This window comes from Arachis ipaensis, chromosome B8, assembly GCF_059453495.1.
Source record: "Arachis ipaensis isolate K30076 ecotype BB chromosome B8, ASM5945349v1, whole genome shotgun sequence".
Taxonomy (NCBI): domain Eukaryota; kingdom Viridiplantae; phylum Streptophyta; class Magnoliopsida; order Fabales; family Fabaceae; genus Arachis; species Arachis ipaensis.
This window is the reverse complement of record NC_142443.1, coordinates 38245575-38317663: the sequence shown is the minus strand read 5'-3', so window position 1 is coordinate 38317663 and position 72089 is coordinate 38245575. Positions and strand designations below refer to the sequence as shown.

At 36.0% G+C, this 72089-nt stretch overlaps 1 protein-coding gene and 2 pseudogenes across 8 annotated transcripts; 1 reads left to right on the top strand and 2 right to left on the bottom strand.

The window, feature by feature from the left end:
- Positions 1-35511: 35511 nt before the first annotated feature.
- On the top strand, positions 35512-36393 carry LOC110265287 (mitogen-activated protein kinase kinase kinase 20-like; annotated as a pseudogene).
- Positions 36394-39653: 3260 nt separating this feature from the next.
- Positions 39654-48753, bottom strand: LOC107614314 (metal tolerance protein 2-like). Of its 8 annotated transcripts, XM_088496038.1 has the most exons (9): positions 48122-48753; positions 47800-47954; positions 47463-47578; positions 46917-47045; positions 46669-46752; positions 46240-46464; positions 40273-40393; positions 40110-40191; positions 39654-40023 (listed from the first exon to the last, which is right to left on the bottom strand). In XM_088496038.1, exons 1-4 carry the CDS (start codon positions 48269-48271, stop codon positions 47014-47016), a joined length of 453 nt encoding a protein of 150 aa, XP_088352164.1. In that variant the 5' UTR covers positions 48272-48753; the 3' UTR covers positions 39654-40023; positions 40110-40191; positions 40273-40393; positions 46240-46464; positions 46669-46752; positions 46917-47013. The 8 variants fall into 8 exon arrangements, with proteins under 8 accessions (XP_088352164.1, XP_088352162.1, XP_088352163.1 ...); XM_088496036.1 differs by having other exon boundaries at positions 40110-40393; XM_088496037.1 differs by having other exon boundaries at positions 39654-40191.
- A 7391-nt stretch (positions 48754-56144) lies between these two features.
- On the bottom strand, positions 56145-57323 carry LOC107610914 (uncharacterized; annotated as a pseudogene).
- Between the last annotated feature and the right edge of the window lie 14766 nt (positions 57324-72089).

Genomic DNA, 72089 nt, shown 5'->3' with positions numbered 1-72089 from the left:
CTCACGGTTTTGTCTTTGACGATAGGGATGATAGCCGAAACCCTCACACTCACTCGTCAAAACGCGTCATGCTAGGGAGAGGTATCCACACCCTTATAAGGCATGCTTCGTTTCCCTCCCCAACCGATGTCGGACCTTACAATCCACCCTCCAAAGGGAGCCCAGCGCCCTCGCTGGCACATCGATCCGGGCTCTAGCTCTGATAACATCTGTAACAGCCCAGACAACCCGCTAGCACGATATTGTCCGCTTTGGCACACAAGGCCTCCCGGTTTTGCCTTTGACGATAGGGATGATAGCCGAAACCCCTCACACTCACTCGTCAAAATGCGTCATGCTAGGGAGAGGTATCTACACCCTTATAAGGCATGCTTCGTTTCCCTCCCCAACCGATGTGAGACCTTACAATCCTAGACCACCCGCTAGCACGATATTATTCGCTTTGGCACACAAGGCCTCACGGTTTTGCCTTTGACGATAGGGATGATAGCCGAAGCCCCCCACACTCACTCGTCAAAACGTGTCATGCTAGGGAGAGGTATCCACATCCTTATAAGGCATGCTTCGTTCCCCTCTCCAACCGATGTGAGACCTTACAATTCTGTAACAGCCCAGACCACTAGCTAGCATGATATAGTCTGCTTTGGTACACAAGGCCTCACGGTTTTGCCTTTGACGATAGGGATGATAGCCGAAACCCCCACACTCACTCGTCAAAACGCGTCATGCTAGGGAGAGGTATCCACACCCTTATAAGGCATGCTTCGTTTCCCTCCCCAACCGATGTCGGACCTTACAATCCACCCTCCAAAGGGAGCCCAGCGCCCTCGCTGGCACATCGATCCGGGCTCTAGCTCTGATAACATCTGTAACAGCCCAGACCACCCGCTAGCACGATATTGTCCGCTTTGCCACACAAGGCCTCCCGGTTTTGCCTTTGACGATAGGGATGATATCCGAAACCCCTCACACTCACTCGTCAAAATGCGTCATGCTAGGGAGAGGTATCTACACCCTTATAAGGCATGCTTCGTTCCCCTCCCCAACCGATGTGGGACCTTACAATCCTAGACCACCCGCTAGTACGATATTATTCGCTTTGGCACACAAGGCCTCACGGTTTTGCCTTTGACGATAGGGATGATAGCCGATGCCCCCCCACACTCACTCGTCAAAACGTGTCATTCTAGGAAGAGGTATCCACATCCTTATAAGGCATGCTTCGTTCCTCTCCCCAACCGATGTGAGACCTTACAATTCTGTAACAGCCCAGACCACTAGCTAGCACGATATAGTCTGCTTTGGTACAGAAGGCCTCACGGTTTTGCCTTTGACGATAGGGATGATAGCCGAAACCCTCACACTCACTCGTCAAAACGCGTCATGCTAGGGAGAGGTATCCACACCCTTATAAGGCATGCTTCGTTTCCCTCCCCAACCGATGTCGGACCTTACAATCCACCCTCCAAAGGGAGCACAGCGCCCTCGCTGGAACATCGATCCGGGCTCTAGCTCTGATAACATCTGTAACAGCCCAGACCACCCACTAGCACGATATTGTCCGCTTTGGCACACAAGGCCTCCCGGTTTTGCCTTTGACGATAGGGATGATAGCCGAAACCCCTCACACTCACTCATCAAAATGCGTCATGCTAGGGAGAGGTATCTACACCCTTATAAGGCATGCTTCGTTCCCCTCCCCAACCGATGTGGGACCTTACAATCCTAGACCACCTGCTAGCACGATATTATTCGCTTTGGCACACAAGGCCTCACGGTTTTGCCTTTGACGATAGGGATGATAGCCGAAGCCCCCCACACTCACTCGTCAAAACGTGTCATGCTAGGGAGAGGTATCCACATCCTTATAAGGCATGCTTCGTTCCCCTCTCCAACCGATGTGAGACCTTACAATTCTGTAACAGCCCAGACCACTAGCTAGCACGATATAGTCTGCTTTGGTACACAAGGCCTCACGGTTTTGCCTTTGACAATAGGGATGATAGCCGAAACCCCCACACTCACTCGTCAAAACGCGTCATGCTAGGGAGAGGTATCCACACCCTTATAAGGCATGCTTCGTTTTCCTCCCCAACCGATGTCGGACCTTACAATCCACCCTCCTAAGGGAGACCAGCGCCCTCGCTGGCACATCGATCCGGGCTCTAGCTCTAATAACATCTGTAACAGCCCAGACCACCCGCTAGCACGATATTGTCCGCTTTGGCACACAAGGCCTCCCGGTTTTGCCTTTGACGATAGGGATGATAGCCGAAACCCCTCACACTCACTCGTCAAAATGCGTCATGCTAGGGAGAGGTATCTACACCCTTATAAGGCATGCTTCGTTCCCCTCCCCAACCGATGTGGGACCTTACAATCCTAGACCACCCGCTAGCATGATATTATTCGCTTTGGCACACAAGGCCTCACGGTTTTGCCTTTGACGATAGGGATGATAGCCGAAGCCCCCCCACACTCACTCGTCAAAACGTGGCATGCTAGGGAGAGGTATCCACATCCTTATAAGGCATGCTTCATTCCCCTCCCCAACCGATGTGAGACCTTACAATTCTGTAACAGCCCAGACCACTAGCTAGCACGATATAGTCTGCTTTGGTACACAAGGCCTCACGGTTTTGCCTTTGACGATAGGGATGATAGCCGAAACCCCCACACTCACTCGTCAAAACGCGTCATGCTAGGTAGAGGTATCCACACCCTTATAAGGCATGCTTCGTTTCCTCCCCAACCGATGTCGGACCTTACAATCCACCCTCCTAAGGGAGCCCAGCGCCCTCGCTGGCACATCGATCCGGGCTCTAGCTCTGATAACATCTGTAACAGCCCAGACCACCCGCTAGCACGATATTGTCCACTTTGGTACACAAGGCCTCCCGGTTTTGCCTTTGACAATAGGGATGATAGCCGAAACCCCTCACACTCACTCGTCAAAATGCGTCATGCTAGGGAGAGGTATCTACACCTTTATAAGGCATGCTTCGTTCCCCTCCCCAACCGATGTGGAACCTTACAATCCTAGTCTACCCGCTAGCACGATATTATTCGCTTTGGCACACAAGGCCTCACGATTTTGCCTTTGACGATAGGGATGATAGCCGAAGCCCCCCCACACTCACTCGTCAAAACGTGTCATGCTAGGGAGAGGTATCCACATCCTTATAAGGCATGCTTCGTTCCCCTCCCCAACCGATGTGAGACCTTACAATTCTGTAACAGCCCAGACCACTAGCTAGCATGATATAGTCTGCTTTGGCACACAAGGCCTCACGGTTTTGCCTTTGACGATAGGATGATAGCCGAAACCCCCACACTCACTCGTCAAAACGCGTCATGCTAGGAAGAGGTATCCACACCCTTATAAGGCATGCTTCGTTCCCCTCCCCAACCGATGTGGGACCTTACAATCTACCCCCTAAGGGAGCCCAGCGCCCTCGCTGGCACATCGATTTGGGCTCTGGCTCTGATACCATCTGTAACAACCCAGACCACCCGCTAGCAGGATATTGTCCGCTTTGGCACACAAGGCCTCACGGTTTTGCCTTTGACGATAGGGATGATAGCCGAAGCCCCCCACACTCACTCGTCAAAACACGTATCCACACCCTTATAAGGCATGCTTCGTTCCCCTCCCCAACCAATGTGGGACCTTACAATTTTGACATAATCTCCCCTAATATTGGACATATATCCACCTTTACGATTCCCACAAATTCTACCAATCTAAATCCACAACATCAGTCAAAACTCAGTTAAACTCACAACATTTCTATTAGAATATATTAACTTGTTTATACATTAAAAGGGCAATATTTTTGTTTGAATTATGCTCAGAAATCTCAGCAAAAATTTGTTATACATGTTCATCAAATTATCATGAGGTTTATTTTGCAATAATAACTTCATAATATATTATTTCAAATTTATTTACAATAGTTTCATAATTCCTATGCATTCATATAGATTAACATAATGAATACTCAATTAGAACTAATCTTTTATGTTCTCATTAATTCATAGAAGTTATTACATTGCATAAATTGCAAGATACAAGTACAAGCACATACAACACATGATGATTTAGGTATAATGTATAATTAGTACATAATTTATATAATGTTAATTTTATATCTTTAAATATTATAAGCAAGTAATTGAAACTTAATAGCTGAAATAATATTTGATATAGTCACATAGAAAATGCTAATTATTAATTATTTAGGTTTTAACACTGGGATTTATCTTCAATGGCCTAAACCCACCCAATACTAAACATCAAGTCTCCACTCTACTTTTATATAGGATATTATATATTGGTGCCATGAGTAAAAGTTTACCTCCATAAAAGATGATAATATTTTAAACTCATCTAATTAATTACTCGAAAGTATTAGGTCATTGGTATTGAAAACCAAATGAACTAAATGGATAATGTGAGGATATTAAGTATATTTTGTTATAAAAGGCTCCACTCAAAAGTAAGGCATTAGTTATAAGAAGAATTTCCTTTCAGTTTTATGGAAAGACTTATTTAGGACCATAATGATATTGATGATATATTTTGATCTTGATTTACTGTAGATAGATATGAGAAATTATTTCTCAATAACAATGTTGATGAGACAATTGTTATGCAGAATTTTTGTGTCACAAGATACAAATAAATATATGGACTTCAAGTTAAAGAATTCCATCTATACTCTCAAGAAAATTTTTTATCATTAGTATTTCATAATTCATCAAGTTTTGAGATAAATATAGTTGATGATTGTATATCAATTTAGTAGAAGTAAATATATTTTTACTATTCTTGTATTTCAGTGGCATGCAGAATTGTAAATAAGGTTATATATAATCAATTTTAAGGGAGACAAGTATAGTCTCATTAGGTGCCTCAAAAGTTCAAAAGTGCATAAATTTTTTTTATGTTCAGCAGTAGTTTGATGGATACTGAGTCTATACACTTACAATTATTGTGTATATTGTTGGTATCTTTGGCAGAAATTTGAGTAAGGTAAGAATGCATCACTAAATAGTATAGTAAAAAAAATTTTGTTATAAAAAAATATTATATGTTCACATACATAAAGTCAGAAAATAAAGTGAGAGATCATTTGGTATTTTATTGATTCTGATTTTTTTGAATGTCCAGGTAATTTTGATCCACTGCAGGTATATTGATATGCTCATTAGAAGAGTTATTTGAAAAAGTGTTGAGAAGACACTTATTACTCCTTCCATTAAAGTACTTGAATATAAAATACTTTTTAAAGGCATTCAATTAGATCGCTACAAATACTTGTCACAAATGATGGATATATATTTAAAAGACCACTTGAATTATTTTGTGATAATATGTTAGTAGTTTCCTACTTTAAATTGTTACGGGTGTTTAAGTGTCTTATGAGTAAGTTAGCACACACTCCACAAATGAATGCATATTTGGTTAGTATAAAACAAACATCTAAGGTCTTTCATGTGGGTCTTTATATATGGGTGTCATACATTTTATGATATTGTTTCACTGGGAGTGTGCATTTGGATACTCATATAATTTAGACAAATTTACGAATATAAATATTTCTGCAGAAATAAAGTATTTCATTTTGTTTTCATTCTGACTCATGATCTCTTAAAGCTTATTAAAGTTAGACCATTTGAAAATAGACATGCATGAGATTATTTTCGCATATAATTTTTAAAATTTCTAATCCAAATTAAATTTGATCTATGTTGTTGAGTATATTAATATAGTAATCATCGTAGTTTTGTCACGGCATGGTAACTTCATCATTGATATTATACCACAATAAGAAATTAGAATGATATGAGTGGTCAGCATGGTAAAATTATTTGGAAAAAATTAAAACAAGGTAAACACAGCATTTAGAATGCTCAACAACAGACATGAAAAGCCTTATTCCTATTTTGTAATGTAATTTTACTTATTGTTTGTTTGTTTGTTTGTTTGAAGGTCTTTTTATATTTTGGTTGTTAGTTTTCTATACCATTTTAGTGTGATATGTATTTTGTTTAATTTGTGTTTATCCTTGATGGCATTTGTCGAAGAAAATAATTCACAAATTAAATCCTCTCTTTCTAACTGTGGATCAAGTCCGTAACAATGATCTAAAAAAATAAATTCTAGCTGTTTACTCCATGTCCCTAAAAAATTATTAAAAACTAATCCAATTTATTTATAGAATTTAAGAAATATATATTCTAAAAACTCATGTTAAAATTCTCAATTGAAATATTTTTATAAATAATATACATAATTCAAATTTTTAATATATTTATTAAAAAATTTTGAACAATTTCACTAATAACAAACTTAACACTTACTGTTATTTATATCTCAAAGTTAAATATATATATTTAACTTAGAAAGGAAAATAATTAAGAGAAATATTAGGAGATCATCAAAATATATTATTTTTTACTCTCACTTAGCCGTAAACTCAATTCTTTTAGTATAATTCTTTTAGTCTAGTAATCCAACAACATACTTTATCTCATACTTTAAACATTGATGGCTATATAATGGCTAAAAATAGTAAATTTTGATAATCATCCAGCATTTCTCAATATTAAATTACATAACAAGCCCATACCAAATTATTTAAAATTTGAATTGAGGAAAAACCCTTCAATGTTTTCCATCGTTGAGACAACAATCAAATTCTACACTTCACTCGATGTATGCAGTGCTTACCACATAACTATTGTACCTTTTTTACGAGCTTTGGTTTTGTACCGAATCCTTTAGTAACATGTACATATTTAAGATGATGCTTTATTACTCTGTTCACTTAATTGTAAATTTTGTATTAATAAAAAACTCTTTGCAAAATTAGCACCTAGAGCTATCATATAAACCGAGCAGTGAAAGCAAGAGTTTTCAAATTATATGAGTGATGAATGGAGTTTTGCTAGTAAAGAATTCTCAATAAATTCTCGTTGTTAGTATAGTTTCTAAACTAACAAAAAATCCTTTCATACAAAAATTTGGTTGTCACTAAAGCAAACCCAATAAAATAAACCGAAGTATTTAAACCTCGGGTCGTCTCTCAAGGAATTGCAGGGAAGTTTAGTTTATTATTGGTTGTGAAAAAGTATCTTTTTAGGTTTTTGAAATAAGGAACAAGGAAATAAGATGGCAAGAAATTAAATTAATAACTAAGAAAACTCTTGGCAAGGAGTGAAAATTAGAAGTCCTATCCTAGTTATCCTTATCAATTGTGATAAGAATTGTCCATTGCTCCCACTTAGTTAACCTCTAACTATGAAAGAAAGTCAAATGGATAAATCAATTTGATTCCTCAATCCTAGTCAACTCTTAAGGAAAGAGAATGGAAACTAAAGTGGATAAATCACCAAGAGAAGGGAAACTAAAATGCTAGAATAAATAAGAGTAGAAGAGAAACTAAGTTAAAATAGAGTAGAAATCTAAAATTGAAAATAACTAAACCTAAGAACCCTAAAACCTAGAGAGAGGAGAGAGCCTCTCTCTCTAGAAAACTACATCTAAAACCTAAAATTATGTGAATGAGAAGTTGTGTGAATGAATGTTCAATGAATGATTCCCCTACTCTGCAGCCTTTAATCTGTGTTTTTGGGCTTGGAATTGGGCCAAAAATAGCCCAGAAATCACCCCAGCAATTTCTGATACGTACAGCATGTGGTTCGGTCACGCGTACGTGTCGTCTACGCGTATGTGTCGCTTGTCTGCCGCACTATCCACGCGTACGCGTTGCCTAAAAGCAAGGCAACTATGAAAAATTTTATATCATTTTGAAGCCCCAGATGTTAGCTTTCCAACGCAACTAGAACCGCCTCATTTGGATCTCTGTAGCTCAAGTTATGATCAATTTAATACGAAGAGGTCAGGCTTGACAGCTCAGTAATTCCTTCAATTTCTTGTATTCCTTCCACTTTTGCATGCTTCCTTTCCATCTTTGAAGCCCCAGATGTTAGCTTTCCAACGCAACTAGAACCACCTCATTTGGATCTCTGTAGCTCAAGTTATGATCGATTTAATACGAAGAGGTCAGGCTTGACAGCTCAGTAATTCCTTCAATTTCTTGTATTCCTTCCACTTTTGCATGCTTCCTTTCCATCCTCTAAGCCATTCCTATCCTATAAACCATGAAATCACTTAACACACATATCAAGGCATCGAATGATAATAAGAAAGGATTAAAATGAGCAAATTTAGGGCCAAAGAAGCATGTTTTCAATCATAGCACAAAATTAGGAAGGAAAATGCAAAACATGCGAATTCAATGAATAAGTGTGAGAATAGTGGATAAAATCCACTCAATTAAGTACAAGATGTACCACAAAATAGTGGTGCATCAATGAGCTTGATCACAAAAACACATCTCTTCATATTTTAAAAGCGAAAAATGATAGAACCAATATTCATTGGCACCTTAGGTGCTTGTTTTTTGTTTATGGAACCCAACCATATACCTTAAAGTCTCCTCAGAATAGAATAACTATACTAACCTAAAGCTAAAATAGAAATCAATTCTTTTTTTTAGACATATTATTAGTCCAGTTTAACACCTTGAATGGAGTAGTTTTAGATTTAACGAAGGTAATGTTAATATGGTTTCTATTGTATAAAGATTACTTACTGAAATCTTAGCCATATGGGCACTTGTAACTCATTAGAAGCTACTACAGAAGATGATAAAAATAGTAAATTTGATTCATCTATGTGTTTAATATATCTAATGAAATTCTCAAATGCTGCATATACAATAAAAGATATTTACAACCTTTCAATTTTGGGCCAGATTAGGTAATGCTTGTAGCAGTGTTGTTCTAGCGAATGACAATATAAGCTTTTCCTCATATAAGCTGGCATCTGACACTAATTGGTAGCTTGATCATGAATATCTTTTTGGGACACATTTTGTTTGTGTCTTTTGTTGCCTTATTCAACGGTTAGTTGGTTGGTTAGTTATGACTTAATGTTTAAACCGCTCTCTTCAGCCTTATATAGCTTGGTATTTCGCTTCTAAATTCCTTTTAGAGGTCTATTACTTATTATTACCTCATCAATACTAGCCCCAAATTTTATACTTCCTTAATTCTATCACATATATAAAGACTAGCTTTATTATTATTTTTATTATTATTATTATATAGACACACACACCCACAAACACACATGCTTAAACTTAAATTCAGTTGTTTATAATTCTAGACTCTAGTTGACAGCTGAGTTTCCAAACACATACTTTCTAAGAAATACATCCTAGAAAATAGGAATCCACCAGCTCAAGATCACAATGTATTTTTTATTATTTTTCAACCTAGAGTTGGAAGTAAAAAAAATTATTCGACAAACACAAATTTCTCAAAAGGATTCTAGCCAAGAAGTTAAAACCAAAAGCAATTACATAGAACAAACCTATTACAAAGATAGTTTCATAAAAAAAATTATGTATTTATTTTAATTTTTTTCTTTCTTGATATTTTTCTGTTATAGAAGCACATACAAATGCACCAAAGTATTTGAAGTTAGAAAGCATAATTTTTCAATAGACATTTTTATCCATAACTATACCTCATTTATGAATTGAAAAAGGAGGGGAAAAAAGTAGATGAAATGAAAGAAAGTTAGATAATATATTCAACTAGGCTAGAAACGAAGCTTTTCTCCTTCTTGTATGTATATTTGGAATTTGAAAACATTAAGCTACTACTTATATAGAATGCACCTCAGTATAATTTTCATAGGCAAGATACTTAACATTGTAAAATGATCATTCACTCAAAGAATGGTGGGAATAAACTAAACCTGCCAAAGGGAATGTAGAGAGCTCCAAACTAAATTGGCTTGTATCTTAGACATAGGAAATGACCAGAATTCGCATAATAAATACATAAGGATATGACCATAGTAATAAATGGAGAAATAGCACTTCAACATTATTGGAATCCTTTTTATCTTCAAAATCAGAATTTAAAATGCTAAGACAACCAACTTTTCTACCATATCAGAATGTCAAATGACACAAGTACTTACATGCTCACCATCTCAATGCACATTTTAATGCTTCACCTTAGGAGCTCTCAATCTCTTCAAAGTTCAGACTTCCTTCATGTACTGCTAAAATTCAAATACAATATCGAAATTAGGCTTGCAAAGATAATAGTATCATATCAGTTAAACCATAGTAAGCACATGACGACCTAAAATTATAAATTAGAAATAAAAAATTTATTTTATCTAATGAGTGCCAAATAGTTGCATGTTTTAATCAACAGCAAAGAATATACTAAAGTACCATTCTTTAATGAAATGTTTGAACAGTAAGGTATCAATTGTTAGACTAGATGTGAAGTTTAAGAACTCAATACAATTTTCAAAGCAGAGCTAGTAAGCTTGACAATCCAGCAAAATTCACAAGCATGATAGATTTTTTTTAAAGTAACAACATTACAAACATGTGTCTAAATTGATGCAATTAACTTAAATGCATTAGAAAATATGTTTCCCAAAAGGGAGACCTGAGCTGTGGCTAAAAAGATTCCTGATGAATATTGTTTTATTTTGAAGCACCACCAATGACATTGTGACTCACTACCAAGAATTGAATTGCAATTTCAACATTTCAGCTATGGAGAACAGTTAATGAACCAAACTTAAGCTGTGATAAGCGAATATTTTATATGCTTTTTGGTATCATTTTCACATTATTTTAGTTATGTTTTGTTTAAGTTTTATTATATTTTCATAGGTTTTAGTGCAAAATTCACATTTTTGAATTCTACTTTGAGTTTTTGTATTTTATGATGATTTCAGGTAATTTTTGGCTGAATTTGAGGAGCTTTGGCAAAGTCTGATTCAGAGGCAAGGAAAGCATAGCAGATGCTGTCAGAATCTGACCTCTGTGCACTCAAATGAGCATTTCTGGAGCTACAGATGTTCAAATGACGCGTTCTTAACAACGTTGGAAAGCTAACTTCCATAGATTTTTATAAATATATAATGGTCTACACTTTTCTTCGAAGAAGCCTGCCTATATTGGGAGTTGAACGCCAAGGAGCTACCCCCTAGCTGGCGTTCAACCCCCCAAGGAGACAAGCCAGCGTTGGCCCAAGAACCACCCCCTGGGGCGTTCAACGCCCACCAAAGCACAAAGCAGTGCCACTCACCCCCTAATGGGCGTTCAACGCCCATTCGTCAGAGTTGAACGCCAAGCTCAGCCCAAGTACTCAACCAAAGTGGGCCCAAGGATGGATTTTCGCACCTCTAGTCTATTCTATCATATTTTTGTACTTCTTAGTTATTAGGTTATTATATATAGGAGAAGATCACCCATGTTTAGGATTATCTGCCTCATCTTTACCTTTTTCACATTTTATTTTCTGTAAAGCATGAGCAACTAAACCTCCTAAGTTAGGGTTAGGAGCTCTGCTAATTCTCATGGATTAATAATATTACTGTTCTATTTCAATACACATTTGATTCCATTCTCTTGTGCATTTTCGTTCTTCATCTCATGAATTGAGGATGACCTGTGACAATCATTCTTATTCTACACGGGTTCCGTGTGAGTCCTAACCTGGATAGCATTGAACCACAGCTAGAGAATGCACTGCAGATTCCAAGAGCTTGCCTGGGCGACTTTGGATATGTGACATATAATCCCGTTGACCGTGGGTTACTGAGATTTCTGTGGCATCAAGGCTATAGTATGGAAAGGAGCGTTCCCTGATCCGGAAGATCCGACTTTGTCTGTGGCATTTTGAGTAGGATCGCGAAGGGGAGTGGATTGCTTAGGTCTTCACCTTCGACCATGGTGGGAAGCCATGAGTTAACTTGATGAGGATGCTTGATAAACCATTATTTTATGGTTTATATTGTGTTTAATTGTGTGTAAAGAATAAGTGGGAAGATTATTTTATGGTTGATGAAGATTTCGATTTTATTGCTTTTTGGACTTGGATATTGAGAAGAGTTATTACCTCCGTCAAGACTTCGTCATTCTAGTTTGTTTCCTTACTTGTCACTTACTCTTCCATCCTTCATTTACTCAGAATTATTATTGGATTATTTTTAGAATTTATGAATACAAGAACTATTTTTATTTTTAATTGATCCTTTTGATTATTATTTATCATGTCTTTCTTTATTTCCCTTTCTTATTTCGTGGATTTTACAATCACAATGAGCGAGTAGTTCCATAACTTGACTGGGAGTTGATTGAAAGGAGGACCTTGAGTTGGATGCTCAAGAGTAAAATTATAGTTGGGTTTTGCGTTGGGTCGCCCTCTAATCACTGACACTAGTCCTTCCCAAGGGAGAGGATTAGAACTTGTGAATAGAAACTGACTTCCAACTTGCTTAACTTTCCTTTATCTGGTAAAGGATAACTGAGCAGGCAACCTTTAATTATCACTTTGATCTTGAGAGAACTCCATTAAGGATAGGGCTTCCAACTAATCTACTCCCGGTCAAGGTTTTTATTTAAATTACATAAATTCTCTGATTTAATTTCCTGTTTATCAACTCAAACCATTTTTAGAAAATATCTGATAATAAAATAGCACATCTTTCTGCAACTCGTTGGGAGACGACCTGGGATTCCTACTCCCAGTATTTTAATTTTAATTTTGTGACAACCCCTTCTAAATTGATAAGCGGATTTTTGGTTGGTTAAGAATTGTACTTGCAACGTATCTCTTATAACAATTTCTTAACTCGCCAATTTCCGCCACGTCAATTTTTGGCGCCGTTGCCGGGGAGTTGCAATAGAGTGCTAAGTTATTGATTGGAATTTATTTATTTGCATTTTATTTTATTTTGCTACTATGAGCTGCATATTTCTTTCATTAAATGACGCGTTCACTTCCAGATCCAAGCTTGCCAGTATTTGATCCTGAGATTGAAAGAACTATTTCACGTATAAGGCAAGCTCGGCGTCGGTTAGTCCTCTTCGAGGGCGGATCTGAAACGTCACTTGAGGAAGAAACAAGCTCCCTTTCTACTGATTCGGTTGATTCACGTACATGTGACATGGCAGCACCTAGGAGAGTTACTATCCAGGAGGCTGGAGCCCCTGATTTTACAATGCAACCGTTTCAAGCGCATCACCCAGCAGTGGCTACAGACTTTGAAATAAAGACTGCACTACTCAACTTGATGCCTAAGTTTCATGGCTTACCTGCTCAAGAGCCTATCAAGCACCTTAGGGATTTTCAAGCAGCCTGTTCTACTGTCAGGCGTGACGGTGCAGATGAAACTTCTATTTTGTTAAAAGTTTTCCCATTCTCTCTTGAAGGAAAGGCGAGAGAGTGGTACTACACTCAACCTGCAGCAACTGTTTCTGACTGGAATACGCTTAGAAGAGAATTTTTGGAAAAATTCTTTCCAGCTGAAGTTACTGACAAACTGAGGAAAGACATTTCCATGATTGTTCAGGACGAATCCGAGACTCTCTACGAATACTGGGAGCGCTTCAACAACCTTCTGGAAGCATGTCCCCACCATATAATTGACAAGATAGTGTTTCTAGGCTACGTCACACAGGGCATGAGGCCCCAAGATAAGACCACATTGGAAAGTGCTAGCAATGGGTCTATGAAAAAGTACAAGACCACTGAAGAGGCATGGCACTTGATCAGCGACTTGGCTGAATCCACTAGGAATCACAGGCAGAAACAAGGCCGGTCAAAAGCTGTTACAGAGGTATCTTCTAGCAAGGAGACTACTGCTCTAACTCAGAGTATATGTGAAATGACCAACTTACTGAAGCAGATGCAGTTGAGTCAACAACAAGCGCAGCAAAGCCAACAGCTAGTACCACAGAGAGTGTGTGGGATCTGTGCTGATTATAGCCATTATACTGATGAATGTCCGCAGCTCCAACAGGAAGACAACACTGTGGCAGCCACTCATAACTTCTATGACCGCCCCAACCAACGGTATAATCAAGGTGGCAGTTACAACCATGGATGGCAGGACAATTCTAACCAAGGTTGGAGAGATAATTCTAACCAGAATTGGAGGGACAACAATAACAGAGGAGGCAGAGACAATCAAGGATATCAGAGGTAGATAATAACAACAACAGGCAGCAAAACCAGAACCAGCCTTACAGAGCACCTCACCTGAGGCAGTCCCAAGGACCACAACATAACCAACAACAAGTTCCACAGATCACTCAATCTAATTCCTCTCCGAGTGACGAGGCGCTTCAATCCATTGCGCAAGGACAAAAGAACATGGAAAGTTCAGTTAATGGCCTAGCGTCCGCTATACAAGCTCTCATCTCTTAGCTGGCATCACCCAATACTTCAAACACTCAACATGCAAGCTCCAGTGGAATTCCTTCTCAACCCTTACCCAATCCAAAGGGTGGCATCAATGCCATCACCCTAAGGTCCGTAACCACACTGCAAGAGAGGAATCAGGAGGAGCCAATCCCATCAGAACACGCCTCAGCTGAAGAGGTGGTGGAAGTAGAGGATGCTGAAGAGGAAGAGGACATGGTTGAAGAAGTAAAAGCTCAACCACAGAAAGAAGCACCAAAGGATGCAGACGCTGCAGAAAATGTCCTCCCTATTCCATTTCCACAAATTGCAAGGAAGCCCAGGAAGCAAATGGAACTTGAACCCAAAATGGTAGAAATATTCAAAAAGGTTGAGATAACTGTTCCCCTTTTTGATGTTATTCAGCAAGTACCTAAATATGCAAAGTTTCTAAAAGATTTATGTATACATAAAGACAAAATTAATGAAATAGAAACTATTCCTTTAGGTAGTTCTATATCTGCTTTAATGGGAGGTATACCTGAAAAGTGTAGTGATCCAGGTCCATGTATAGTTAACTGTACTATTGGTGGTGTGATATTTTCTGACTGCATGTGTGATTTAGGAGCATGTGTTAGTATAATGCCTTTGTCTATATATGATACTTTGAGGCTCCCTCCCTTAAAAAGGTCGGCAGCTCATTTTGTGTTAGCAGATAAAAGCATTATTACAGTGGTTGGAGTTGCTGAAGATGTATTAATGAGCATTAAGGGACTCACATTTCCCATTGACTTCTACATTCTGGAAATGCCCCCTAATGACTCAGGAAGGCCATCATCAATCCTGCTTGGAAGACCATTCTTGAAGACTTCAAAGTTCAAGCTGGACGCATTTTTCGGAACTTATTCTTTTGAAATAGATGGCAGAATAGTAAAAGTCAGTTTAAATGGAGCTATGAAGCACCCTCCGGATGACCTTTCTATCTCCCAATGTGACATCATAGATGAAACCGTGGCTGAATTTCACTAGGAGGAATTAGAAGAGAAGTACACAGGACAAGGTCCAAGTGTGGGGACATTTTCAGAGGACAATGAGGGCACTTTGCCATTATCACCAGCCCCAAATGATCCAGAGCCTGGCCATGAGCAGAAATTGGAATTAAAGCCCCTCCCTCCACACCTCAAGTATGCTTACCTTGAGGACAACCAGAAGTTTCCAGTTATCATTGCAAGGGAACTCACTTCCCAACAAGAAGAACAGCTACTCAGCGTGCTGAGGAAACACAAGAAAGCAATTGGATGGAGCCTGGCGGATATAGTAGGCATCAGCCCTCAAGTTTGTAAGCACAGGATATTCCTAGAAGAGGGAGAAAAGCCCGTCCGTCAACCTCAGAGAAGACTGAATCCCACCATCTTAGAAGTTGTCAAGAAAGAAGTGACCAGGCTACTTGAAGCAGATATTATTTACCCCATCTCAGATAGCGAATGGGTCAGTCCAGTACAAGTGGTGCCCAAGAAGTCTGGAATCACAACAGTAAGAAATGAGCATGGAGAGCTTCTGACAACTAGGGTGCAAAATTCATGGAGAGTTTGCATTGACTATAGGCGTCTTAACCAAGCCACTCGCAAGGATCATTACCCCTTGCCATTCATTGATCAGATGCTTGATCGCCTGTCAGGTAAATTCCATTATTGCTTTTTAGATGGTTATACAGGCTATTTTCAAATCCATATAGCTCCTGAAGATCAGGAAAAGACTACTTTTACATGTCCTTTTGGCACTTATGCTTATAAGAGAATGCCCTTTGGCTTGTACAATGCACCAGCTACTTTCCAAAGGTGCATGATGAGTCTTTTCTCTGACCTTATTGAGGACTGTATGGAGATTTTTATGGATGATTTTAGCATTTATGGTGATTCATTTAGCCTTTTCTTGGATAGTTTATCTAGAGTATTAGATAGATGTGTCAGTACAAACCTTGTATTGAATTTTGAAAAATGTCACTTTATGGTAAAACAAGGGATTGTACTAGGACATGTTGTATCTAATACTGGTATTTCTGTAGATCCAACAAAGGTGGATGTTATTTCTAGTTTGCCTTACCCCTCCTCTATGAGGAAAGTCCGTTCGTTCCTTGGCCATGCAGGTTTTTACCGGAGATTCATCAAGGACTTTAGTAAGGTAGCACTACCCTTATCCAGACTACTGCAGAAAGATATTGAGTTTGAGTTCAGTGAGGATTGCAAACAAGCGTTTGATAAGCTGAAGACTGCCCTGACTCAAGCTCCAATTGTGAGAAGACCTGACTGGAGCCAGCCATTTCAAATCATGTGCGATGCTTCCAACCATGCAGTAGGAGCAGCGCTGGCTCAGCGTGAAGGTAAGGATCCTTTTGTAATTGCTTATGCATCTAAGACTTTAGACACAGCTCAGTCTAATTACACTACTACTGAAAAAGAGCTTCTTGCTATTGTTTTTGCTCTGGATAAATTCCGAGCCTATTTACTTGGTACTAAAGTAGTAGTGTATTCAGACCATGCAGCTCTAAAGTATTTATTAGCTAAAAAGGAGTCCAAACCAAGGCTTATACGTTGGATACTGCTACTACAAGAATTTGATTTAGAAATTAAGGATCGGAGTGGTAACCAGAATCTAGTGGCAGACCACTTGAGTCGCCTTGAGCACATTAAGGATACCGCCACTCCTATAAATGATAATTTCCCGTTTGATGACTTGCAAGCAGTATCTGAAGTAGTCCCTTGGTATGCACCTGTAGCTAATTATCTAGTTAGCCGCACCTTTCCTCCAAACTTTACTAAGCATCAAAGAGACAAGCTGAAAAGCGAGTCCAAATATTATATATGGGGGATCCATATTTATGGAGATGTGGCGCTGACCAGGTAATTAGACGGTGTGTGCCTCAATCAGAATTCCAGTCCATTTTAGAGGCCTGTCTCATCTGAGAGTGGAGGACATTTTGGCCCTCAAAGAACAGCTAGAAAAATTTTAGACTGTGCATTATGGTGGCTTACTCTTTTTAAAGACGCTGCTGAATTTTGTAAATCTTGTTCCCCATGCCAAAGGTTTGGTAATATATCCAAGAGGGATGAGATGCCTCAACAGACTATGCTTTTCTGTGAAATTTTTTATGTTTAGGGCGTTGACTTCATGGGTCCATTTCCAAATTCTAATGGTTATTTTTATATATTGTTAGCTGTAGATTACGTTTCTAAATGGGTGGAAGCAATTCCTACCCGCACTGATGATGCTAACACTATCATTTTCTTTGTTAGAAACCACATTATTTGTTGCTTTGGACCACCACGAGCAATCGTGAGCGATCAAGGCACCCATTTCTGTAACAGGAGACTAACAGGATTACTGAAGAAGCATGGGATAGTTCATAAAGTGGCAACAGCCTACCATCCCCAGACTAATGGGCAAGCTGACGTGTCTAACAGAGAGATAAAGAGTATATTGCAGAAGATAGTCAAACCTAATAGAAGAGACTGGAGCACCAGGCTACAAGATGCACTCTGGGCATACAGAACTACATACAAGACACCTATTGGGATGAGTCCCTTCCGCTTAGTTTATGGAAAAGCCTGTCACCTCCCAGTTGAGGTAGAGCACAAAGCCTTTTGGGCAGTAAAAGAGTGCAATATGGAATTTGAGAAGGCCGGAACTGAGAGGAAGTTGCAACTGCAAGAATTAGAGAGCCTACGCCTCGCCTAGAAGCTTATGAGAACTCAAGGCTGTACAAGGAAAAGATGAAGGCTGTGCATGATAAACACATCAAGAGGAGAGAGTTCCAACCTGGGGACTTTGTCCTCCTTTACAACTCTAGACTAAGACTCATGTCAGGCAAGTTGAGATCCAGATGGGAAGGTCCATATAGAGTAGAGAAAGCTGAGCCATACGGAGTTTTCCACCTAAGTCATCCTTCAAGCTCTGAATTCATCAAAGTTAATGGACATCGCTTAAAGCCATATCATGGTGCAAAGGTGACGAAAACCAAAGAGCTAGAGATCTTCCTCTTGGAGGATCCACCCACAGCAGAAGACTGAGCTAGTGGAGCATCTAACTTAAGGACATTAAAGCAAAGTGCAGGGTGGGAGACAACCCACCATGGTATGATCGTTCCTTTCTTTCCTCTTAGTTTTCTTTTTCAATAACTCTTCTCTTTATTAGCATATTTAGTTTGCATCTGCATTTGCATATTTTTTATTTTTTTTAAAAAAAAAAGAAAAGAAGGGTGTCACACGACGCGACAGTGTCGCCGACGCGTCCGCGTCGCATGTGAGTAAGAAAGAAAAAGAAATCGAATAGAGAGTCACGCGAGGGCGTGGCTGGAGGCGTGCCTTTGGCACAAATCGCCCTACATGACCGCTTTACTGACGTGTCCGCGTCATGTCGGAAAATTTCCGTCCACGCGTCCGCGTCACCCACGCGGACGCGTTACCTGAAAATTGACGTAAGAAAAGGGTGCATGGCTGAAATTTGTGCTAGAGTGGTGCTGGGCTGGCGCCAGGCGCACAAGCTTTCCCACGCGAACGCGTGCCCCACGCGTCTGCGTTGTCATCCAATATCGGCCACCCACGCGATCGTGTCCACCACGCGAACGCGTCACCCTGGAATTTGGCAATAATGAGTTTTGAACAGAAAGTTGTGCGAGTGCGAGGCTGCCCTCACGCCAGTAGCACAAAATGAGTGACGCGTCCGCGTGACCGACACGACCGCGTCAATTCATATAAGCGCAATTTGCGCGAACGCGTACCCCACGCGTCCGCGTCAATTGCGCCGAACAGCTTACCCTAATCTTCCACAATATCTTATCTTTCTCTTCCCCAAATCCTACTTTTTCTTTTCCCTTCTTATTTCTTTCTTCCCCTTTCTTCCTTCTTCCTTCTTTCTCACTTTCTACTTTCTCTCTCTCTCACCACCATTATCAAGGTTTTTCTTTTCTTCTTCCCTCCTTACTTTTCTACCCTTCTTCTTATTCTTTATTTTATGTTTTCTTCCTCTTTTCTTTTTCTTTTCACTTTCATTATCCATGTTTTCTTTTTCTTTTAATTGGTGTTGGAAATTTATTTGGGCCATTGTCTCTTATGATATGCTTGTAGATTGTTGCAAAATTGTTTGGCAATTATATATTAATTTTTAAGGGTTGCTTGCATGTTCAATTTATTATTTTCCTTAGCTTATGTACCATGCATGCTATGTGTTTGTGAAAACACCCATATGACATTGTGCACCATTTTGAGATTTCTTTTAATCTACTACTCTATTTGCTTGCTTTTCACAAAAACCCTTCTTTTATTTTATTATTTAAATATAATTGTTATTACAAACAGGTTATTAGTTTGAAAGGCTTGGTAATCTAACTTGGACATTGAATGCTTGATCTATGCTACTCATGCCTTTGCCTGCATGCCAATAAACACCTTGCATTTAATTGTCATCATATGCACTTGTTACTTTCCGTTGATGATTTTTCACATGTAGTCATGACCATGTGTTTACATCATTAATCTTTTAATGTGCATTAATTACCACCTTTCCCACCCTCTCCCTTGCTCTATCCCTTGACATTTTAACATACTTTCTCTTTTCTTTCTTTTAGGATGGCCACCAAGAAAGGCAAGGAGAAAGCTACTCCCAAACCGCCAGCAAGAAGAGGAACAAAGAGAGCATTAGTGGCAGAGCCTTCTTCGACGGCAGTTAAGCCCTCAACAAAAAGGATTAAGAGGATTATAAAGGTTGATGAAAAGGAGAAAGCCTTCCCAGCAAAGGACACTGCGTGATTTACCAATCGCTACTGTGAGCAGATGTTCCCCATCCTGGCAGAAAGGAGTTACAACAACGAATACCTTCTTATCCTCCCGACCCGTATTGCTGAATTTGTTGAGCCGCAAATTGAACGAAGACAATGGGGTTTTCTACAGAGATAGACTCAGCAGGTTAATCTTTCTTGGATAGTCGAGTTCTACTCTAATTTCCACCTGCCAACCATGCAGTCTGTCTATGTCCGCCAGAAGCAAGTCCCCATTATAGAAGAGGCTATTCAGCGAGCTTTAGATCTTCCCCCCCCACTCCAGAAGGACTGGACGCATTTCAAGAGGCCGCACTCAAGCGCCAGATGTACCAATTTGACTGGGACGCTGTTCTCAGGGTTATCGTACTACCTGGCAGCAGATGGATTTATGGATACCATCATTCCCGTCCTAAGGGAATATCAGCTTCTGCACTTACATTGGAAGCTCGCGTATGGGCAAAGATTATGTCATATTACGTCTTCCCGAGCACCCACGAGTCCTTCTTCACTACAGACATGGCCGTTCTACTATGGTGCATCCTTACAGACCAGCCTCTGAACCTACCAAGACACATCCGGAATGCTATGGGACACGTACAAATTGCGGGCAACTTACCTTTTCCCGCCTTGTCTCAGATCTTGTCTCAGCAGCTGGAGTCTCCTACAGAGCTGGGGACACCAAAGTCATGCTCCCACGGGATGATCAGTACATCCCTAACGGAAAATATATCAGACCTCCAGCAGCCACTACAAGTCAGCCTACTGAACCGGCTGAAGACATTCCTCCTTCAACACCACAAGCACCTACAACAAACCAACTGCTCCATCAGATACTTGAAAGGTTGGATCGGCAGGATTAGAAAGCTAAGCTAAGAGAGTGCCGAAACAAGCGCCACTTCACATACCTCAAGGAGCTACTTAAGGGAAAATACAGAGACTCAGACACCCTGGACTCCACCTCCTTTACCAGCACAGGGAGCCATGACGGTCTCGACTGTGGAGATACTGCTACCAGCCCACCTTTGTTCCTGACAGATGGCACCGAGGACGGTACAAAGCCTTAAGTGTGGGGAGGTCGGTCAGTACCTGACTTCCAGAGGTAATTTCTTTTTCATAACACCAATAAAATAGGATATTTAGTCAGTTTTTCTTTTGTAGAATAGGATAAATTGCATAGTAATGGGTTAGTTGCATGCATGTTCTACTTGATTGAAAAGACAATAAGTTTCTTCTAAGACCCTATTTTTAGAACAAAATTTCACTAATTTTAATCAAAACTTTTATGTTAAATTTGCTTGAAGTTATATTTGGAACATGGTTTTTGAGCTAAAGAACACACAACCTGTGAGACTTTGAGCCTAAATACATGGTTACATTATTTAACCATAATTATTTTGTTCTTGTGTGTTTACTTCTCTATGATTGTAATTTATATTTTGTTTCATCCTCTATGTCCAATGTTTAATATATTTATATGCTTGCATATGATTGAGGCCATTATTTGTTTAGCTCACTTATCCCAAATAAGCCTACCCTTTCAATTACCTTTGTTAGCCACTTTGAGCCTTTAAATCCCATTTGTTCTGTATTTTACCACATCACTAGCCTTAAGCGGAAAAACAATTATATATCCCAATTGAATCTTTGGTCAGCTTAAGATAGAATTATGTGTTAATTAAGTTTGGAAAAATTGTGGGAACAAAAGATAATAAGGGAATGTGTCATGATAATATAATTGGAATTTGGGTTCCTACTCATGTGAAACTATAAAAATTAAAAAAATCTATGTGTATTGATAAACTATGTTTATTTTTATTTAAAAAAATAAATAAATAATAAAAAATATTCAATAATTAAATAAGGGGATAAAATTACCCCAATACTAAGTTAAATTTCAAAGATCAATGCAGATATGATAAAATCAAAATAAAGTTGATGCATGAGTATGGAATGTGAAAAGGGAATTTTGGGTAGTTAGGTATGAAATTTAAGTTATATAGAATATATATATGTGTTAGGTGAAAGCTTGGGTTAATTAAAGATTCAATTTATAAGCTTACTTAGCCATATATGTACCCTTACCCTTACCTTGGCTCCATTACAACCTTGAAAAGACCTCATGATGTTTGCATTGGTACATTAAGTGTTGTTGATCGGTTAGGTGAAGAACAAAAATTAGAAAGCATGATTAGAGAAGGATAGAGTGATTACCCTATACACTAGAGAGATTAGAGCGTACATACATCATCAGTGAGGGTTCAATGCTTAAATTCTATGTTCCCTGCTTTCATGAGCTACCTTCTTGCATTTTTATCTGTTCTTACTGTATAAGAATTAAATTAGTGGAATTTGATTTGTGATTGTCTTGAAGAGCTTATTTACTTTTGACCAAGTGGACAAGAATCATATAGTTGCATTCACATATATAGGTTGCATTGCACAGCATGAGTTTTACATGTTCCTACTTATTTATTTTATCTCCTTCAACTAAGCATGAGGACATGCTAGTGTCTAAGTGTGGGGAGGTTGATAAACTATTATTTTATGGTTTATATTGTGTTTAATTGTGTGGTTTTATCAAATCTTTACCCACTTATTCATATGATTAGCATGCATTTATAATTCCCTCCCAAAATTACTTCATGGTTGAAAACTTACTTCCTAGAGACTTTTAATTATGTATTTTAATTCTCCTTTATTCCATTCGATGCCGTGATCTGTGTGTCAAGTGTTTTAGGCTTTATAGGGCATGAATGACTTGGAGATTGGAAAGGAAGCATGCAAAAATGGAAGGAACACAAGAAATTGAGGAGATGACCAGCGAGAAGTGACGCGGACGCATGGCTCACGCGACCCCGCGAAATAGAGGAAATTGCAATGACGCGCTCGCGTGCCTGACGCGAACGCATGGATTGGAAACTGCACAAGTAACGCGAAGGCATGGACGACGCGCACGCGTGGCAAGGCAAAACGCTGGATGACGTGATCGTGTGACGTGCGCGATCTGCAGAATCTGCAGAATTTGCTGAGGGCGATTTTGGGCCATGTTTTGACCCAGTTTTCGGCCCAGAAAAGCATATTAGAGCTAGGGAACATGCAGAGACCAGAGAAAAACATTCATTCGGCATAATTTTAGTTTTAGATCTAATTTTACTCCTCCTCTAGGTTTTCTTTCTACACATTCATAGTTCTTAGGATTTTGATTTTATTGCTTTTTGGACTGGGATATTGAGAAAAGTTATTACCTCCGTCAAGACTTCGTCATTCTAGTTTGTTTCCTTACTTGTCACTTACTCTTCCATATCCTTCATTTACTCAGAATTATTATTGGATTATTTTTAGAATTTATTAATACAAGAACTATTTTTATTTTTAATTGATCCTTTTGATTATTATTTATCATGTCTTTCTTTATTTCCCTTTCTTATTTCATGGATTTTACAATCATAATGGGCGAGTAGTTCTACAACTTGATTAGGAGTTAATTGAAAGGAGGACCTTGAGTTGGATGCTCAAGAGTAAAATTATAGTTGGGTTTCGCGTTGGGTCGCCCTCTAATCACTGACACTAGTCCTTCCCAAGGGAGAGGATTAGAACTTGTGAATAGAAACTGACTTCCAACTTGCTTAACTTTCGTTTATCTGGTAAAGGATAACTGAGCAGGCAACCTTTAATTATCACTTTGATCTTGAGAGAACTCCATTAAGGATAGGGCTTCCAACTAATCTACTCCCGGTCAAGGTTTTTATTTAAATTACATAAATTCTCTGATTTAATTTCCTGTTTATCAACTCAAACCATTTTTAGAAAACATCTGATTAATAAAATAGCACATCTTTCTGCAACTCGTTGAGAGACGACCTAGGATTCCTACTACCAGTATTTTAATTTTAATTTTGTGACAACCCTTTCTAAATTGATAAGCGGATTTTTGGTTGGTTAAGAACTGTACTTGCAACGTATCTCTTATAACAATTTCTTAACTCGCCAATTTCCACCACGTCAATGCTACATTTGTTTCCCGGATATGGTGGACTGCTATAGTTTAGAAGAGACTAACTTGATGAGGATGCTACATAAGTTAGTCAGTTACAGCTGCCATTAAATAAATCATTCGTTGCTGAAGTAGACAGTAAGAAAAGTTAATCCGAAAAGAATACACATCTCCGAAGCCTTAACTAAATATTCATCATTGCTTTTACACTAATCTGGTATTTCGTTTTTTACTTTTCGTTTATGCTTCTTAACAAACAACCATTTTTTCTAATCGCCTGACTAAGATTTACAAGATAGCCATTGTTTGCTCAATCTGACAATCTTTGTGAGATTCGATCCTCACTCACCTGAGGTATTATATTACTTGGACGACCTGGTGCACTTACCGGTTCAGTTGTGCGGAGTTCAATTTCGCGCACCAAGCTGCTATTTGCTTCAGTATAGACACATCAATACGTGGGAAAAGTAGAAACACCTTTTTGTCATCAAGTGCATCTAAATAATTCCTTCCCAAATCAAGCTATTATAACTTACTTCTTTTTCAAAAAAAATGGTAGATATGAATTTCAGAGAGGTAAAGAGAAATTATACCAACTTGAAGAAAAATTAGAAACCACCTCTTCTGATTATGTTTATTTAGTTTTGAAAATTAAAATACTAATTGTAATTAATCATATGAATATAATAAAATGAGTAAATTTATTTTTGTTAAATTAAATTAAATCATTAATTTAAATTATAATCTAGTTGAATTTTTGGATAATCAAACCAGACTATATAAGTAGATGGATTGGTAGACTTGAAAATAAAATATTTGGTTGACTTAAAACTTAAAAGAAATTATGGAGATCATAATAGAACATAAATACTATGAAACAAAGACAAATATTCTGATATTAAATTATCTATATTTCATAACAGTTTTTAACTAACGAAATCTTATAAACCCTAAGAAAATAGGGATGGAGATATATGTTTCACTTTTTTATTTGGGTTTGAAAATTAAAATTCGTTTTTCTAGTTTAAATTATTTCTACAGTCTTTATATTTTTCATTATGCATACTAAATATTATCTTTCTGTTGATAAAATCCTATTAAGCATGGACACTTTGCTGAGTTACCGTGTTCGCGTGTCGGACACATTTCGGACACGACACTCGTCCAACACGCGTGTCTGTTGTGTCCAACTGTGTTTTAATAAAATATAAAAAATTCTTCTCTTGGACACGCTTGGATACCCTTAAATATCATCATGTATCTGTCGACGTGTCCAACTTTGTTCTTAACATGTATTCTTGAAATAAATTTAGAAATTATTATTATTATTATTATTATTATTATTATTATTATTATTATTATTATTATTATTATTAAAATAAAAAATATTTTAAATAGTTTATATAATTAAAATAAGACATTAAAAATAATTAAAAAATTAATTTATGTTTTTATATCAATAAAATATCAAAATATCATTACGATTTATCTAAAAAATACTTTATATTTTACATATATGTGTATCCCGGTGTCTTATAAGTCTGTGTCGTGTCTCGTATCCGTGTCAAATCTAATCATTGAATTTTGAAAAAACAACAATAATATCTACGTACCTTCATTTTAAAAATTGTCTTCCTATATATTATCCTAATATATAGCAAAGCTTTATTTAAATTTCGTTTTATATATATTTATAAGACTATAAACAATATTAAAAACACAATAGATTTTATATGACTTTCAGTGATACAACTAATTAATATAAATAGCACAAGGTAACGGACTGACACAAAACTGAGTTCATAATCCACAACAAGAGCCAAAAGAACTAGCTTGCAGGTATTCAAAAATTTGTATATTGATAAATAATATTATTTGATCATTATATGTAATATTTGATATTGATACAGGAGTAAGAAAAATCAATCAAAGATGAGTAGCTTACAATGGAAGAAACTGAAAGTCTTGGAAACGGGTTTTTATGGTACTGTTTATCTTGCAATTGTTGTTGATACACAAACACCGTATCAGAGCTTCATTGCTGTAAAGAGATCCATTTTCAGATTGGCATTCTCACTGAAGAAAGAAGAACAGATTTTTAAATCATTGTGCGAAGGTGAAAGCAGTGGTTGCGAAGAAATCATTCGATGCTTTGGAATTGAGACCACGGTAGAGCACAGACCTTATTTTTACAATCTTCTGTTGGAGTATACTCCTCACGATTCTTTGGATGACTTAATCCACAAGAAACTTCTGCTGGGGACCGACGTGAGCGTCAATGCACACGTGATTGTTAAAGGACTTTCGCATATTCATCGTAAAGGAATTGTCCACTGTGACCTCAAGCTGGAGAACATTATTTTGTTTCCTTCATTGGACAAAGAGAGTACAAAATATCAATTGAAGATCGCAGATTTTGGATTATCTAAGACCAAAGAGGAAGAAGCAGATGTTGAGGTTTGGAAGTCCAAGCCTAGAGGTATGCCATCATACTTGTCGCTAGAGGAATTTTCCAATCATATTGATGCTCCGATGGATATATGGGCACTTGGTTGCATAGTGATTGAAATGTTGTAAACCCCGTTAAATTAGCAAATAATTAATCAAGAAATAAAATTTTAATAAAGGAAAACTTAAAATGTGAATTCTATAGTAAAATAGGATAGAGCTAATTAAAATGAGAATTTTGACACTAATTTCAAAGAATTTGGCTCAAGATTGGACCGAACGGGCCGAACCAGGTGAACCGGGCCCAAAATCCAATCCATCACCCTTAAACAAAACTCAGTCTCCCCTTCATCCATTCTCTTTATCCACGCTGGGAACATCCTTGGAGAAGGGAAGAAGAACTTAAAACCCTAGGCTTTATTCCAACCACCATATCTCCTCACTCCGAGCTCCGATTGCCACACCGTTTGCGGCTACGCAACTACCGCATCAAGCTCAACGAATTCATCGGAACCATTTCATAGGTAAGCCACTTTATCACCCCATTTACTTTACTTCTTTCTATTTTCGAAATTTATTAAAGTGGTGGTGAGATTTTGCTTCTTTGATGTTATAGGACCCGATTAGCTTGAGGAAAATATTCGCTCTTGCTATATAACACTTGGGTAAGGTGAGAATTCTAGAACCTTAGCTAATTCCTTGATTGAGTGTATTAGGTATTGAATTTTGGGTATGAATGTGCCATATATGTGAATTAGGTTGGTGTGTATGAAAATTGGAGCATAATTGTATACATCGGTAGCTTGGTGGAGTTTGGGTGCCATTACTTTGGGATTTTGGATTCTTGGAGCTGTGTTTGGTGCCTCTTGAGTGGTGTTTCAGATTATACGTAGAATCGGCCAAGGTATGGTTTAGGTTTTACGTATTTAATATATAATATTCTGTGAAAACTTAGGCTATATGGCCATAGGATAGGTTAGAATGTAAGAAAATGTTCAATGCTTAACACCCTTGATGAATATGATATATGAATTGAGTGTATGTTGGATGGTTGCTGCTTATGCTGATGATAGTATGTTAATTAATGAATTGGTGATGGATGATGTGATGATATGATTATATGTGTATTGAGTGAGTAGTTGATAATATTATTGATGTAAAATGAGGAATTGAGGTTTGAAATTGTGTAAATATGAAATATGGTTGAAGGTGGTGTGATGTGAAGAATATAGTGTTGTGTTGGTGTGCTGAGACATGTTATTGTGCTGAATATAGGTGTGAAAGATTGGATTTGAGTTTAATTTTCAATGAAAATTGAGGTTGAATTCTTTTGTGTAAAACCGATATTTAGCCAAACTTTGGCGAGTCATAACTTAGCTTCCGGATCCTCAAATGGTTTCAAACTTCTTTCATAAGAAAATTAGGTCCGTGAAATTTATGCATTTCGAAGAATGAAAGAAAAAGAATAAATGACCATTTGTACGCATGAAAGATAAAAACGCTGACATATGTATCCACACTAGATCGAAACTAAACTTGTACCCATGCAAGGTGCCCTCCGTGTGACAAAAGTACCCTGTCTTTGGAGGGTTGGAGTGCCACGTAGGGTACTTTTGTCACACAGAGGGCATCTTGCATGGGTACAAGTTTAGTTTCGATCTAGTGTGGGTACATATGTCAGTGTTTTCATCTTTTATGGATACAAATGGTCATTTATTTGAAATTAAAATGATTTGAAACAAAAAAGTTATGCACATCGAAAGTTTGGAATTTAAAATTGAAATTTTGCAGCTTTTCAGACTTAGTTAAATTTTTTATAAAACGTACGCCCACGCGTACACGTGACCTGGAATTTTTGCATACGCGAACCTCACTTACGCGACCATGCATCTATGCTTCATGCATATGCGTACGCGTAAAGGGGGCTGCTTACGCGAAATAGGCCAAGATGTACGCCCACACGTACGCGTGACATGGGGTTGATGCGTACGCAAAATTTCTCTTACGCGACCAGTCGATTCTGCTTGGTTTGCATGCATATGCGAGTATAGCTATGCGTACACATCTTGGTCCAAGCTCGCACCCACACGTACGCGTGACCCCTGTTTCAGCAAAATGAATTTTTGCATTTTAAAGTTCAAATTTCAACCTCTAAACCTCTATTTTCATTCCTTTGGCCCTAGATCTTGTTAGTAAGCCTAGTAATAGAATGAAGTTAGGAAATTGTGGTAACTTGGAGATGAAGAAAGATTTTAAGAGGTAATGTGTGGTTGGAGAAGATGGTACTTGATTTGAAAAAGAAGATGAGAGTGGTATATGTGGCAAGTAAGAGAGTAATGTAGTATTGAGAATGATGTATGAGATAATTGATGATGTTAGTTAATTGAGAATGATGAGATGAGCTATGAATTATTGTTGAAAATGAAAATGATATTTATGAGACATGATTGAATTATAATTGAGACATTCGCTGACCCCATGTATGTAAGATGTGACCGGGCACTCTAACTCCCCGGGTTCCCCAATAGGCATGCATATATATATATATATATATATATATATATATATATATATATATATATATATATATATATATATATATATATATATATATATATATAATTGTGAGCTTGGGGTGTTGTCTCCTCCATGTCAGCTTGGGATTCTTCCCATGGAATATTATTGAGCTTGGGGTGTTGTCTCCCCCATGTCAGCTTGGGCTCGGTCCCATGGTTAATTATTGAGCTTAGGAATGTGCGTACAAAGGGATTGTCTATGGTTAACTACCAAGACATGTCAGGCTAGTTATGTAACCGACAGTTGATATCAACAGCCATAGGACAGGCATACATCATATGCATATTGTTTGAATTGCTTGCTTGTGAATTATTTGGGATTGCCTACGTGATTATAATCTGCTATTTGCTAGATGTTATCTGTATTACTTGTGAATTACTTGTGTTTGTCTTGTTTGTCTATGCGAATTCATCGACGATGGAGGAACGGAGGAAAAGTGGAAAATTTTAGAGTCCAAGATAAGTTTAGTTAGGCTTAAGAACCCTTAGAAGACCACCCATTTATGATTTTTGTTTAGTTCTTTAAGCTTTATATCTAAGTGTTGACGTTCTAGGATTGCCTCTGGCATTTCCAGGACCTTATATCTTATATGCGTGGCACCTTTACCATGCTGAGAACCTCCGGTTCTCACCCCATACTATGTTGTTTTTTTCAGATTCAGGTCGAGAGACACCTTGCTAGGCGTCTAGAGTTCTACCGCGAAGTAGTTTCATTTTGGGGCTTATTTCTGATATTTTGATATGTATATGTATTAGACTCTCCTCTCGTGTATATTACTGCTTTACTTTCGTACCTCTTAGAGGTTTATGGTGAAATAGGCTTATATGTATGTATTTTTGGGCTTTGGGCTATGTATATATGTATGTAATTACCCTCTAGCCAGCCTTAGCTTCGCAGGCTGAGTTAGGAGCTTGTTATGTTGAACTCTTGACCTTCTATACCTATTTCCTGTATAGTTATGCTTATGAGCTTTAGATTTCTTCACACGCAAGTAATCTCGTTTCCTGAGCATTGCATTTTTTTTTATTTTGGCGATTTCATTTTATCCATTTTTCATGGCTCCCTGTATACTGTATCATTTTCAATATTATTACGTATATATTTTATTTTAGAGGTCGTAATACCACACCACCTCTATTTTACGGCTTAAGCGTAAAGCTTTGTGTGGCAGGGTATTACAAATGCTCAATGGATTGCCTGCATGGGGTGAGAGCTTTTTGCGTACTGAGGAGTATTTGAGGTTCTTCGTTGAGTATCTTGAACTATCACCAAAGAAGCCGAAAGAAATCAGTATTTTCTGTTATGATTTTCTGGAAAAGTGCTTTATGAAGGATCCTAACAAGAGGTGGACTATTGACATGCTTCTTGATCATCCTTTTCTTTATATCACACTTTTCTATTCATATCATCCTTTTCTTTATGGTTCATGTAGTTAGAGAAATTATGACATTGTAAGATTGGATGGTGGTTTTGTTTATTGTGCCCCCTAGCCAAAGGCCTGATGGCTATGCTGTAGGGTCTCTTGGGTCAGGCCGTCTTCTTTCCTTGATTGCTTTGCCGAAAGAGAATTGGAGTCGGGCAGTGTTAGGAAATAGATAAGTTGTAGAAAGTGTTGATGAATAATGAGTCTGTTCCTTAACATTTATGGTTTGTCAGATTTAATAAACTATGTACCGTAGTTTTGTTTGCTATTTGTACTTTGGATGTTATCATTTCCTTTTTTGTTTTAATTTTATTTTTCTTTCTTCCTTTTATAATCCTAGTTTCAGTATATGATCAAATAAATAATTGATTGAAAACTAGGATACCTAAATAGGCTAACACAAATAGTTGTTATTTGACTTGTTTAAGGATAATGTCCTAGTTTTGATCCTTAAGAGCTAAATGTATGGCGTATGCAATGTTTTGTGGCTAATTTCTTATTTACCAAAAGATAAATTGAGAGATGTTAGGTAATTTCTTATTTAAATAATGTTTGGGTATGCTGAAAATATCTTATATGAAGCAAAGATACATCTTTTTACCATTAAAATTTGGTGCAAATGTGCAATGCAAATTGAGTAAGTTCAACACTTGATTCATTACTTTAGTTTACATGAGTGTTACTTGTATTTCAGGGAGAACCATATGCAAAATCTTTATACTGAACATAGAACTACATTCCAACAGAATTGATCCATGCCTTGTTCATCTCCTCATACAATATCCTAACTGGTTTTAGCAGTATGACAAAAACATGCCCTGGATTATTATCACTAGTGATGAAGTTTTCTTGAATAGAATTCTCAACAAAATCATCAATAGATAAAACTTGTAGTGTCATTTGTGGAATCTGTGTGTTCCTCCAAGAGGAATAAGTGAATACAAAACATACATGCAATATTAAGATGCAAGGATGTGAATTTGAGAGGGAGTTTGGACTCATTAATGAAATTATATTTCTAACATGTCTTTCTTCTTCTTTTCCTTGTATAACATATTCTCATTCTAAATTCTAACCACTAGTAACCAAACACAACAATGATCCCAAAAGTTTGTGTCTTTCTTCACTGTTTCTGTGCTCCTGTCTCCTGTTGTCATGGAATAGCAACCAAACACAGCGTACAAACAAGATAGCTTAGTTCATAAACAATTATATTACGTGTAAATCGAAAATTAGTTACTCCAAAAACACAACACTAAAAGTATACACATCACTTTTATCGATCAATTTACTTGAAATGAAATAATTATATAATCTAGTTTTAATCTCCTTATTAGCAAAATAATCCAATAATTTTTGTTATTCTCTATAGCTTAATTGCACATTTATTTTTGTCAACATAAACATAATTAAATGTCGGAACAAAAATTTCACTTCTTTGTTATTGTTCCAAAAACTCAAACTAGTAGGAATTCTAGTTGCTTACTCCACGTCCTTAAAAAATTATTAAAAACTAATTCATTTTGTTTATAAAATTTAGGGAATATATATTCTAAAAACACATGTTAAAATTTTTAATTGAAATATTCTTATAAAAAATATACATAATTCAAATTTTTAATATATTGATTAAAAACTTTAAAAAAATTTCTTAATAACAGTCTTAACACTTACTCTAAACTAAATTCTTATTTATATCTCAAAATTTAATATACATTATCATCTCAGAAAGGACAATAATTAAATTACATCACAATTCCACACCAAATTATTTAAATTTTGAATTGAGAAAAAACCTTTCATTGTCTCCCATTTTTGAGACAATAATGAAATCCTCCACTTCACTCAATGTATGCAGTGCTTACCACACTAGTTATGATCATATATATATATTATTGGCAAATTCTTTGGTGCCTATAAGTTTGGTGCCGAAATTGCGAAACTTGTCTTTTATTTTATATTTTTTAAATTAAATATTAACTTTTGTAATGTCATATGTCGTACTCTTTGTAGTGTTGTTAGTGTCTATCTTACCATTATAAGATTTGTTGTATCAAGATATTTTTCTTGATGATTATCAACTTGCCATGCGATAATTTCAGATCCATTTAAAGGCAACAGAGAGTAATGCTTATGAGTTCTTATCTAGTATTGCCACTTGAGTTATTTTTTATCTCTCCCATGTTACTTGAAGCAAGTTTACTTTTTACAAGTAGAAGATATTTTAATGTAGGATATTGCATAATATTTGATTAAGGTTTATAACCATTACTAATTAGTTATTTTGTATGCCTTGTCTGATTGTACTGCTTCTGCTCTCGCCACAGGATCCGACCAATCTTTCCAATCTGATGTTGTGTTGCTGTTGCAAGAGTTTTTGTCACTTGGCTCTGGTTTTCTACTTCTACATTGTATCTTTCTTTTCCAATTATGTGCCTTATTTTACTCTCTCTACTAATATATTTAGAGAAGTCAATTTTGGACCTAGTGTAGAGAAAAATTTTATATAGTTAAGAATTTTCATCATGTTCTAATTAAGAAGGTGGCTGATTGTTTTATCGTGTTTGTAGGTAGGAATGGTGATGGTGATATTATGCAGTGAAAATTTTCAGGAACTGCTTGGATGTAAAAGTACCTCTACTATGTACATGGTTCTATCTTGTATGTGATTTTGTCGCCATGCTTAATTACTTAATACATTATGAAATGAAATTAATATTTGAAGAATTTTGGATTATGATGGAGGATATGTAGAGGAGAGGCAGATCAAGAAAAAACACAAATAATATAAGTCATGTCATTCATTGATTCATTGAAGTTGGGTCTCACTTTTTGCTTTGAATTATTCTTAGTTTCTTACTGGTATGAGATATAAAGTTCAAAGTTTGTTTCTTCTTGTTGCTTTATTTCACTATATTTCTTTCCCACCTTTGCATATTTTTTTTTTGCACAGATCTTTAACGATTGAGCTCTTATTCGTTAGTACATGATTCAGCCTTCCATGAGACATTGAAAGTATTCACTTAGAATGTTTAGCTTTAGCTAGTGAAGTTGCATAGGAGGTTGAAAGGTATTAATAACCAATCCTCTGATTGAGTACATGATGAAGTGTTAGTTCTAAGTATATTTTGTTATTTTGCATTGTTGAATTCCTTTGCTCTATCCTATATGTATGGATGTTGAATTTATTTCATATATATAAAAAAAAATTATTGTCAAATTTGATGTAACGATAGTAAAATGTAGAATATAACTTTTTTTTATTGGAATCTTCATAGTTAGCCACGGTTAAAACCATGGAAAATTAATTGTGGCCAATAATCTTTTTTGTTTCATCATGGGATTTAGCCACGATTAAAACCGTGGCTAATTTTTGTTATGTTGTGGCTAAGTTAAGGTCTTCACAGTTCTTGAAATTGTGGCTAAAAGCCAAAAAACCGTGGCAAATCATAAATGCAACACCCCGAATGACCACAGTTCCTTTTTCATGGCTATTTTGTGTTATTCAAAAATTTTTCAAGTTTTAGCCACGGTTTTAACTGTAGCTAAATACCGTGTTTGTTGTTTTTTATATCAAGAGCTCACTCTTGTAGTGATATCACAAGGCATAAGAAGCATGAGATGGAGATGAAAGAAAAAATGGATATGTCAGATGTGATGTATACTATTGTACCTTCTTGATGAGCTTTGGTTTTGTACTGAATTCTTTATTAACATGTACATACTTAAGATGATGCTTTATTACTCTTTTCACTCAATTGTAAATTTTGTATTAATCAATAACTCTTTGCAAAATTAGAACCTAGAGTTAACATATAAACTTAGCAGTGAAAGCAAGAGAGACTAAATTATACGAGGTTGATCACAAAAACACATCTCTTCATATTTTAAAGCGAAAAATGATAGAACCAATATTCATTGGCACGTTAGGTGCTTGTTTTTGTTTATGGAACCCAACCATAAACTTTAAACTCTCCTTAGATTCAATGAGCATTTCAATGCGATCACCGCGCAGAAACATTATTTAAACCAATATTATCTCCTAGAATTCTTAATACTCGCAGAAAAAAATGAAGGAAAAAAATGATAGGCACAATTAATGGATATTTTTTATATAAATAAAAAATTATTATTTCTAAAAATTTTTTTTGGATAATATATGCAGTTCTTCTATTAAGTAAGTAACTTAAACTAGTTTGTCCAGTGACCAGACACTCTGCTCTTTAATTATTGGAAATTAAAATACTAATCATAATTAATCATATGAATATAGCAAAATGAGTACATTTATTTTTATTAAATTAAAATAAATCATTAATTTAAATTATATCGTCTATTTGAATTTGTGGATAATCAAACTAGACTAGATAAGTAAATGGATAGATAGATTTGAAAATGAAATATTTGGTTGACTTTTAAAACTTAAAGGAAATTATGGAGATCATAGTAGACATAAATACTATGAAACAAAGCCAAAGATTCTGAAACTAAATGATCTCTATTTCATAATCCTTTTTAACTAACAAAATCTTATAATCCCCAAGAAAGTAGGGATGGAGATATTTATTTCACTCTTTATTTGGGTTGAAAATTAAAGTAGGTTCAAAGTCATAAGATAGAGATATTTCAAGATTTTTGAATTTGTTTTTTGGTTTAAATTATTCCTACTGACACTATCTTTATATTTTCTATTATATATGCAAACAAATATATTATCTTTCCGCTAATGAAATCTACTCGTTCAAATGATACAACTAATTAATATAAATAACACAAGCTATAACGAACTTAGTAATAATTAATAGAACACAAAACTTAGTTCATAATCCACAAGAAGAGCCAAAAGAACTAGCCTACTATAGGTATTAAAAAATTTGTATATTGATAAATAATATTATTTGATCACTGTATGCATGTAACATTTGATGTTGATACAGGAGAAAGAAAAATCAATCAAAGATGAGTAGTTTACAATGGAAGAAACTGAAGGTCTTGGGAGCGGATTCTTCTGGCATTGTTTATCTTGCAATTGTTGTTGATACACAAACACCGCATTAGAGCTTCATTGATGTGAAGATTTCCATTCCCAGATTGGCATTCTCACTGAAGAAATAAGAACAGATTTTCAAATCATTGTGCGAAGTTGAAAGCGGTGGTTGCTAAAAAATCATTTGATGCTTTGGAATTGAGACCACGGTAGAGCACGGACATTACTTTATCAATTATCTATTGGAGTATGCTCCTTACAGTTCTTTGGATGACTTGATCTACAAGAAACCTCTCCCAGAGGCCGACTGAGCGTCTATGCACGCATGATTGTTAAAGGGCTTTCACATATTCATCGCAAAGGAATCGTCTACTGTGACCTCATGCCAGAGAACATTCTTCTGTTTCCTTCATTGGACAAAGAGAGTGCAAACTATCAACTGAAGATTGCGGATTTCGGATTATCTAAGACCAAAGAGGAGAAAGTAGATGTTGAGGTTTGGAAGTCCAAGCCTAGAGGTACGCCATCGTACTTGCCGCCGTAGGAATTTTTCGGTCATAATGATGCTCCGATGGATATATAGGCACTTGGTTGCATAATGATTGAAATGCTCACTAGATTGCCTGCATGGGGTGAGAGCTTTTTGCTTACTAAGGAGTATTTGAGGTTCTTTATTGAGTATCTTGAACTATCACCCAAGAAACCGAAAGGGATAAGTGTTTTCTGTTATTGATTTTTTGGAAAAGTGCTTTATGAAGGATCCTAGCAAGAGGTGGACTGCTGAGATGCTTCTTGATCATCCTTTCCTTTATATCACACTTTTTCCTTCATATTATCTTGCGACTTGGCTATGATTATTTTTCTTATTTAGTTTCATTGCAATCTTATTTATGGTCTATGTAGTTAGAGATATTATGATGACATTGTAAGATTGAATGGTTTTGTTTATTGTGTCCCCTATCCAAGGGCCTGATGGCTGTCATAGGGTCTCTTGGGCCAGGCCGTCTTCTTTTCCTTGATGGCTTTGTCGAAAGGGAGTTGGAGTCGGGCGGTGTTAGGATATAGAAAGGTTGTATAGAGTGTTGATAAATAATAAGTCTATTCCTTAACATTTATGGTGGTTTATAAGATTGAATACTATGTTAACAACAGTAATTTTGTTTGCTATTTGTACTTCAGATGTTATCAGTTCCTTTTTATTTCAATTTTCTTTTTCTTTCTTCCTTTTATAATCTTGCTTTCAGTATATAATCAAATAGTTTAATTAGATTAAAAAATGTCAACCCGTGTTGTTATTCTTTTAGGAGTAGTAAACCATCAATTTATTGAACTCTGAGTAACATCAATTTTGAGCAATATCATCAATAGGTAAAACTTGTTGTGTCACTTGTTGAGTTCTAAGTGTTCCTCCAAGAGGAATAAGTGAGTGCAGAATATATATGCAATATTAAGATGCAAGGATGTGAAATTGAGAGGGAGGGATTGGACTCATTAATTAAATTGTATGCCCAACATGTCTTTCTTCTTCTTTTCCTTCTCATCACTGTTAGTTCTTTCTAGGGGATTATTAACTTGTTTTTTCTAGTTGTAGTATTTATAATAAACACTACAACTAGCCTAGCTATTTAAGGGTGATGGAAAAATAATCGATGAAATTTCAAAAATTCTATTATTTATTTATCTTTTCTCCCAAATTTAATATTATGCAACTGAGTTGTGATGAAGACATTTTTAAAATTCGAGCAAAAAAAAAACAGAGAGCATGGGAACAACAATTTAACTGAACAATTTTATTATGAGTTGCACAGAGCATGAACCTCATTTTCAACAACAAATTCAACTATGATAATTTTCAACAACAAAAGAATTAGCTCAAAATATGATTTATAGATTTACAGCAAAAAAAATTTAGCTAAGTGATTATTTCAGCAAGATAATAATAGATTCAAGCTTCAGTGATGATAATTAGTAAGAAATTCAACTCAGCAATGATTTTTAGAAACAAAAAAATTTAGTTTAGTGATATTTTCAGCAACAAAATCAAGGTACAATGATGAATTACAGCAACAAAAAATTTAGCTAATGATTTTTTCAAGAAGACAGCAACAGATTCAAGGTTCAGTGATGATAATCAATAAAAAATTCAACTTTCAGCAACAAAATCATGGTGAAAAGATGAATTACAACAACAAAATTGAGCAAAAAGAGCGGGGAAATTTTTTGAAATGCACCAAATCGGGGACCATCTAACGCCGGTGAGGAGGAAGCTGATGGCGAGGCTTGAAGCAAGAAGACAACAACGACGACCAACCCCGGGACGTGCTACTTCTGCCGCCGCCGGTGACAAGTGCATGGAAGGCGCCCGACTGAGTGCGAGATGGTGAAGAGACAAAGAATGACGACGAGGCAACGACCGGGAGAAAGTTGGTTGCTGTGTCGCTGCCGCTACAAGGAAGACGATACACCAGATGGTCCCATGGACGAGGTGGAGAAGACGATGCGCCTGACGCCTAATGGAGAAGAGTAGAAGATGATGAAGATTGGAGAAGATGCCAAGCTGGTTGCGTGGTAGGAGGAAGCTCTGCGCCTCTGCCTCTGCTAGGGTTTCGCCATGGTTTGGTAACTTTGGTTGCGCCGTTAGTGAGATTGTGTATTAGGGTTATTAAGTTATGCATTTACAAAGTTATATATATTATTTAATTAATTATAATCGGATGTACGGGTTGGTTCGGGTTCTGCGCCCCCAAAATCGATACCCGAGCCAATCATCAGTAAATGTCATCGGTTTAGTTCGGGACGGACCAGATTACCCGTCGGTTCCTGAACCAATTTAATTGGTTCGGTTCGGGTCCGGGTGGGTAATCGGGTACCCGCTACCCGTGCTCACCCCTAACGACGACTAGTCCCGGGACCTTCTGCTTCTACCACCGCTACCGACGAGCGCAGGGAAGGCGCACGCTGACTGTGAGACGGTGACGAGACAGAGAGCGACGACGAGCTTGAGTGCGAGACCGGAGACAATGAGAGAGACCGGAGACGAGAGATGAGAGAACTTGAGCTTGAGTGAGAGAGTGACGAGACTGAGACACTGAGTGGTTTTGGCTTTCCTTTACAAGAAAACGACATTGTTTTCAATTTTTTTTAAAAAAATAACCATGACTTGGTCCCAGTTATGAAAACTAGTCAGTTCACCGATTTTGCTTAAATCCAAATAGACCAAACCGATTTTTTGCATGTCTGGTGTTTAAGAAATTTAAAGGGTAGCTCATTCCGATTAGACCACTGGGTTTCTGGTCAAATTGGGTTTAATAACTATTGTTGTTAAATTTGTTTATAGAGTAAATAGCTATTTTGACACCCGATAGATTTAGTTTTTGATAAAACAGATCTCAACATTTATTTTTGACGAAATAACCCCCAAAAAATATATTCCATTTGACAAAGTGATCCAAACGTTTGGTTAAGAGTTTATTTATCCGGTCAACAGTTAAATTTCAATGAAATTACTTACAGTGTAGTTAACACTAGTGCGACAGAGTCTCTGAGTGTAACGGGCAAGTGAACCGGGTTTAGAAAAATTAAGAATAGTACTAAATCAGTTACCTTAAAAATAAAAAATTATAACTCATTTGATAATTAAATTTTGTGAGAAATTATAATGTTTGACTAAAATGGTAAAAAATTGTTTTTTTTTTCTAAACAATCCCTAATTCAAGTCATTAAGAAGAAAAATGAAGGTAATCTTGTTAAGCGAGTTATACTCTTACATTTTCATGAAAGTAAAATAGATTGGCATAAACTTTCAAAGAGTCTTGATACATCTTCTAAGACTGATAAAATGACCAATGGCAAATTTATCAAAAATTATTTATTTATGAAAAAATATAGGGTCAGTTATTTGTTTGGTGGTTAGTACTTAGTATCAGGAATGTCACAGTCACTCAAATTTTTGTAATTAAGAAATGAATTTCCTTAGAAGATGAAAAGTGTTGTCTTAATTTCTAACATTTAATAATAATCAGAAGTAGTAATAAACACGATTGAACTAATTCTCAGTCAACCAAAGCTACAAGGTTCTCAAAGAGAAATCTGTTAATTGTTTAACCACATTCATTCAGTAGTGTTACATGGTTGCAAGGAAACTCTATACTTTGCAGTGTGTTCTGTTCTTGTCATGGTAACATAACCTCTCATCATAAATAAATTATTGAAGTTTTCGCAGCTATTGAACCCGCTTCCAAAATATTGGCTATAGAATAATACTTAAAAAAAAAAACAATTTTTTTAATGTTAATCTGCTTAACCTTATGCATACCAAAATGCAAGAATTTTTCTCTCCAATTTTCTTGAATGTGTCTAACTTCTAACCATGGCTAATATGTGAAAATGGTTGCCCCAAATGTAGCTTAATGCCAACATGAATAACACTTGAGACAGCTTTCAAAACCTCTCTTTCTGCTTGTTTCGCTATTTCCATTGCATCTCTATGAGTAACTCAACATAAGTTACTACAAGATACTCATTCAAATTACATGTCAAACTCATCAAAGTTAATAAATTAAAATTTTACCAAATTTGGATTTCAGGGGGCATGGAAACCTCGATTTGAAGGACGATCTTGCCTTAAAACATGTGCTATGTTACGCGCTCAACTGACATCTCAAAATACAAGTGATTCTAACTTCAAAACTCAACTCAAATTCCACAAAAAATGGAATAGATTCAAATGTTACCTGTGGGAAATTCGATGAGATTATATCAGAAACAATTCCTTCAATGTTATTATCCTCAGCAGAAGCAATACTACCATGTTCCTTGTCTTCACTCCAAGAATCTTCTTGTTGATCTGTTGTGCTGGGAGAAAGACATGACATTGTAAGATCTACAAGAGAAATTTGATAATCATATTAGCTAAGAAATTGATATTAAATAAATAAATCAATAAGATCCTTCCTTGGGCAAAGTAAGAAATTTATGAAACTATGAAATTTGAATATTAAGACCTATGTATATAAAGATTTCAGCCATAGTTGGATGGTCTTGTGAATTCATTTTCGGACATTTTCACCTATGTTATGTGCAGCACTAAGAGTCTAACACTAAAAAAGGATCAACCTACAACCGAAAGCTAGCAAGTCAGTCCCGAAGATAGGATTATAATGCAATTAAATCAGGAATCTCCAATGCATAATACATGTGATATAACATACGATTCGGGAGAACAAACTTCAATATTGTTGGGTTTTTTTTCTCTCCTTTGTGAGGTCCAAGCCCAACATTTTGATGGTAGCTCTTTGCACCCATTATGCCACAACTCTATTCAGATTTTTGGGGTCAATTGAGAGAAAGAGAGTAGCCACCAAAAGAGAGAGAAGAGGGAAAAACAGAATTCTCTTTTTTGTAAAGTAGCAAATGTCAAATGTCAAATGTCAGTTTATCATTCGTTCACCGTTGGATCGGCTTGAAATTCGAACTGCGTGTTTTTCTCATCTTTTTCTTCATTCTGGTCAGTGGAGATGTTGATTGGAGGTTTGCAGTAGGAGAAATTGGCTTCGCAAGAGAGAAATTAGGTTTCCCGGTTTTACACAGAGTAGCAATCTTTGAACGGTAGTTTCTCATTCTTTCACTGTTGGATCGACGTAAAATTTAAACTGTAGATTCCTCTTCTTCATTCTAGACGGTGCAGATTTTAATTGGAAGTCTACAGAGGGAGAAATTGGCTTCGACAGGAGCCCTATTTTTTGGGTATATTTCATCTTCTTGCTTCTCATTTGTAAGCTTTGGTGATTTGATGTTTTGCCTGGTTATATGCACATTTTTATGCTTTGTTTGAGACTCTCTTGTACCTCATTTGATTATAGTGGAGCTATTTCATTGGTCTGGACGACCCGCGGTTTTTACCTCTCACATTGAGGGGGTTTTCCACGTTAAAATCTCAGTGTGTTCTTGTTATTGCTTTACTTGCTATATTTGCTTGTTATAGTTGGTGCCATATTGTGTTGTGAGTGCTTTCATATTGTTCTTGTATTGGACATTTGTGTCGTTTCCGCTGCTCGGCTCTTTCATACTGGCATCAGAGCTTGTTGGTATTTTTTTGGATTTGTGATTCTGTGAACAATGGAAGCTAATACTAATACTAGTAGGATGATCACTCTTAATGATACAGAGAAGCCTAATGATAAATCTGATGATGATTGGACTTTATTGCATAGACAAGTTTGTGGATATATTAGGCAGTGGGTTGATGATAATGTGTTGAACCATATTATTGGAGAGACACATGCTTGGACCCTTTGGATTAAGCAACAGTTGTATGCTTGGAAAACTGGGAATAACAAGATGTTTTTGATCAAGCAGTTGTTGGCTTTGAAGTATACAGATGGGACATCAATGACAGATCACTTGAATAACTTCCAAGGAATATTGAATCAGTTATCTTCCATGGGTATCAAGTTTGATGAAGAGGTTCAAGGATTGTTACTTCTTGGTTCCTTACCAGACTCGTGGGAAATTCTCAGAATGTCATTGTCCAATTCTGCTCCTGATGGTGTAATCTCTATAGATCTTACCAAGAGCAGTGTTTTGAATGAAGAGATGAGAAGAAAGTCACAAGGTACATCGACTACACATTCAGATGTTCTTGTTTCTGAGTCTAGGGGGAGAAACAAAAGTCGAGGTCCTAAAGGTAGAGATCAAAGCAGAAGCAAGTCTCGAGGAAAAGTATAAGAATATTGAGTGTCATCATTGTGGTCAAGAGGGACATGTGAAAAAATTTTGTTGGCAGCTAAAGAAGGAGAAAGCCAAGGCAACTAAAGACAAAAGCACAAATAAAGATGATGGTAGCAAGGAAGACAAGGTTAATGTAACTCGTGATGATTTTCTTGTTGTTGATGAGTTTGAATCTATTAACCTTGTTGATAACAGCACTAGTTGGGTGATTGATAGTGGTGCTTTATTCATGTTATATCTAGGAGGGATCTGTTTACGTCTTATACTCCTGGTGATTTTGGTGATGTGAAAATGGCTCATCAAGGTGTTGCAAAATGTACTGGTGTTGGACATGTTTGCTTAGAAACCTCCGACGGTACCAAGTTGACTTTGAAGCATGTGAAGCATGTTCCAGATATTCGGTTGAACTTACTTTCTGTTGGTAAGTTGTGTGATGAAGACTAGGATAGCTCATTTTCTCATGATAGTTGAAAGCTCACCAAGGGTTCCATGGTTGTTGCTAGAGGTACACGACACTCTACTCTTTATTTAACTCAAGCAAAGATTGTGAAAGATGTTGTTAATGCTGCTAAGTTTGTTGATGAAACTGATTTATGGCATAAGAGGTATGTTATCCAAGAGGAATCTTTTATCCGGTTGCAAGGTTGCTTTGCAAAAGTGCAACCATTGCTTTGCTGGAAAACAAAACAGAGTTTCTTTCAAAAGCCATCCACCTTCAAGGAAGCCAGCGATACTTGACTTGGTGCATTCTGATATATGTGGGCCGATGAAGACAAGAATACTTGGAGGGTCTATCTATTTTGTAACCTTTATTGATGATCATTCTAGGAAATTATGGGTTTACACTTTGAAGACCAAAGATCAAGTTTTGAATGTCTTCAAGCAATTTCAAGCTTCTGTTGAAAGAAGAACTGGGAAGAGGTTGAAATGCATTCGTACTGACAATGGTGGTGAGTACTCAGGTCCATTTGATGCTTATTGTAAAGAGCATGGTATAAGACATCAGAAGACTCCTCCGAAGACTCCTCAGTTGAATGGCTTGGCTGAAAGGATGAACAGAACACTGGTTGAAAGAGTTAGGTGCTTATTGTCACAATCTGGATTGGCAAAATCCTTTCGGGGTGAAGCTTTGAGCACTGTTGTTCATGTCTTGAACTGGACACCATGTGTTCCCTTGTAATTTGAAGTGCCAAAGAAGGTATGGTCAGGTAAAGATGTTTCTTATGATCATTTAAGAGTCTTTGGATGTAAAGCTTTCATTCATATTCCCAAAGATGAGAGATCTAAGCTTGATGTAAAGACTAGGCAGTGTATTTTTATTGGCTATGGCATGGATGAGTTTGGTTATAGGTTTTATGATCCTGTTAGAAAGAAGGTGATTCGGAGTAGAGATCCTGTCTTTGTTGAAGACCAAACACTGAAGGATGTTGATAATACGGAGAAGCCAATGGTTCAGCCTAGTGATGATTTTTCTGACTTGGATATTACTCCCTCTATGCCTATGGTGGAAGATGGTAGAGTTGAAGCTCAAAATAATGAGCATGATACAAGTGCAGGTGAAGATAGAATAATTGATCCAATGCTTGATGAAGTTGGTGATGATGATCAAGATGAACAACCAACTTTGGAAATTCCTGCAAATGCACTCAAAAGGTCTACAAGAGAGAGGAAGCCTTCGTCAAGGTATTCTCCACATGAGTTTGTTTTGTTAACTGATGGGGGAGAACCTGAATGCTTTGGAGAGGTTGTTGACGATGAAAGCAAAGCTCAATGGCTTGAAGCTATGTAAGAAGAAATGAAGTCCTTACTTGAGAATGATACCTATGAGTTGGTGAAGCTACCGAAGGGTATGCAAGTTTTGAAGAACAAATGGGTATTCAGAATCAAGAATGAAGAACACAATTCTAAGCCTCGGTATAAAGCTAGATTGGTTGTTAGAGGTTTTAGCCAGAGAAAAGGTGTTGATTATGAGGAGATCTTTTCTCCTGTTGTGAGGATGTCATCCATTCGTGCTGTGCTTGGATTAGCAGTGTCTCTTGATTTGGAGATTGAGCAAATGGATGTGAAGACAATTTTTTTTCATGGTGATTTAGATAAGGAGATCTACATGGAGCAACCGGAGGGCATTGTTGTTAAAGGAAAGGAAGATTTTGTGTGCAAGCTTAAGAAGAGTCTTTATGGGTTGAAACAAGCTCCAAGACAGTGGTACAAGAAGTTTGAATCTGTTATGGGGGAGCATGGTTACCGTAAGACAACTTCAGATCATTGTGTATTTGTGAAAAATTTTTCTGATGATGATTTTATCATTCTTTTGCTTTATGTGGATGATATTTTGATTGTAGGCAAGAATGCTTTGAGGATTAATGAGTTGAAGAAATAGTTGAGCAAGTTCTTTGCTATGAAGAACTTGGTCCTGCCAAACAGATTTTGGGCATGACTATTACTCGTTATAGAGATTCCAAGAAGCTTTATTTGTCACAGGAGTAGTACATAAAGAAGGTGCTTCAAAGGTTTGGTATGAATGATACCAAATGCGTTACTAGTTCTTTTGCTCCTCAGTTTAAGTTGAGCACCAAACAGTGTCCAACCACTGATGAGGAGAAACAAGCAATGGATGAAATTCCTTATGCCTCAGCTGTTGGAAGCTTGATATATGCTATGGTGTGTACTAGACCAGACATTGCTCATGCGGTTGGTACTGTGAGTCGTTTTCTCTCTAATCCAGGTAAAGAACATTGGAATGCTGTTAAATGGATTATGAGATATCTCAAAGGTACAACTAACTTGAGTTTGAGTTTTGGTGGTGAGAAACCTTTGCTAGTTGGCTTTACTGATGCATACATGGCAGGAGATATTGATTCTCGAAAGTCTACTTCAGGTTATTTGGTTAAGTTTGCAGGGGGAGCTATTTCATGGCAGCCAAGGTTACAAAAGTGTGTTGCACTTTCTACCACAGAGGCAGAGTTTATTACAGCAACGGAAGCATGTAAAGAGTTGTTGTGGATGAAGAAGTTTCTTGCAACACTTGGTTTCAAGCAAGACCGTTATGTGTTGTTGTGATAGCCAAAGTGCTATTCATCTTGCCAAGAATTCTACTTTTCATGCAAGATCTAAACATATTGATGTTAGGTTTCACTGGATACGGGATATGTTAGATTCCAAGTTGTTGGAACCTAAGAAAGTTCACACTGATGACAATGGTGCTAATATGATGACAAAAACATTGTCAAGAGATAAGTTTGAAACATGTTGTTTGATCGCCGGAATGGCGAGGGCCTCCACCTAGTCGAGAAGGGGGAGATTTGTTGGGTTTTTTTTCTCTCCTTTGTGAGGCCCAAGCCCAATATTTTGAGGGTGTCTCTTTGCACCCATTGTGTCACAACCCTATTCAGATTTTTGGGGTCAATTGAGAGAAAGAGAGTAGCCAGCAAAAGAGAGAGAAGAGGGAAAAACAGAATTTCCATTTTTTGTAAAGTAGCAAATTTCAAATGACAGTTTATCATTTGTTCACCGTTGGATCAACTTGAAATTTGAACTACATGTTTCTCTCATCTTGTTCTTCATTCTGGTCAGTGGAGATGTTGATTGGAAGTTTTCAATAGGAGAAATTGGCTTCGCAAGAGAGAAATTAGGTTTCCCGGTTTTACACAGAGCAGCAATTTTTGAACGGCAGTTTCTCATTCTTTCACCGTTGGATTGACGTGAAATTTTAACTGTAGATTCTTCACATCTTGTTCTTCATTATGGACGGTGGAGATTTTAATTGGACGTCTGCAGAGGGAGAAATTGGCTTCGACAGAAGCTCTATTTTTTGGGTATATTTTATCTTCTTGCTTCTCATTTGTAAGCTTTGGTGATTTGATGTTTTGCTTGGTTATATGCACGTTTTTGTGCTTTGTTTGAGACTCTCTTGTACCTCATTTGATTATAGTGGAGTTATTTCATTGGTCTGGACGACCCGCGGTTTTTACCTCTCACATTGAGGGGGGTTTTCCACGTTAAAATCTCGGTGTGTTCTTGTTATTGCTTTACTTGCTATATTTGCTTGTTATAGTTGCTGCCATATTGTATTGTGAGTGCTTCCATATTATTCTTGTGTTGGATATTTGTGTCGTTTCCGCTGCTAGGCTCTTTCAAATATGTACATCAAGATATAGATATGAGCCAGCTCTCCTTCCTCTTAAGCGATGACACCCCTGCATACAAATTATTGAAAGAAAGTTTTGAAACAATAACCAGAAATGAATACAGCCTTAGTCCATAAATTAATATGCAAAACAGAACTAGAGAGCACAGTGCATACAAAAAAATGGAAACAAGAATTTCATGTATTTATTCAAGTAAAAAGGATGACATTATTTGAGATATCACATGCAAAGTCCAAAGAGGAGAAGAAAAACCTTGACGCCATCAACTTGCAATATTCTTGGTTTAATAGGATCCAAATGCTCGCTGGGATTGTAGCATCCACCAATTCCAAGATACTGATAATCAATCATAAGGAACATGTTGATTAGATTAGAAGTTTGGACATAACTAAAATTGCATATAGATACTTCTGGAGAAGGACAATCTTTTACCAACTCCCTTCACAGTCACATAGCAAGCAATGATAAACTGAGGTGGAACAGATAATTATGAACCTTACCTTTGGTAACCAGTTTCAGCCCCAGCTTTTAAAATCATGCCTGCCACAAGCAGTCCTGTAAGGGGATCTAGAAAATTCAATCCAAGAATAGACCCTCCTAAAATGGAGATGGAAGTCCAGGGTCAATGCCTGTAAGCAATAAAAAAGACATAAATCAAGTTTAGAGAAACAAATCCTGTGCAAAGAGGATATGTAAACAGAGGCATGACATCTTACGGCCTTTCAGAAATAACATCGAAATGTAATTTTAGTCCCTCAAAAGACAAATATATGCATACTTGTATAGTTGCTAAGATATTAACTTATCAACTTGATCCCTCAAACTACAAATTCCAACTGATTTAGTCCCTTTACCTTATAATGATGTCATGATTATACTAATAGCTTCAACCCGTCATAACCGATCACTATTTTTAACCCAACAAGGCAACAACACACCTCTTAGTGCCTCGTAATCCGTGACATGTACTTAGCCAGTATCTTAACAGAATATACCAAAGAACTAAAATGAATAACCTTTCAGAAACAAAGTTCCTTAGTCCTTACCAACTCCAATGAGAGCAACTACTGATGAAATAGCGTCTGCTCGATGATGCCATGCATTTGCTTTCATCAGTCCACTACCCTGCTTCTCACCAGCTCGTTTTGTTATCCAGTAAAGCCTAACAATTCACAAGCACCTATAAATACTGAGGTCTTGGAGAAGGAACAATATGTTACATCCCCAACATTTAAAATAAAATACAGAATCTAATAGTGGACATAATCAAATCATACTTAAAATAGTTAACACACTGCAAAGTTAAAATACTTAGAATAGGAATCAGGAAAACAGGGCCTCTTCCTAACACATGTGCATGTTAAAATTAAATAATGATATTACCCTTCTTTAATACATATTGACAGAATAGTCATATTCAAAGCAAGGATAGGATGTTCCATGTCGATGCCATGGTGATGTCCACCATGTCCGTGACTATGCACATGTTCATGTGCCACTGCATGGCTAACCATTTCAGGGCCAGATGAGAACAATTCCTGCAGAGTGATAAGAATGCAGTATTGAAAAGATGTCTTGCAATCTATTTCCAAAAAAGAGGGGAAAAAAAAGCTTATTCAGCATTTATTTGAATGATTTTGGTCATAGTAATAAGTGAAGCAACAAAGACAATGAAGTAAAAAATTATTCAACTATTGAAGTGTACCATCAAAATATCAACCGCATGGCATGCAATGCCACCTGCTGTTCCCAAAAGCATACAAGAGATTCCCAGAGCTCCCAAAGTCTCGAACTTTCGATGTCCTGAGATAGAATGATAGAGAAATGTAATCTTAAAAGACATAAAAAACCACATGAAAGAATCAAGTCTTTGAATCTTTACTAAATAAATAATTATCAACAGCAACCATGCACTACTCAGTAATCTAATCACAACAAAATATCAGAAAAAGAATTGCATTATGTGATACTCCTCTGTTCTTACAACCACGATCTTACCTGTAAGATACAATCGTATTCAAATGACCCCTACATTTAGTAATGAATAAAATGCCAACATTTAATGTCAATGCATATGGATAAGAAACAGTAACTTGAAGCAGATAAGAGATAGATGGAGTAACATGGAGATACAAATCAAGTGACCATATGGATGTTGTTTATCTCTAGGCGCCTTGGCAAGTCTAAAAGATAACAAAGCTATGCCACTCAGAACCTGCAGTGGAAAAGTGACACAAGCTTTCAGCAGGAGCAGCAGCAGCAGCAGCCAGTGAAGGCTTTTCCAGTGGCTAAACCAATATCGGCAGTGAGACCCAACTGAAAAATATTCTCCCCATCCTATCAATCTCAGAATTAATTGAACAAAAAGATAAGAAGAATGTAACATTTTTTTTATTTTTTATTATTTTTAAAAATATTAGCTTAAAAATATAAAGCTTGAATCAAATGCACTTTTAAAATTTTTTTTTACGCTCTTTTTTATTTTGGAAGACTAAAGATTAATTTGCATAGATTAAAGCTCCATTATTTAAAAATTTGTCGTTGACTAATAAATTACTATATATACAAGAACTAATTTGAATCCTTAATAATTATTTAAGAAAATTAATAAACATACTGTTACGGATCCGGCCCACGGATCCTACACCCAGAACGGTCCCCGAACCCGGTTACCAGGGTCCGACCCGCTTCGCCCTTCCAGAATGCCCGGAACCAGCCCACTAGAGCTCCTAACCAACTTTCGAATTCAAACATCTCCCTTATCTTAGCCAAATAAGATAAGATAAGATAAGATAATTCAAACGTCTCCCTTATCTTAGCCAAATAAGATAAGATAAGATATTCACCATCACCTATAAATAGAGGACCCAGGTCCCTCCAGGTATTCATTCATCCCTCACACCTTACACCTCTCAGATCCATTCTGACTTGAGCGTCGGAGTGTCTTTGCAGGTACCTCCCCCCATTGCTCCAGTCAAGTGATCCGGCCTTCGCCTCGACCCGCAAGTTCCCGATCCACCCTTCAACCCGTACCAGAGACATCTTGTACATTGGTACCTCCCCCCATTGCTCCAGTCAAGTGATCCGGCCTTCGCCTCGACCCGCAAGTTTCCGATCCACCCTTCAACCCGTACCAAAGACATCTTGTACATTGGCGCCGTCTGTGGGGACTTTGCAACGTTGTGGCGGCATGGCGGATAACCCAGAAGAGCAATCATCAAACTCAGATTTCTTACGTGTAACTGAGAGCAAAAAGGAACAATGTTTCCTTAACTTGCATCACCTTTGCAGGTTTATGCACCCTTTCGCCCTACTCCAACGGCGAAATCCCCAAAGGAATAATGTTTCCTTAACTTGCATCACCTTTGCAGGGATAACACACCTTCGCCCTACTCCAACGGCGAAATCCCAAAGGAATAATGTTTCCTTAACTTACATCACCTTTGCAGTGATAACACACCTTCGCCCTACTCCAACGGCGAAATCCCAAAGGAATAATGTTTCCTTAACTTGCATCACATTTGCAGTGATAACATACCTTCGCCCTACTCCAACGGCGAAATCCCAAAGGAACAATGTTTCTTCGACTTGCAATCACCTTCTTAGTGATAACACTATTTATGCACCCTCGCCCTATTCCAACGGTGAAATTTCAAATCCTCCGAGCCCAAAGTCTCACCTCCCTTTAGTGGGACACCTCCACCTCTTGGACCCTCTCATTCACCACTCCTTCATCCGTCCCTCCAAGCGCCATGGCCCCATCTTCTCCCTCTATTTTGGCTCCATGCCCACCGTTGTTGCTTCTTCTTTTGAATTCTTCAAGCTCTTCCTCCAAACCCACGAGGTCACCTCCTTCAACACCAGGTTCCAAACCTTTGCCATCCGCCGCCTCACCTATGACAACTCTGTCGCCATGATCCCCCTTCGGACCTTACTGAAAATTCATAAGGAAGCTCATCATGAATGACCTCCTTAAACGCTACCACCCTGGCCAAGCTCAGACCTCTCAGGAGCTAAGAGATCAAGAAAGTTCTCAAGGTTCTTGCATAGATGTGGGGGACAGCCAAATTGTGGCGGCATGACGGAGAACCTCGAAGAGCAATCCTCCACCCAACACCCCAACTCCCGAACTCCAAGATAACACTCCTCCTACCCACGGGAGGATAATAAGCGCGGCACATCGCCAACCAACCCCAATCCAGCAACAACCAAGAGAGGACAACCGTCCTCCCACTAAAGCTCGGCCACCCGACGGCCTATGAGAGAAGGCGGTTCAGATAATCCAAGAGCTGTGCCTCAGGGTGCAAGACCTCAAAGGCCGAGTTACACCCAAAGAAAAGCACAACGCCGAAAAAAAAGCGGAAGTCATGCAACCTCTAGATCAAGATCTCGCCATGAAACCAGGCACGGCGGATCGCCAGAACGGCGACATGCCAAGAGATACAATCGCAGCATCTGCTGTGACCATGGACACGACAGGATGCCTAAACGACGACACAGCAAAAGGTATGATCGCAGCGTCCCACGCAACCCGGCTCATCAACATGAAACGGACAACGACCGACGACATCAAGATGCCAAACACACAAGAAGTGACCACGTGATAATGGGAGCCACTCACTTCACTGAAAGAATCCTGAAAGCAAAACTCCCTAAAGGCTTCGACAAACCTACGGATATGAAGTACGACGGAACCAAGGACTCCCAGGAGCACCTAACGGCCTTCAAGGCCAGGATGAACCTGGAAGGGGCCGCTGACGCGGTCCGAGTTAGGGCCTTCCCAGTAACCCTAGCCGGGCCAACGATTAAATGGTTCAACACCCTCCCCAACGGATCCATAACTGGCTTCCACGATATCTCATGGAAGTTCATGGCCCAATTCACCACTAGAATCACCAAAGCTAAACACCCCATCAGCTTATTAGGGGTCACACAGAAACAAGACAAATCCACACGAAAATACCTAGACCGCTTCAACGATGAATGCCTAACGATTGATGGACTCACGGATTCCGTCGCAAGCCTCTATTTAACCAACGGGCTCATGAACGAAGACTTCCGCAAACACCTCACCACCAAGCCAGTATGGACCATGCACGAGATCCAAAATGTCGCCAGAGACTACATAAACGACGAGGAGGTCAGCCAGGTTGTCGTCGCCAATAAATGGCAACACCCCACACGGCAACCCGACTTCCCCGCCATAATCCGATGCCCAGAGAAAGTCAAAGAGACCAACCCAAACAAACCAACACAAACTGACCACCCAGGATCGGGAAATTCTCAAACTACACCCCCCCTGACAGCCCCAATTACCGAGATATACCACCAGATAGTGGATCGGGGTATTATCCCGAAAGCCCGACAACTCAGAGAAAGAACGGGCGGCAACAAGACCCTTTACTGCGACTACCACCGAGGTTACGGGCACAGGACACAAGACTGTTTCGACCTTAAAGACGCCCTCGAACATGCTATAAGAGACGGCAAACTCCCAGAGTTCGCCAAAATCATCAGAGAACCAAAACGCACGGAAAAAGATAGGTCACCTGAGAGAGAAGGACGCAACCTGAGAACACAAAAACAACCTCCCAGGAAAAGTCCAGAAGACGACCCGGCCATAGTAGTAAATGTCATCACGGGCAAGGATGTGTCAGGCAAGTCAAGATCAACACTAAAAAAGGACCTCAAAGTCTTGGCCGTCAGAGATCAAGCCCCAGCTACCCCAGCCGACAGAACGATAACTTTCTTGCCCGAGGATTGCCAGCACAGCACCTCGGCCGAAGACGCACCTTTCGTCATCTCGGCGAGAATCCGAACAGGACTAGTTCGGAGAATACTGGTGGACACCGGCGCAGACTCCAATATCCTCTTCCGAGGTGCCTTCGACAAGCTCGGGCTCCACAACAAAAATCTCCAAACACACCGCAACGGTGTCACGGGACTTGGAGACAACTTCCTCAAGCCAGACGGTTCCATCATTCTTCCCCTTACTATAGGGACGGGAAGCCAGAGGAAGACAATCCTGTCCGAGTTCGTGGTCCTCAAGAACTCCACCGCTTATAATGTCATCCTCGGAAGAAAAACAATCAACGACCTATCCGCCGTCATCTTTACCAAATATCTTCTAATGAAGTTCACGGCAGAAGATGGCTCCGTCGGAACCATCCACGGAGACCGGGAAACCGCGGTAGAATACGACAACATCAGCCTAGCCCTACGCAAGAGATCCCGAGACGCGGCAGGCATCTTCCTTTCCGATCTCGATGCACACCAAAATCCACACAGAACCATGGGAGGAAACGACAAAGAAGCAAAGTAGGGCCTTGCAGACAAGGTCAGGAGTATAGCACACCTACGTGAGCTAGTCCTAAAATAGAGAATAAGCCTAAGGTACAATGGCAGTACGGTACGACGAGACTTCGGACCAGGAGACCTCGTCTTATGACAAAACAACATCGGTCTACCCACTCCCAATAAAACGGATATCCAAATAACAAAACGGGTATCCAAATAACAAAAAATAGCGGCCCGGGGATCGATCACTCCGAGGCCAACAAAATAGATATCCAAATAATAAAATGGATATCCAAAAAATAAAACGGATATCCAAATAAGTAAACGGCTACCCGGGAATCGATCACCCCGAAGCCAATAAAACGGATATCCAAATAAGTAAATGACTACCCGGGAATCGATCACCCCGAGGCCAACAAAATGGATATCCAAATAATAAAACGGATATCCAAATAAGTAAACGGTTACCCGGGAATCGATCACCCCGAGGCCAACAAAACGGATATCCAAATAATAAAACGGATATCCAAATAAGTAAACAGCTACCCGAGAATCGATCACCCGAGGCCAATAAAACGGATATCCAAATAACAAAAATAGTGACTCGTGAATCGATCACTCGCAAAGCCAACAAAACGGGAATCCAAATAAGCTAAATAAACAAAGTCTTGAAATCGGCCCACCAAGAGGCCTAAAATAAGTTCAAAATAACGGCCCAAAAAAGGCCACACAAAACAAGCATGAGCTGACGGTCTTCCAACTCGCGGAAAGCCATATTGACCAACATCCTACCAATTGGTGCATGATGACGTCACACCCTTTTCAGGCCCCTCACAGTCTCCCGAACTACAGAGAATCGGACTCTCCAATGACTTAGCATTGAGATCAAGAAAGCATACTCTCATGCTCCGGGGGCAACTGTTCCAGACCCGATCTCCGGGCCCTTCTTCGGAACGGTCATCAAACCCGGCATGTGATGAGACGCCCAAACAACGCGCTCTTCGCCTGACCATGAAACGACTAGGAACTCCCCAAATCCTCGACCTCGATCGGAAAAACCAAACAACGATCTCCTTGCCAAACCACAATAGCGAGGAAAATGTTTCTCCAACGATGAGACCGAGCACCCTCACTCTCTCGCTCCGGGGGCAACTGTTACGGATCCGGCCCACGGATCCTACACCCAGAACGGTCCCCGAACCCGGTTACCAGGGTCCGACCCGCTTCGCCCTTCCAAAATTCCCGGAACCAGCCCACTAGAGCTCCTAACCAACTTTCGAATTCAAACGTCTCCCTTATCTTAGCCAAATAAGATAAGATAAGATATTCACCATCACCTATAATAGAGGACCCAGGTCCCTCCAGGTATTCATTCATCCCTCACACCTTACACCTCTCAGATCCATTCTGACTTGAGCGTCGGAGTGTCTTTGCAGGTACCTCCCCCCATTGCTCCAGTCAAGTGATCCGGCCTTCGCCTCGACCCGCAAGTTTTCGATCCACCCTTCAACCCGTACCAGAGACATCTTGTACACATACTATCCGATCAACCCACTAAATTAATTAAATGCAATTTTAAAATTGATTTTATGAAGTTGACCACATACTAAATAAGTTTTTATTTTATTTATTGCTCATAATATTTCTCCTGTTTTATTTAATACCCTCAGATTTATAATTAAAAATCTATAAAAAGGAACTAAAAGATCAATAGAGAGAGTGAGAAAAGTGACCAACTATAGTAATTTATTCTTGAAATTGATTTTACAACATTTACGACTGGGTCCCTATTTGCTCGTTGTTACGGACACCACATGCTTTCCATATTTTCTATTGGAAACAAATCTTATAAGGTGCATTCTATAGTGTAGAAATAAAATTGTTTTTACATTTGTAAAAGGATAGTAGTTCATGTTGATGGTTCTTGAATAGAGAAGAATTAATTAGACTACATAATTGTTGATTTATTGGACCCACACAAAAAAAGATTGTATGACATTGTATTAGTGCTATAGAAACAACTTATTAGATTTTTTTATTTTAATAAATTGAATAAATATTTTATTTATTAAAATAAATAATTTAAAAAATTATTACCATATAGACGAGATATATGTATTTATAAATATAAAAATATATTTTATAAAAATATTTAAAAATATTAATAATTTAAATTAGACCAAATTTTTAAAAATAGAACATTTCAATTAATATAGAAGGTGGACGATCTTAATCGTACTACTTTCATCCGCTGACGTTTTTTATTAGAATTTACACTAAATCAATTTAAATAATAAATTTGAACCCCCACTTGCTTAAGCAAACTAGTGAGCTAACCACTAGACCAAGTTCATTAATTAGTTAGTTAAAACCGACTATTTCTTTTGTTATTTTGAAACTGCTCATCTTTTCTATTATTTGAAATTGCTTATCTTTCTTATTATTTGAAATATTCTATTTTTAAGAGTTTGATTTAATTAAATTATTAATATTTTTTATTATTTTCAAAAATTATATTTTTATATTTACAAATACACATATCTCGTTTACACTATAAACGAGATAATTTTTTATGTATCTCGTTTACAGTAAGGAGATATATGAAAATTGAAAAAATACATATATCTCGATACGGGTAAAATTATCTCATTTACAGTATAAACAAGATAAGAGATGCTGATGTATTTTTCTAATAATTTTTAAAATTATTTATTTCAGAAAATAAAATATTTATTTAATTTATTAAAATAAAAAATTTCCACATATTATTTGATTTATTGTTAATAAATATGTGTATCACTAATCAAATTAGAATTAAGTCCATTAGATGAAAAAAATTTTGAAAAAAAAATATTTTTTTAATATTAACCAAAATATTTTTCATTGAATTTAAAAAAGAAAAAGATCTGGAGACTAACTTACTTTCACTCTTAAAATTACTAGTGTTAAACCCGTGCGATGCACGGGCTTATATTTAAATTTGATAAGTTAAATTAAAAATAATATTTTATAACCATATATTTTTTAAATTTAGTATAACACTATCATCGTCGTTATATAATAAACGTGTTAAATATGTTGTTTTATCTTTATTCAAAGTAAAATATAAATAGAAGAGTTTGAAGTTTATAATATTCTTAAACCATAAGGAGGGAGACATAAAAAAATAAGAACATATATAACTGTAATAATAGCATGTTAATTTTACCCTAAATTTTATATCAAAAAGCTGATAAAAATTTATCGACAACCTAGTATCTTACTAACTTCATTAGAAAAGCAATTGGCATAGGATGTTGTGCTCCTTGTTACACATTTCATTTCAAATTTGAAAAAAGAGTTATAGATAAATTAGTTATATCTATAGTAAATATTTGTACAAAAGTGTAAATCATAACATGCTATTAAAATGAAAATAATATTATTCTTACCTAAATATTATTAGAAACCTCTTTGAACACGACATTTGTTGTTGATGACTTTGGATTGCCGTCTTCGTCTAGAATTAAAACCCTGAGGCCACTACGACTCTTAACTCTTGACAAAGTAACATAAAGTTGTCCATGGGTGAACACTGATTTTGGCAAATAAAGTCGTACATGTGACAATGATTGACCCTGACTCATGTTAATGGTCATTGCAAAGCATACTGTTAATGAAAATTGTCTCCGTTGGAACTTAAATGGCAATCCTGAATCTGAAGGATCAAGTTCATTCTTGGAATGTACAATTTATCTCCAATATTTCTACCGGTCACTACCGTCGCTCCAATTACGTTGTTGCCAAGTTCGTTAACTATTAATCTTGTTCCGTTGCATAAACCTGAAGTCTGGTCTATATTTCGCAGTAGCATTACAGCGACTCCTGGCTTCAAAGTCAACTTGTGATTGGGTAGTCCCGAACATTTGATGTCATTTAGAAACTCTGGTGTGAACCACTCTTGTTGTACATCTTCATTCTCATCAGCTTGACATGTTGTGTCAGAGCTCAAATACTCCTTTTTCATCCCTGAAAAGATTGTCAAGACAAAATCGTTTACCTTTTCGACACTCTCAAGCGTGGGTGCAAGAATTGCCCTACTCTGAAAATACCTGTAATCTGACATGTTTTGCAACAAATTTGGATATACAAAGTCTACCAAATGAGAGAGGGTCATCAGTAGTTATAATCAATAGATCATCTGGAATTTCAACTTCTGATTCATCACCAACAACAGAGCCAATATTTCTATTTCCAACATCAAGTATCCAATTAGCAAATCTCTTTATTTCACCTTCATCTTGATCCGAAGAAGACATTAGAAGCCTCATATTCGTATGCAGTTTCAGAACCTTACAAAATGACCACAGATGGGATGAGTTAATAGCGGATGCCAATATATCGTGTCTACTTCCTTTCGGAATCACCGGAAGTATCTGTCTGAAATCACCTCCTAGAACAACAACCTTACCACCAAATGGTTGATGTGTCTTATGTTGATTGGTAACTGACATAAGATCCCCGAGCGTCCGATCAAGTGCTTCAAAATGGCAGTTGTACCTTTTCTCGCATACAACATATTGAGAACTCAAAATTGGATCCTGTTTTGGACTTCTCTGATCTATCCTCATACCACATCATGGCGTCGCAATGCCGACAAAAAAATTCTGGGTTACCAATATCTATCACATCTAATAATCACCAAGATAATAAATTGTTTCAGTTATATCTGCAACAAATACTTTATATAAAAATATACATTTCTTTCACCATGTTAAGTATAAAAATAATATTTATAAAAGATTACCGAAGAATACAATTTATGGATTAAAAAGATGATATCATATAATACAATTTCATTGTGTCAACCTCAAGATTTAAGATTTACATGCACGTTAATCAAACAATAAGAATTACAATAAATCAATGTTCAAATACAAAAATTATAATATATAACCATATCTTAGTTTGAATTTTAAAATTTGAACACTAAATGATAATTTTTTGTTTATAAAAAGCATAACAATAGTAAATAATAAAGTGCTGATAGTGCTACTTCTTAAATTACCTGTATTCTCGGCAACATTGAATATGGCTGGGTATTCAATTTGCACAGAATCATCTAATATAGTCGTGTTTTCAGTAATATCCTCAACTTCTTCAAAAATTTTTGAAAGATTTATAGTCAATTCCTTCAAGAATATTTTTCTTTGTATCAGGTGTCTTTCTTTTTCAGCTATGCACACTTCTTCTAATTCTTTAGTATCTAAATTTGAATTAGATGTACTTGCTCCTGTAATCATTAGAGATAATACATCAAGAAAAAGAAAAATGAATATATGTTAAATGTTTGAATCAGCTGAATTATGAATATATATTATGAAGGTAGTATTAAAGATAAAAGAAGTAAAATTTTAACTTTGTGATAATTACAATCTATCATGCTTATCTTATCATGTCTCTCTTGAAGTAGCATAGTCTTCCTATTCAGTCTTGCATCCCTTTGCAATCTAATTCAATTTGTGTACTCCAATGAATCTATAATAATTATTTAGCATATACCAAAGATTATTTTTAATAGACCAATTGAAAAGTTAAATGTTTGGTCTTTAAGTAATAAAAGCATATTAACATACGCTGGCTTTGTAACTGGTCGATATTGTTTGATGTTTGTTGAAGATGTTGCTGACTTGTCTGATGACATGGGCTATCATATGCTTCACGTGTGATACCCGAATTACTAATATCACTAATATTGGAACATCGTTCTTTTTCATCTACATAGTGTAAATTAGTAGTTGGAGACCTTGATCGATATGGTGTTGGATTATTACCTAATAAGATAACTCGAGATATTAGTTTTGAACATATTTTCTGTTAAAGTTTATAATTGAATAAATAGTAGGAAAATCAAAATACATAAAAAAAATCATTCAAAAATAAATCTGTATTAATGCTATTTGTAATGTTCGACAACACCGATTGAAAATGCACACCATTGGAACTATCACTCGAATTTCTTGTAATTTTTTCATAAACAAATTTAGTAACATATTACGAAGACAATGTAAATTAATAATTTATTACTTGTCAATAGCTAAATAATATATAGAAAATATTGTATTTTATGGGTTTTAATTCGGCCAAAATACTCGTGACATGTTAGTTATTTTGTATACCCAATAAAAACTAAATATATAGAAGTGACATACTTAAAAATACCAAATAAAAAAATATATTATTCTAACCTAAAAACAAAAATGATAAAATAATTAATTTATTTTTTTTATATGAAATCTACCTTGAATTGTACTTCGCTTTGTATTTTCTTTGTCTTTAAATATCAATTTTTTCTTCAATATAATTTTGCTTCTCTTTGGACTTCTTGCATCTTTCAATATATACCTAAAAATATTAAATAAATAAATTTTTTAACCAATTAAAAATATATATACATTATACATAATACATTTTTATTATCAAATTTTTTATATTATTAAAAAAAATAAAGTAGTACACATATGACAGCGTTTGTTTTTGGTATACATGTCCATCAAAATATAGACACAGGAGTACATGTATGGTGTTTGTTTACTGAGACAAAAATGATGAAAGACATAGTCATACACAAACACCCATTAAAAACATATATTTTGTGTCTCTCTAAAATGCTGAAACACTAATTTTTAACTTGAGACACTAATTTTTTACAATTTTTTCTCATGTCTAACTTACTAAATAGAATATGAAATTAGTGTCTTCTTATGTCCATGTAAAATCGCACAGGTTTTATTTTCAATAGCTGCTTTAATTTCTTTTTTATTCTCATTTATTTAGTTACGTAAACATATTTTACCGAAAATAATATATATTTTTTTACAAAAGTATCTTTTTTTAAATAAATATAAGTTTAATCTCATGATCAATAAATTCAACTTATAGTTAAAATCACTTTTTTTTTTCACTTCCTTAAATAAAGAGATTGAAAATGAATAACTTATAAGTAAAAAGAGAGAAAAAGATGAAAGTACCTATATTATTGTGCTGAGATAATCTAAAAAATAACAATGTAAACAAAGTAAATAGAAAAAATTATAAATGTGACAAATAAAAAAATTTAAATTTAAAAATCAAAACGGTTAAGAAGCCACTTAATTAGGAATTAGTATTAAAATTTTAAATTTCAAATTTTTAAATAGAGTTTTCTAATTAGCTAGTACAAATTTAAAATTTTTAAATAAACTTTTTTAATTAAACATTTTTTATTCATTAAGAATATAGGAATTTGTTAATTTAAAAATAATTTTTATTATTTTCGTCATAAATAGTATCAATCTTATTATTTATCGATAAAAATAAATAAAATTAAATACAATCTAAAAATTAATAACCTTATAAATTACGTAAATTTAGAAAAAAATACTTAAAAAAAGAGAAAAAAATGAAAGTACTTCTACAATCTAAAAGATAATAATAAAAATTTATAAATGTGGCAACTAAAAAAATTTAAATTTAAAAATCAAAATGGTTAAAAACTTAATTAGAAATTAGTATTAGAAATTCAAATTTAAAATTTTTAAATAGAATTTCCTAATTAGCTAGTATAAATTTTAAATTTTTAAATAAATTTTTTTAATCAAACTTCTGTTGTCCATTAGGAATATAGAAATTTGTTAATTTAAAAATGATTTTTTTTAGTTTCATCATAAACAGTATTAACTTTATTATACTTTTTCTAGAATTTAAACAGTATTACATTTTTTTTAAATAGTATAAATAACTTCACATCTTAATAAGACTGATAATTCTATTTACTTTATTATAATCTTTTGTAATTAGCATAGTAGCTTATAAATTATATAAATTTTTAAAAAATATTCTCAAATCCAATTGCTTACGTAAAAATTAAAAAAAAAGTATATTTGAATTTAAATTTAAAATTCTAAACATAATACTTTAATTAAAAATTATAATTAGATTTTTTTTAAATAAGTACACATTAAAAATTAATAACTAACTTAATTGTATCAACAATAATTCAAAGAAGAAATTTATAACTTTATGACATTAAATATTAAATTAAAAAGTATCAGAATATCAACGGTGAGAATCAAATTAAAAATAAAACCACAAGTAATAACCAAATAACTTCAATTTATATTTAAAAAATTTTAAATTCCAAACATAAAAATCGAAAAGAACCAAAAGAAAAATAACAACTCAAGAAAAGACAATGTTTTCACCAAAACAAACATATGCTTGGCATTATTCTATTAGATAGACTCTAAAAGGAATTTCAAAACATGTGCATCCAAATTCTCAAGTTTCTTTCTCAATCTTAATCTTCTTGCAAGTTGAGGTATCTCCTTCCACCTTCGAATCTTCTGACTCCGAGGATAGTCGCTTAGTTGGTGTAATAGCATTTTCCAACAATTCAGATTCATCATTGGCCGCAACTTCATTGAAATTCAAGCAACAAATTCTGTACAAAAAATCACGTTAAATTAAAGACTTCTTTCTAACCTTTGATTTTATCTCACTAATATTTTTTGAATAAAATTAAGATCTAATTTTGAGAGAACAAACAAAAAAATTATTTTTTAAACAAATACCTTAGCACCTTCTACTTTCTCCCCTTCAATGATTGAGGATGTCTTTGAAATTGGAAGCAAACCACCGGTGTAGTCAACATCCTAAAATTATAATTAATTATTATTTATAAATTAGATACTACTAATGACCAAGGAAGCAAAAATTAAATTGATTTTTAATAGAAAGTACACTTATATATACTCACAATTTGAATATGGTGAGCCTCTTTGAATTTATTTATGAGATCCACATTATCAGTCATCTTCTTAACTTTATAAGAAGGTGAAAAATGTAGATTATCAGATATTTAAACTTCAACAATGAAGAGAAAGATCTTATCAATTAGGTTGAGTAAAAGTGTAAGTGTATCCGATAAATCTCCTTTCTGCAGGGTATTACATAATATATTAATAATAAATAATATAAAAAGTACCAATAAAAATATCCTCACTAATGCTTTTAGAAATAAATATTGGTTAGATCTTACCAATAGGAGTGGATCAAGTATCTTTACACAGCTCTTTCCCAAAACTTGTTTTGCCTCCTTGTCAAAGACTACATAACATGCACAATCAGAATCATCAATGACACCAAGCTTTATTCGATACATGCTTAAAAAAGAAAATAACATAAAAAAAGATTAAATATAGACTTATTCAATATCTAATCCAATGTACATAGACTTTAACTTAAAAAAATAAATAAATAACCTTGGAGTCATGGATAAAAGGATATTAGTAAAAAACTCGCGTCTTTATCGAGCCAAACTATCTCAATTGAGTATGGCAATGGAGAATTTTCGTAACTTGATAGTGTCCATAACCGTATCACTCGTATACGTACATACAAATTGTCGATTGTAGGATTGATGTCAGCAATTTTGTGAATACCAGCCATTGGAATAAGTAGAGAGATTTTGGATATATATAAAGAAAGGGATTGATGTACTTTAAATTGTGGTGCTTTACATCTCTCATAACTTATCCTTTTATAGTTGCATCATAACTAATTTTTTTTAAATTTGGTTGACTTTAATTTAAAATTTAAAGAATAACAAACTAAGTAAAACAACCCAAACTTAAAATTTGAAAATAACAACCTAAACAAATAATAATTTAAAAATTCTAAACTAACGTAAATCTTTATTTATAATAATATTAGTATGTAACAACGGAAGAATAATTAACGTAAATTTTTTTAAAATTCTAAATTTTTTAAAAAGAATTTATGTAGCTGCAATTTAAAAAAAATCAACAAAATTTTAAAAAATAATGCTAAAAAGAATTAACATATTTTAAAAAAATAGTGTTAAAATATAAAAAAGGACAATCTAAGTAAAATCTAAATAAAATTGAAAAAATAACAATTTAAATAAAATAATTTGAAATTTAAAAAATAACAACATAAGTAAAACAACCCAAACAAATAAAGCAATTTAAAATTTAAAAAATAACAACCTAAGTAAAACAACCCAAACTTAAAATTTGAAAATAACAACCTAAGCAAATAATAATTTATAATTTATAAATATAAATCTAAAAATTTCTAGTGACGACACGTAAGCAAATAAACTCCCAGACTCAACGTATGAGCGCCACGTCAGCAAATGAGCTCCCCATTTGTATTACTATAAAGATTACTATTAAAAACGAAAGAATGTATAATTAAGTAATAGGTAATTACTATTTATTTACCGTGGTTAACAAATTTAATTTGTTTTTATAATTTATATGTCCTAAATATATTAGTAATTATTTTTATATTTTTAATATTTTACATGTGTTAATTTATAAATTGAATTGATAATTTACTATTATTAAAGGTATCCCATTTTTTTAGAAGAAAATATTTAACTTTGAACAAAAGACTAAATTAGAACGATATAAAATATTTTAGACAAAAATAAAATTATACATTAAATTATTACTTAAAAATATTACTTAAATTATACATTCTTTCGTTTTTAATAGTAATAATTTTAAGAGTGAAAGTAAGTTAGTCTTCAGATTATTTTTTTAAAAATTCTATGAAAAATATTTTGGTTAATATTAAAAAAATATTTTTTTTTTAAATCTTTTTCATCTAATGGACTTAATCTAATGGACTTAATTCTAATTTGATTAGTGATACACATATTTATTAACAATAAATCAAATAATATGTGGGAATTTTTTATTTTAATAAATTAAATAAATATTTTATTTTTTGAAATAAATAATTTTAAAAATTATTAGGAAAATACATCAGCATCTCTTATCTTGTTTATACTGTAAACGAGATAATTTTACCCGTATCGAGATATGTGTATTTTTTCAATTTTCATATATCTCTTTACTGTAAATGAGATACATAAAAATGATCTCGTTTATAGTGTAAACGAGATATGTGTATTTGTAAATATAAAAATATAATTTTTGAAAATAATAAAAAATATTAATAATTTAAATTAAATCAAATTCTTAAAAATAGAATATTTCAAATAATAAGAAAGATAAGCAGTTTCAAATAATAGAAAAAATTAAATCAAACTCTTAAAAATAGAATATTTCAAATAATAAAAAAGATAAGCAGTTTCAAATAATAGAAAAGATGAGCAGTTTCAAAATAACAGAAGAAATAGGCGGTTTTAACTAACTAATTAATGAACTTGGTCTGGTGGTTAGCTCACTAGTTTGTTTAAGCAAGTGTTGGGGGTTTGAATCCCGCCTTGTTATTATTTGAATTGATTTAGTGTAAATTCTAATAAAAAACGTCAGTAGATGGAAGTAGTACGGTTAAGATCGTCCACCTTCTATATTAATTGAAATGTTCTATTTTTAATAATTTAGTCTAATTTAAATTATTAATATTTTTTATTATATAAATACATATATCTCGTCTACATGGTAATAATTTTTAAATTATTTATTTTAATAAATAAAATATTTATTCAATTTATTAAAATAAAAAAATCTAATAAGTTGTCTCTATGGCATAAATACAATGTCATACACTCTCTTTTTTTTGTGGGTCCAATGAATTAACAATTGTATAGTCTAATTAATTCTTCTCCATCCAAGAACCATCAACATAAATTACTAATGTATTGACACCTATCTTTCTACACATGTAAAAACAATTTTATTTCTACACCATAGAATGCACCATAATACCACATTCTATTTAGGTATTTGTTTCGGTACGGTAATAAATTTATAAGTATCGGTATAATAAAATTGTAGACAAATTAAAACATTATAAGTGGATTATATTTTTCATATCAATGATTAATTTTTTTTTGTTTTAAATATATATCATATCAATAATTTTATAAAATTATCCTTATATTTTAATAAAAATAAAATATATTTTTATTTAATTTTATAAAAGAATTTAAATATTTTTTTTATATTAGACAAAAATTATTCTAATTCTTTTAATTTAATCAAAATTCAATTAACTTTAGTTTTATAATTTTAAATTTAAATCAATTTAAAAATCAAAATCAAAATACATTTCATTATTCATTATTCATGTACACTAAAAGATTGTTTCAATTCTAATGAACCCTAATCTAATTTCTTCTACCCCTTCATACAAAGAAGAAGAACTATGAAAAATTATTCTTCACCCTTATATACCAATCTGCCAATAAAGAGCAACCTCAACCCTAATCCCCTATCCGGGCAGCAGCAGTCTATCCTCACCCTCTCTCTTCCTCGTAGCCGTGCTCTCTCTCCATCGGTCTTCATGCAGTAGCAACACGCATCAACAGCTGTCTTGTCGTTCTCCGTCATTTTCCTCTCCGTCTGGACAAAGAAAAAAAGAACACAGTTCCTTCACGTCGTTTCAATTTTGAGTAGGGATTTGGCGTCGCAGCAAGTTGAGGTGGAGAAGGAGATTGAGGAGCCAGAAGATGTTGAGGGATTCTGCTTAATAACTTTAGTATTTTGTCAAATATGTTTGAATTTCATTCTTATTATGTTATTTCTGCTCTTATATGTAGGCCATTCCTATTCCATCTTCCAAAGCAGTTATGGTTGAAAAGGCATTCAATTTAGCTGCACAAAAGATGGAATTTAAATGTGTGTCCAAGAATTGTAAGTATTAATCTTCTGGTCATGCTTTTTGTTTCATTTTTTGTTCTGTCTGCTTCTGACTAACCTTTCTTCCCCTTCTTTGTAATTTCTTGTTATTAGTCCTAACTTACTAATGACATGACTTGAGAAATCAATTCCAATTTGTTTATTCTGGAAAATGATCTATACTTTGACTCGTTTTAGAGTTTATATTCGTTCTTATGTTCTTTATTGTGACAAAGTTGATAACGTTTCTGATGAAAGAAAATTTCTAAAGACACAAGCTGATGGGGAGTCAAGTTTGTTCTATACCGAAATCCCAGGAGGCACAATTCTGCTGCACCGTGTTGAGGAGAAGGTGACATGGGGTGTTTGCTTGCCCGCATCTTATCCACTAGGTAAAAGATATCTATGCAACTGTGTGATATTTAATTATTTATATATACTTCACTGATCATATTCCTAAGTACCCACTTTTCTTTTTCATGAATGTAGTGAAGCTAATAGAAGGAATGCTAATAAAGTGGTTGTGAACTAAGGCTGCGTTTGTTTGTTTAGACATGGACACCGATACATAGACACGGTGGTACATGTCCACTGTTTGTTTGCTGAGACACGATTTTTGAATGGACACGGTGGTACACAGATACATACAGAATACATGTTTTTAGTGTCTCTGCTTAAAGCTGAGACACTAAGACACAACTTATGAGACACAACTTTTTTCACTTTTATCCCTAGTTAATTTCAAAAATTCCAACCTTATCCCTACCTCAACCCTATCCTAACCCCTTTTTCTACTCCCTCTTCCTTCTCCGTCAGTCTTCTACCTCTCTCCAGATTCTTCTCATCTGCCATAGTTCTCGTCGCCGCCGCCATGCCTCCATCCTCCGACGGTTCTCTCTCCATCGCCGCACTCTTCTTTCTTGATTTCTTAAATTTGTCTCTTCCGCACTCTTCTGTCGTTGCCTTTCTCGGATCTGTGCCGCTTCTACATCGCTGCCGCCACTTATACAGATCTGTCGTCCTCACCGTCCATTCCTCGTGACGCAGAGTGACAGCACCGTCCAACCCACAGCAAGTCGCAGCATCGTCTAACCCTCTCGACACAGCAAGTCAGTGTCGCCATCCAACGCTCATGACCCAGAAAATTGCAGCACCTTCCTCTGCTCCTTCTCTCACCGTCTCCCTCATCTCTTTCATTCTCTTGTGATTTTTTTTTAATTTTGGTTATGGTTACTGTGATTATTGCCTCTGTCTTCTCTGTTTTTTTTTTCTTTTTATTTTTTGAGACAAATGGTGATTATTAAAAAATTTATCAGTGATTTCTTGGTAATTAGATGGTGATGAAGATGATAAATCTGATAATGGTAGTGATGGTGATAGTAGATGGTGATGGTGACTGTGGATGGTGGTAGTAGATGGTGATGGTGGCTATGGATAGTAGTAGTTGTGGATACATTAGTGTTATTGGTGAGGATAAATTTGTCATTTTGATAAATTTGTGTATACTAGTGTACTGTTATGTATGATGTTGCCAAACAAGATAAAAATTTTGTGTATGTTCATGTCTATGTGCTGTTGTGTCTTTGTGTCTCTGTCCATTGCTGGTTAAGACAGCAAACAAACGGAGCCTAATGTCACAAGCATGCTCTTCTCTTGGCGTTATTATGAATATTGTTTGGAGACACCTTTCTCTTACTCACACAATTAGTTGGGAATTTCTGAATGTAGGAGGGTGTTGAAGCCTTGGCAGAAGATGTTCTAGCAAAGCCTATACCTTCCAAGCGTTCATCAAAGAGGAACAGAGCAGCAGAAGTTCATAATTTGTCAGAAAAGGTTTTTCTGAATTCTTACCGTGGCTTTTTGTGGTACTTGATTTTGATTTCATTCAAACTTATGGTAGTTTTCCTTGTTGAGCAGAGAAGAAGGAGTAGGATCAATAAAAAAATGAAGGCCTTGCAACATCTAAGTCAGAATTCTATCAAGGTAACTCTAGAGTTTCTTTCATGCTTTAGTATTAAAGGGTGCATTTCATTAGTTTCATTATGAAAAAGCAGGGGGTATAGGCAATATATTTTAGCATAATTTTGCTTACAATTAATAACATTATAGCAGGAATTCATTTGGGGGGAGGGGGCTTCTTATGATGAAGAACTCAAAGCTTATGCTTACTTAAATTATATATTAGGCTTTAGAAATAATATTCTTCTCTAGTTGCATAAATCTTTTCAAGTTCTGTTGACTGTTCTAATTCCTTTTACATGCTCTTTTTATTATAGGGCTGATGTGATTCAAAGTAAGTTTGTAATAACAAAGGCTTTATTATGCAACGCAAATAGATCTTCTTTTCATCGACTGTATCTACAGGTCGGCTAAGATGAAGCTAGCGAGCTTTAGTGTCATCAACTCATCAAGTCTACATATGGCATCAATGAATATCTAAAATTTTTTTTAGTATTACGAATATACAAGCTTTAATTGGAGAAAAAGAGATTAGAGGAGGATGCTTTTGTTTATAATTCACTTCAACAACAGCCTAAACTCTCACCAGTGTACCAGAAGGTATATTGTTAATTTGAGTCCATCATAAGAGGATTGATAAATATCTTTGCTTTAATTTTGTTGCAAAAATATGTTAATGCTATTTAAATGATGCTGTTGTTTCTCTAAGACATTTTGTATTATCTAGTTAGTTAGCTTGGCTTCTGCTTATAAAGTATCTCTTATATTAATATGCTACGTATTTAACAAAGATGCTTGAAGTTGGGTCTTGCATGGACAAGGTGAAATCCTGTGAACTGGTAGAGAACAGAGACGACAAATTTGCTGACATTTCTTTTGAAGAATTATTAGCACAAGAAAAAAAGGTTTCATTCTTGTTAGTTTCCCCTTTACTGTTTCGCTTGTTCCTCTTTTCTTAAGCTTTTTAAGTTCATAAGAGCATTATATTCATCCAACATTATTTTGTGTATTTGGACAGGCAAAAAAATGGGAAATAAAGACCATGCTGAAGCTAATAACAGTTTCTGGCATGGCTAAATGTAACCAGAATTTGTTTAATATGAAAATGAGATACAACATAGAACCATAAGACTGATGAGTATGAAAGAATCAACCTTCTCATGGTCCCCAATGTTTTGAAAGCCATCCTCAATAGAGCTTCCAAACACAGAGGACTTCTCAGGACACCACTGAAGCATATGCATAATTGTAGGTTAATATTCACGGTAGAAAAATCTCCATAGTTGACCACTGATAAACCCATATTTTATGATATATTTTGTGCTTAAATTGAGTGATTTATTCAATCCTTCACCCACTTATTCATATTAATTGTATGATTTTACTTCTCCTTCCTTATTATGTGATGTATGTGAAAAACATGTTTCCTAAGCTTAAAATTAATTATTTTAATTACCCTTATTATCATTCGATGTCGTGATTAGTGTGTTGAGTAGTTTCAGATCTTCTAAGGAATGAATGACTCAAAGGATGGACAGGAAACATACAAAAATTGGAAGGAAAGCACAAAACGAAGTTTTTGGAGAAACTGGCATCCACGTGATCGCATGGGCGACGCAGACGCATGCCAAGCGCGAATCAACAGCGACACGGCCGCATGACTGATGCGACCGCGCGCCTTAAGCAAAACACATATGACGCGGTCGCATGACTGACGTGACCGCGTGACAAGAAAAGCTCCGAATGACGCGACCGCGTGACCCACGCGGACGCGTGACAGAGGTCACACACCAGAAATTGCAGAAAACGCTCCCAGCGATTTCTGAAGCCCTTTTTGGCCCAAATCCAAGTCCATAAAGCATAGAGCAGAGGTTATGAAGTGAGGGAATGCATCCATTCAAAGGGAGCTGGCCAATTTAGTTACTTCTCATGATTTAGATTTAGTTTTGAGAGAGGTTCTCTCCTCTCTCTCTTAGGATTTAGGATTTCTCTTAGTTTTAGGAGTGACTCTCGATCCCAAGTTTAATGTTCCTTTACTTTAAGCTTCCCTTTCACTTTTATTCATTCCATTACTTTAGTTGATTATTTACTTTTGCCATTTAATTTATTAATTCTTCTATGTTCCAGATTATTTGAATTAATGTTATTTGAGGTATTTCAGTTTATTATTGCTTTTTTTTATTTATGTCACCATTGCTTTCAATCTGAAGACATTTTTATTCCAGCAAATTTACTTTTTTCCCTTTTGGTCTTGGTTAAGAAATAAGTAACTCAGGAGTTATCTTAGCTCAACATAATTGATAACTGTTATCTTTGCTAATTGAATTGACTTTCAATAATCCCAATCTTTTCTTAGGAAATAAATAGGATTCGAAGGTCAAACTAATTAATCCCTTGACTTTCCTTTGCTTTAGCAACGGTTAACTAAGTGGAATTAAGATTCAATCTTCTTTATTATTGAGAAGGGTAACTAATTTGGACTTCCAATTTCTCATCCCTTGCCAAAAGTTTGCTTTACAGTATTTATTTATTTTAATTGCTATTTAAATTATTTGTCATATTTGTTCCTCATTCTTGAAACCCCGAATTTACAATCTCCATAACCAATAATAAGAACATACTTCCCTGCAGTTCCTTGAGAAGACGACCCGAGGTTTGAATACTTCGGTTAACAATTTATTTAGGGGTTTGTTACTTGTGACAACCAAAACATTTGTATGAAAGGACTTTTGAAGGTTTAGAAACTATACTTGCAACGAGGATTTATCCGCAAATTTCTAGACCACGCAAAAGTCTTCTCGTCAAAATGGCGCCGTTGCCGGGGAACTGCTAACGTGTGCCTTATTATTGGTTATTGTAAATATTTTTCTTTTACTTATTTATTTATTTCTATTTTTCGTTTTTAATTTTATTTGCTACTATGAACTCTCACCCTTCTCGCTTTGAGTTTGGTTCTAACTTTGTTGAAGGAAATAGAAGTTACAGCAGGAATATGCATCAAGGTCAGACCAATCAAGGATGGATGGAGCCAAGAGGATTTAATCAACCATTTAGGCAACAACACCCTCCAAGATATCATGGACAACGGCCATTCTACAATGCATACCCAGCTGATAGATATGGTGGACAACCTTGTAACTACCAACAAGCCCCACCCCGTGCCTATAGACCATCCTCTCAACATAACCGCGAACCACCACACTCACAAGCTTCTCTTCACCATTCGCCACCACATGATCCCTATTTACCCCAGTTCCAATCCAATCACTCCCAAGCACCACCACTTTCCTATGTATTATGTCCAAATCCATCACCCCGAGAATCAGAGGTTCGCCTCAAGGAAACAGTAAATAAACTTCAAACAACCATTCGACAACTAGAGCAAGCAGTAATTCAATTAGCTTCTAGACGTTCGAACATTCAAGGACCAACCACAGCCGCATGTGGACAATCTAACGAAGAGCGTAGCATGAAGAAAATACTAGAAACTCCAGTGGACAAGATAGAGAATGAATTCGTACCAGAACAAGTAGAAGAAGCTGTCATTACGCAAGAAGAAGAGTTGGTTGAAGATCTAGGAGATGCTGAACCTCCATGGGAATTCAGAGCTGAGGAGAACTCCATCAAGGACGTTACAGTTGATGCTAAGGAGGACAGTGCACAATCCCCAAGGCAAGTCGTTTATGAAGAACTAGACGGAATAACCCAGGACACAAATTCCCTTGATGATGATAGTCACAAGTCAAGTTCTCTTAGTAATGAACTTGCATCCGCAAGTGAATTCTCTGAGATCAAAGAATCTTTCCCAAATGAATACGAAGATGATGCAGAGGTAGATTTCTCTCAACCTCCAATCTATGACTCGAGTGATGAGGAAGACACAGAAGACTTTGACCAGGACACAGATGCATTTGAAGAACCTTGCAAAGAAGTGGAGGAATTCACAGAAGAGCACAAGGGAGTAGAACTTACAGAACCACCGGAAACACCTACCCCAAGGCCATTACCACCCAATACAAGCTTCAAGTGGGTACAATCCTTAACCTTTAACTTTACTTTTTTACTTGAATATGGTTTGCTTGAAACAGATGGTTAGCTTAGAGCTCTCTGCGGCTTTAAGAGTAAGAGGGAAATGGCTCGTGCTCAGAGCTGGTGCACAGGGTTCAATAAGGTTCCACGCTTCAACTTGAAGTGCACGGATTGGTATCATGTTCAATTGAATGGATGTCGGAAAATGTTTGGTCACCATGGTGAGAATCTACTTTCTAAACCACTCGGATGGAAAAGTATAGATCAAGACGGAGGCGGATTTAAAAGCAAAGTTTGGGATCCTGGAATCTATTCCGGAGCCTAAAAATTTGTTTTAAGCTGCTTAGGAGCTTTACATGCCTAGTTTGGGACCCCGGAGGCTATTGGCATTCCAAGTATTGGTGGAAATTTTTGGATGAATTTAAACATAAGCCGCCATAACAAGAAGCCCCTCCAATGTCCAACTTAAGGACTTTAACTAAAAGTGCTAGGTGGGAGACAACCCACCATGGTATGATCGTTCATTTTTCAATTTTTTATTTCGTTTTGTTTGTTTTCAAGTTTTATTTTATTTTATAATAATTGAACCTAGAATTTTGCATCGCATTCATATTAATCATTGCATTCTGCATACTGCATAAAAAAAAGGGTGCGCGACGCGACCGCATCACTCATGCGATCGCGTCATATTGCGAAAAACACTACCCACGCGACCGCATCATCCATGCGGTCGCGTGATATGGAAATCGGCGT

Coding starts and splice junctions, on each gene's coding strand:
- LOC107614314 (XM_088496035.1), bottom strand. CDS start 48,271: ATGTGGTTTTTTATGTCTTTTAAGATTACATTTCTCTATCATTCTATC. Junction 47,579..47,799: donor TCAATATGTATTAAAGAAGG/GTAATATCATTA, acceptor GTGAATTGTTAG/GCTTTACTGGATAACAAAAC. Junction 47,046..47,462: donor AGTTGCTCTCATTGGAGTTG/GTAAGGACTAAG, acceptor TATTGCTTACAG/GCATTGACCCTGGACTTCCA.